We start from the raw sequence: 72089 nt of genomic DNA on the forward strand, positions 1-72089 counted from the left end.
AGTTGAGGATAAACAGGTTGTAGAGACGGAGATTTCTTCTGGGGATGATAGCGACAGTGAGACTTCTGATGAGTCACAACAAAATAGCGAGAGAAATGGGGTGGAAGGGAGGTATGGGATTGAAAAGACACTTCAATTTCTGAATTTGACAAAACTGATTAAATATATGCAGGAATGTAATATAACAGTTTTCTTTCCTGAAAGTGAATAATTTATTGAATCAGCAAGGTTTCTGATGTCAAAAATAACATGGGCAGGTTTGACAAGCCCAGAAATTGCTGAACATTTGGGGGTGAGGTCGAAAAAGGATTGTCGGAAAACTGCTGGGAAGTTGCAGGAAGGCTCTGTCAGCAGAAGAGGGGATTATGCTCAAGAGTTGCTACAAAAAGACAAGATGAAGATGCCCCATTTCCAAGACTAGGGATTACACCCAATATCCCAGAGTCAGACAGAAAGGCTTTAGTACTGGATTGGAAAGGGTTGGAAGAGGTGGGATTGGATGAAGTGAATGGGAAGGAGTTAGATAGGGGGTGTGTCAACATTTTAAATAAAGATACAGTGAAAAATAGAAAATATGCTCCTTTGAGGGTAAAACTGGGCCTTGATGACAAGGTAAAGCCAGCATGGAGAGCACTGTAAAGGGGACTGGTGATATGTAATGGGGGGTGTTGATGACAAGGTAAAGCCAGCATGGAGAACACTGTAAAGGGGACTGGTGATATGTAATGGGGGGTGTTGATGACAAGGTAAAGCCAGCATGGAGAACACTGTAAAGGGGACTGGTGATATGTAATGGAGGGTGTTGATGACAAGGTAAAGCCAGCATGGAGAACACTGTACAGGGGACTGGTGATATGTAATGGGGGGTGTTGATGACAAGGTAAAGCCAACATGGAGAACACTGTACAGGGGACTGGTGATATGTAATGGAGGGTGTTGATGACAAGGTAAAGCCAGCATGGAGAGCACTGTAAAGGGGACTGGTGATATGTAATGGAGGGTGTTGATGACAAGGTAAAGCCAGCATGGAGAGCACTGTAAAGGGGACTGGTGATATGTAATGGAGGGTGTTGATGACAAGGTAAAGCCAGCATGGAGAGCACTGTAAAGGGGACTGGTGATATGTAATGGAGGGTGTTGATGACAAGGTAAAGCCAGCATGGAGAACACTGTACAGGGGACTGGTGATATGTAATGGAGGGTGTTGATGACAAGGTAAAGCCAGCATGGAGAGCACTGTACAGGGGACTGGTGATATGTAATGGAGGGTGTTGATGACAAGGTAAAGCCAGCATGGAGAACACTGTACAGGGGACTGGTGATATGTAATGGAGGGTGTTGATGACAAGGTAAAGCCAGCATGGAGAGCACTGTACAAGCCACCGTTACTAAAGGGGACCGGTGATATGTAATGGGGGGTGTTGATGGGGACTGGTGATATGTAATGGAGGGTGTTGATGACAAGGTAAAGCCAACATGGAGAACACTGTACAGGGGACTGGTGATATGTAATGGAGGGTGTTGATGACAAGGTAAAGCCAGCATGGAGAGCACTGTACAGGGGACTGGTGATATGTAATGGAGGGTGTTGATGACAAGGTAAAGCCAGCATGGAGAACACTGTAAAGAGGACTGGTGATATGTAATGGAGGGTGTTGATGACAAGGTAAAGCCAACATGGAGAACACTGTAAAGGGGACTGGTGATATGTAATGGAGGGTGTTGATGACAAGGTAAAGCCAGCATGGAGAGCACTGTACAAGCCACCGGTACTAAAGGGGACTGGTGATATGTAATGGGGGGTGATGCATGGCATCATTGCAGTTAATGCTTTGTATCTACATTAACTCAGATGTTGGAGATGGATGTCCTTTTTTGTAATATAAGATAAACAATTTTTCACTGTTTTATGAAGTGTGAGAGGATAAAGCCTCTCTTTGAAATACTGGAGTCTTTGTTTACAGCTGTAGGGGAGATTTTCAATAACACTGTTTTTATTTTAGGGTTTCAATATAGTAAGCAACAGAAGAGAAAATGTCAACCGTTACATTTTGTTCTGGGTCAAGCTAAAATGTCAATTTTTCTGAGTAGGAACAATGAGATAGATATGGGATATAGTAAGGATGTAAGACGTGTTTTTTAAGGATTAGTAAAAGCGAGAATTAAAGTGGATTTTGAGTTCTTTTCGGCTGTTAAAGATCCCCCCCATTGTTTGAGGATAAGTGGACTTATGAAGGAGCGGTATGTTTTGTGGAGGAGGGGAAACTATTTTTTATTGACGTAATAAGTTGAATGTAAATTCTTTTTTATTTGAATGTATTCGTCTTTACATGTTTATTTAAGTAGGACACGTGTGTTGTGTAATTTCTGAAAAGGCAGTGTACCAATATTTGTGTTAATACTTTAGTTTAAAATAAAGATTTTATAAAAACTCAAAACTCCACCTCTACCTCTCTCTCTCCATCTCTCCCTCTATCGCTCTCTCTCCTTGTCTCTCTCTACCTCTCCACCTCTCTCTCCATCGCTCTATCCACCTCCCCCTCTATCCACCTCCCCTCTTCCCAATCTCTCCATCCACCTCCCCATCTCTGAATCCACCTCTCTATCCCCCTCCCCCCCTCTATCCACCTCCCCTCTTCCCAATCTCTCCATCCACCTCCTCATCTCTCCATCTACCTCTCTATCCTCCTCCTCTCTTATTTCACTTATTTTTAGTTAGTTTTGGTATTTTACTTCACTGAGGGGAGATGTATTAACTAGGTGTTTCCACTTTTTAAACATCTACACAAAATAGGGACGTTAACGCTAAGAAATTATTATTTTTCATCATAAAGGGAAACATTTAAACTAAACAAATACCTAACGCATTATTAGATATGCATCTTTTGTAATTTTTATCCCCAATTTTGTGGTGTCCAATTGGTAGTTACAGTCTTGTCTCATCGCTGCAACTCCCGTACGGACTCGGGAGAGGTGAAGGTCAGGAGCCGTGCGTCCTCCAAAACACAACCAAGCTGCACTGCTTCTTGACACAATGCCCACTTAACCCAGAAGCCACCTGCACCAATGTGTCAGAGGAAACACTATACACCTGTCGACCGTGTCAGCGTGCACTGTGCCCGCCCTGCGACAGGAGTCGCTAGTGCGGCCGGCTGCGACAGAGCCTGGGACTCAAACCCAGAATCTCTAGTGGCACAGCTAGCACTGCGATGCAGTGCCTTAGACCACTGTGCCACTCGGGAGGTGAGATATGCATCTTTGAAACAAGATATGTATTAGTAGGAGATATGATTTGCGTTCCGCACGTCATTGTCATTAACCGTGGGAAAAATGGCAGAGAAAGGCAAGCGGCATCTGTGGCGAAGTCCTGTACAGCAATACTTTTAGAAGTTGAAGTCTAGTAATGGTAGACAGGTGCAATGCTTAACCTTCCGAAAGGGATGCACCGTAACACCCAAACTGTTGCTTGAAGCAGCACAGGCAGCCAACAAGAGGACATTAGACTTTATTCACTTCACACGAAAGAAGCGCAATAAGGGACGGCGTGAGAAAATCTAAAAAGCACTGATTACAGAAATGATTGCAGTTCATATGTATTGTTGGGTTCGACATTTTGAACATTGCAATATTAAATAAATGAAAGATAGAATCAAAGGAGAAAGTTAAGGGTTCTCTGTAGAAGGACAGATAGCTGTGGAATGTGTTGGAATGTGTTGGGTGGACGGGAGCACCGTGTTGAGACAGATGGACATCTGTGGATTAGGTGAAGGAGGGGTTGAGGTCAGGAGGTGAGGACAGGGATGTGTTGAGACAGATGGACATCTGTGGATTAGGTGAAGGAGGGGTTGAGGTCAGGAGGTGAGGACAGGGATGTGTTGATATAGATGGACATCTGTGGATTAGGTGAAGGAGGGGTTGAGGTCAGGAGGTGAGGACAGCGATGTGTTGATACAGGGGAGACAGATGGACATCTGTGGATTAGGTGAAGGAGGGGTTGAGGTCAGGAGGTGAGGACAGGGATGTGTTGAGACAGATGGACATCTGTGGATTAGATGAAGGAGGGGTTGAGGTCAGGAGGTGAGGACAGGGATGTGTTGAGACAGACGGACATCTGTGGATTAGGTGAAGGAGGGGTTGAGGTCAGGAGGTGAGGACAGGGATGTGTTGAAACAGATGGACATCTGTGGATTAGGTGAAGGAGGGGTTGAGGTCAGGAGGTGAGGACAGGGATGTGTTGAGACAGATGGACATCTGTGGATTAGATGAAGGAGGGGTTGAGGTCAGGAGGTGAGGACAGGGATGTGTTGAGACAGATGGACATCTGTGGATTAGGTGAAGGAGGGGTTGAGGTCAGGAGGTGAGGACAGCGATGTGTTGATACAGGGAGACAGATGGACATCTGTGGATTAGGTGAAGGAGGGGTTGAGGTCAGGAGGTGAGGACAGCGATGTGTCGATACAGGGGAGACAGATGGACATCTGTGGATTAGGTGAAGGAGGGGTTGAGGTCAGGAGGTGAGGACAGGTCACCTGAAGGGAGTAATAAGGGTTTGGGATCTTGTTACTCTTTTCCTGTTAAACCATAAGAAGGATTGAAGAGAAGGAGGAGTATCTTAAGTGGGATATAAATATCTGGATGGGACAAATGTTGGGTTGTCTAATTACAGCTGTACAGAACCTTTGGGATAGAATTAAACTTGGTTAAAGCTTCTCTTTTTATTTATTTTATTTTTATTTCACCTTTATTTAACCAGGTAGGCTAGTTGAGAACAAGTTCTCATTTGCAACTGCGACCTGGCCAAGATAAAGCATAGCAGTGTGAACAGACAACAACAAAGAGTTACACATGGAGTAAACAATAAACAATAAACAAGTCAATAACATAATAGAAAAAAAAATCTATATACATTGTGTGCAAAAGGCATGAGGAGGTAGGCAATAAATTGGCCATAGGAGAGATTAATTACAATTTAGCAGATTAACACCGGAGTGATAAATGATCAGATGGTCATGTACAGGTAGAGATATTGGTGTGCAAAAGAGTAGAAAAGTAAATAAAATAAAAACAGTATGGGGATGAGGTAGGTAGATTGGGTGGGCTATTTACCAATAGACTATGTACAGCTGCAGCGATCGGTTAGCTGCTCAGATAGCAGATGTTTAAAGTTGGTGAGGGAGATAAAAGTCTCCAACTTCAGAGATTTTTGCAATTCGTTCCAGTCGCAGGCAGCAGAGAACTGGAAGGAAAGGCGGCCAAATGAGGTTTTGGCTTTAGGGATGATCAGTGAGATACACCTGCTGGAGCGCGTGCTATGGGTGGGTGTTGCCATCGTGACCAGTTAACTGAGATAAGGCGGAGCTTTACCTAGCATAGACTTGTAGATGACCTGGAGCCAGTGGGTCTGGCGACGAACATGTAGCGAGGGCCAGCCGACTAGAGCATACAGGTCGCAGTGGTGGGTGGTATAAGGTGCTTTCGTAAAAAAACGGATGGCAATGTGAAAAACTGCATCCAGTTTGCTGAGTAGAGTATTGGAAGCTATTTTGTAGATGACATCGCCGAAGTCGAGGATCGGTAGGATAGTCAGTTTTACTAGGGTAAGTTTTGGGGCGTGAGTGAAGGAGGCTTTGTTGCGAAATAGAAAGCCGACTCTAGATTTGATTTTGGATTGGAGATGTTTGATATGAGTCTGGAAGGAGAGTTTACAGTCTAGCCAGACACCTAGGTACTTATAGATGTCCACATATTCTAGGTCGGAACCATCCAGGGTGGTGATGCTAGTCGGGGGCGGGTGCGGTTGAAAAGCTTGCATTTGGTTTTGTTTCAGTTGGAGGCCACGGAAGGAGTGTTGTATGGCATTGAAGCCCTAGCACAGTTGAAGAGGAGCTGTTGTCCGAGGTTGGAGTAGCCGTGGGTAATTTACTATGAAGAAGCTGTTGTCCGAGGTTGGAGTAGCCGTGGGTAATTTACTATGAAAAATAAGAACCTAATTGTATGCAGCCATTGTCATTGGTTGAGCAGCGAGAGAACGGAACCTTGTATGTCTTTTGGCCTTGGTTGGATTTAAAGTGCAAGTAACATTTCTGTTGGACAGTTGATGAATAAAGTAAACATAACTGTCCGTCATTCGTGTGATGATGCTGAAAAATGTATGAACTTTGTTCCCATGCAGAGCTTAATGTTCCCTCCTGCCACTCAACAATACGTTGTCAAGTATATTTCCCTGAGTCCTAGCTCACGTGAAAATAGCTAACGTAACCGGAGAAATAAACAGAAAAGTTACGATAGTGTAATACACCATAGTGAAAACAGGTGCTGCGCAAGAGAAACACCTGGTTTGGAAGTATTTTGGAGTCATTGTGAACAAGGAGGACAAAAACCCAGTAGATGCATAGGCCTACACAGCCTGAAAAAGTGCAAGCACGTACTTGTTTACAGCAGTTCAGTTAATTATTCAATTAATTTCGGCTTTCATTCATGTAAGGGGACTTAACTTACTTAGAATAGTAGAATACACAAGGTGCAATTTCGAAATAGGGGTTGTGCAGCAGAAGTTTATCTCTTGTTATGTCAGCCACTGACAGTTACACAATTAGCCCATGTCAGCCAACATTTTTTAGAGTGGTAAATTAGTCTAGCGACCAGTTATCTACACTTGTATTAAGCATGGTCTAACCACCGACTGGTATGCTCCCATTGATTTTTTGTCACGACTCCGACCGAAGGTGGCTCCCCTTCACGTTCGGGTGGCGCTCAGCGGTCGTCGTCGCCGGCCTACTAGCTGCCACTGATTCGTTCCTCCCCCTCCTTATGTGTTTATTGAGTACACCTGTTTTGTGTTGGGTATAATTAGGGATGCTTTATTAGTCAGCCGGCCCGCCTGGTTCTTTGTGCGGGATTCATTATTGTGACCTTCTGTTTGGTAGTAGAGGAACATGTTTGTTCCTGGTCGTGTATTTTTGGTTGTGAGCACACTGTGTTGCGTTTTGGTGCATTAAAGAGCACAGCATCGCACTCTCTGTTTCCTGCATCTGACTCCACACCCACGACACCAGGAGCGTTACAATTTTGTTAGTCACTCACTTAGAAATCATATTAAAACTGAAAAAATGTCTCTCCACCACATGGCAAAATGTGTAGAATTGCAGGAAATTACAGTAGATGTAAAACTGCAAATTTTTCTCTCTGCCCCATAGCAAAATTTGTGGAATTGAGTGGCGCAGTGGTCTATGGCATTGAATCGCAGTGCTAGCTGTGCCACTAGAAATTCTGGGTTCAAGTCCAGGCTCTGTCGCAGCCGGCTGTGACCTGTGCACAATCGCTGACATGGTCGTCAGGTGTACTGTGTTTCCTCTGACACATTTGTGTGGCTGGCTTCTGGTTTAAGTGGGCATTGTCTCAAGAAGCAGTGTGGCTTGCTTGGTTGGGTTGTGTTTCGGAGGACACACGGCTCTCGACCTTCGCCTCTCCCGAGTCTATATGATAGTTGCAGCGATGAGACAACAACCAATTGGATACCACGAAAATTGGGTGGGAATTTTTTTTAAATAAAATTGCTAAATATTTTCTCCACCGCATGGCGAAATGTGTAGAATTGCAGCTAACTTGCTTTACAACTGCAACATTTTCTCTACGCCAAATGGTCTACACAACAACATTTTGCTTAGGGCCCTCAAAAGGCTAGGGCTGGATCTGACTGCATGTGTGGGTAAGAATGTGGGTATGCAGACCCACAAGCCACTGCACCCCATCAAAGTTACCCATCCCTGATTTAGACCATACGCAGGTTATATGGGCTAAAGTTTAAACCTGTGTGGCTGGTAAAAGTTTGAGTAGCCAAAAGTCAGCTCATTTTTTATAGCCTAATCTATAGCTTATTAGATACTGGGAATTGTTTATTTAAGTTTCAATTAGACTATTTTATTATATAAACATAATTGAATGTAAAAGGTTTTGTTTTGTTATGTCGGCTATAGGCTTTCATTTGGTAAGAAAAAGGCTAATTAGAAGTCTCTTTTTCGTTCTTAATTCATGGCATGGTTTGCTTTTATCCAAATGTTGAATAGACACTCAGACCAATTAGTTTATGCAGGGATTAGCATACTAGCCTACTGCTCTGGAGTCATAAAAACAATGAAATAAATGTATGATAATTGGCATGTCACAAACCGGCTCTCGGAACAATTATATCCGAGTGGGTCGGATTGTGTCTTATATCAGGTGAGGCTCAGAATTAATGTAGCCTACAGGACCATGTTCTTCATTGTGAATTCACATGGAATTGTATGAGAATTATTATTTTTTTAACTGAAAAAAAGTTTTTAAAAATATATACAGGCAAGAAAAAGTATGTGAACCCTTTGGAAATACTTGGATTTCTGCATAAATTGGTCATAAAATTTGATCTGATCTTCATCTAGTCACACCAATAGACAAACACAGTCTGCTTAAACTAATAAACAATTATACATTTATTGAACACTTTGTGTAATCATTCACAGTGCATGGTGGGAAAAGTATGTGAACCCTTGGATTTAATAACTGGTTGACCCTCCTTTGGCAGCAATAGCCTCAACCAAACGTGTTCAGTTGCGGATCCAACCTGCATAATGGTCAGGAGGAATTTTGGACCATTCCACTTTACAAAACTGTTTCAGTTCAGCAATATTCTTAGGATGTCTGGTATGAACCGCTCTCTTGAGGTCATGCCACAGCATCTCAATCGGGTTGAGGTCAGTGTTTTGACTGGGCCACTCCAGAAGGCGTAAATTTAGGAATTCATTTTTCTGTCAATGATAGCAAGCTGTCCAGGCCCTGAGGCAGCAAAGCAGCAAACCATGATGCTCCCTCAACCATACTTTACAGTTGGGGAGGAGGTTTTGATGTTGGTGTGCTGTGCCTTTTTTTCTCCACACATAGTGTTGTGTGTTCCTTCCAAACAACTCAACTGTAGTTTCATTTGTCCACAGAATCTTTTTCCAGTAATGCTGTGGAACATCCAGGTGCACTTTTGCAAACTTCAGACAAGCAGTGGCTTCGTCTGTGGTGTCCTCCCATGAACACCATTCTTGTTTAGTGTTTTACGTATCATAGACTCGTCAACAGAGATGTTAGCATGTTCCATAGATTTCTGTAAGTCTTTAGCTAACACTCTAGGATTTTTCTAAACCTCAATGAGCATTCTGCGCTGTGCCCTTGCAGTCATCTTTGCAGGATGGACACTCCTAGGGAGAGTAGCAACAGTGTTGAATTTTCTCCATTTATAGACCATTTCTCTTACCATGGACTGATGAGGTCTTCTGAGATCACTTTTGTTCGAGGCATGGTTCACATCAAATCAAATTTATTTATAAAGCCCTTCTTACATCAGCTGATATCTCAAAGTGCTGTACAGAAACCCAGCCTAAAACCACAAACAGCAAGCAATGCAGGTGTAGAATCACAGTGACTAGGAAAAACTCCCTAGAAAGGCCAGAACCTAGGAAGAAACCTAGAGAGGAACCAGGCTATGAGGGGTGGCCAGTCCTCTTCTGGCTGTGCCGGGTGGAGATTATAGCCAATCATTCAGAGTATCTCTACCGCTCCTGCCGTCTCTAGAGAGTTGAAAACAGCAGGTCTGGGACAGGTAGCACGTCCGGTGAACAGTTCAGGGTTCCATAGCCGCAGGCAGAACAGTTGAAACTGGAGCAGCAGCACGGCCCGGTGGACTGGGGACAGCAAGGAGTCATCAGGTCAGGTAGTCCTGAGGCATGGTCCTAGGGTTCAGGTCCTCCGAGAGAGAGAAAGGAAGAGAGAAAGAGAGAATTAGAGAGAGCATACTTAAATTCACACAGGACACCGGATAAGACAGGAGAAATACTCCAGATATAACAGACTGACCCTAGCCCCCCGACACATAAACTACTGCAGCATAAATACTGGAGGCTGAGACAGGAGGGGTCGGGAGACACTGTGGCCCCATCCGACGATACCACCGGACAGGGCCAAACAGGCAGGATATATCCCCACCCACTTTGCCAAAGCACAGCTCCCACACCACTAGAGGGATATCTTCAACCACCAACTTACCTTCCTGAGACAAGGCCGAGTATAGTCCACAAAGACCTCCGCCATGGCACAACCAAGGGGGGAGCTAACACAGACAGGAAGGTCACTGAGGGATGGCATGGAAGAGCACCAGTAAGCCAGTGACTCAGCCCTTGTAATAGGGTTAGAGGCAGAGAATCCCAGTGGTGAGGGGAACCGGCTAAGCAGAGACAGCAAGGGCGGTTCGTTGCTCCAGTGCCTTTCCGTTCACCTTCACACTGCTGGGCCAGACTACACTCAATCATAGGACCTACTGAAGAGATGAGTCTTCAATAAAGACTTAAAAGTTAAGACCGAGTCTGCGCCTCTCACATGGGTAGGCAGACCATTCCATAAAAATTGAGCTCTATAGGAGAAAGCCCTGCCTCCAGCTGTTTGCTTAGAAATTTTAGGGACAGTTAGGAGGCCTGCGTCTTGTGACCATAGCGTACGTGTAGGTATGTACGGCAGGACCAAATCGGAAAGATAGGTAGGAACAAGCCCATGTAATGCTTTACAGGTTAGCAGTAAAACCTTGAAATCAGCCCTTGCCTTAAGCCAGTGTAGAGAGGCTAACACTGGAGTACTATGTTTTTTAAAAATTGGTTCTAGTCAAGATTCTAGCAGCCATGTTTAGCACTTTTTTAGGGGTGCGACTGCATCTAGGGTTTTGCGCAAGGTTAAATTGAGTTCCTCATTTAGGTGGTTAACTGATTTTTGTACTCTGACATCTTTTGGGTAGGCAGAGGGAGTCTAGAAGGGCATCTAGGAATCTTTGGGTGGTCCGAGAATTTATAGCACAACTTTTTATGATCCTTGGTTGGGGTCTGAGCAGATTATTTGTTGCGATCAGGCAATGCAATGCTCTTGTGAATAGCAAACTCAAATGTTATTAGTGTTTTTATTTGGGCAAGGCAGCTCTAACCAACGTCTCCAATCTCGTCTCATTGTTTGGACTCCAGGTTAGCTGACTCCTGACTCCAATTAGCTTTTGGAGAAGTCATTAGCCTAGGGGTTCACATACTTTTCCCAAACATACACTGTGAATGTTTATATGATGTATTCAATATAGACAAGAACAATACAATCATTTGTGTGTTATTAGTTTAAGCACACTATGTTTGTCTGTTGTTGTGACTTAGATGAAGATCTGATCAAATTTGATGACCAATTCATGTAGAAATCCAGGTAATTCCAAAGGGTTATCGTACTTTCTTTTCTCCACTGTATATGTCACATCCCTACTATTCACTGACAGTGTAATGTTCCATTATGGCCCTTTTGTCCAGGATTAAAAGGGTGTGAAAATATCATTTTAAATGAGTAACATAACGATTTAACTACCTCTTGCACCTGATCATCAGGCATTACTGTGTGACTTCACCCTCCCCTTTACCCTCTACTTTCTTTTCTCACTTTCACAGTGTCTCATTCGCTCTCTTTCTTTCACTCTCTCGCTCTCTCTTTTGTTGTTTATTGTACCTATTTTCTCTCCTCTTTTCCTGTCTGCCAATGTCTCTCTCTCTCTCCCTTTCTCTCTCTCTTTCTCTCAGTCATCTTACAAAGCCTCTGAAATAAAAGCAAAACAGTGAGCCTTTTTACATTTCAAAAGCTAACTATCTTTAACTTCAGAAGAATCCAACTCTCCCCAGAATGCAACAATAAAGACACCGCAGGATTAATGGAGAATATATTAACTGAAGGGTACAGCCTTAAGCCACCACAGCTGCCCCTATTCACTATAAGGCCCCGTAACTCAATTGTATTAATTTAGATGCAGTATTCATTTAAATAGGTTTTAAAATTGGGGAGATTGAGGGTAAAAGCACATCTGGTACTCTGATGTGTTCTGTCCCGAAAGGCACTATATTCTCTGTATAGTGCACTACTATTAACCAGAGCCCTATGGCACCCTATCCCCTATATAGTGCACTACTATTAACCAGAGCCCTATGGCACCCTATTCCCTATATAGTGCACTACTATTGACCAGAGCCCTAGGGACCCTTTTTTAAAATAATGGTCAACAATAAAGGGACTTACTATTCATCGATTTTGAATTACCACAGAAGAGTATCTTGTTATACATCAGTGGTCTCCATGAAAGGCAGCAAACCACTGACCTCTCCAGGGAGGTCTCTCTATTTACAGAATTACTATTCAATTAGATTAAAAAGTCCAGGCTGAACTGTATGTGTGTGTGGGGACGGGGGGACGGGGACGGGGGGTGTACCCGAAGTGAGTGGATGTCTCCATTATGCATCTAAAAGCGTAATACCCTACCCAGCATAACCTACCCAGCATAACCTACCCAGCATTACCTACTCAGCATAACCTACCCAGCATAACGTACCCAGCATAACCTCTCCAGCATAACCTACCCACCATAACCTACCCACCATAACCTACCCAGCATAACGTACCCAGCATAACCTCTCCAGCATAACCTACCCACCATAACCTACCCACCATAACCTACCTTACCATAACCTTTAATTGGATTAAATAAACGGATGTTTTGAGTTAAAGGAATGATTCACTATTTTTGATGTAAATGGCATGTTATAGAAGTGTTTTGATAAACTAATACCACCAGCAATAGACTTCCTTATTGCTCGTTCTGCAGTATGGGGGACCCATCGATAAACATGAACAAAGGCTCCAAAAACAGCCAAGTACATCCTTTTAGAAAGGCCAACGCTCTCAGTGTAGTGATGCAAGTCTGTAGATGTTCTGAACACTTTATCTGCAACATTATATTCCGTTTTGATGGACTCGAGCGATACTTTTCCTTGGTGAAATGAAAAAAAAAAACGAGAAAGTAGGTGCTTGATAGCACACAGAAATGTATACTGAGAGCTTTGTCATTTCTAAAAAAAGGACGAATTTGGGTTCATGTTTATCCTTGGCCCATGTACTGCAGAACGAGCAATGAGGAAGTATATTGCTGGTGGGGTAAGTTTCTCAAAACCAAGTGAAATTCTGTAACATACATCAAAAATAGAGATTTGGTTAAAAAGGTGACCCACTCCTTTAAGGTTTCAGGTGCTCTGAGTTTTCCAATTATGTGCATGAGCACCTGACAGAAAAGGAAAGACGCCTTATTATGAAAGTTGATTTACTTCGTCACTGATCACATGAGACAAAAAGGTTTGTTTATATTCCAATATATTGCAGGTTTGAAGCCGTGGAAGTGAGGTTAGGATGACTTACTGGTGTAAATCCTGTCCCAGTGTGTGTGTGTGTGTGTGTGTGTGCAAAACTGATGGTGAGTGATTCTCCTTGTCCTGTTCTTGTCTGTCATCAGTGAGATCTGTCAGGTGTTCTTGTCTGTCATCAGTGAGATCTGTCAGGTGTTCTTGTCTGTCATCAGTGAGATCTGTCAGGTGTTCTTGTCTGTCATCCTCAGTGAGATCTGTCAGGTGTTCTTGTCTGTCATCAGTGTGACCTGTCAGGTGTTCTTGTCTGTCATCCTCAGTGACATCTGTCAGGTGTTGTTGACTGTCGTGGCACCCAATTCCCTATGTAGTGCACTACAGTTGACCAGGGCCAATAGGACTTCCTATTCCCTATGTAGTGCACTACAGTTGACCAGGGCCAATAGGACTTCCTATTCCCTATGTAGTGCACTACAGTTGACCATGGCCAATAGGACTTCCTATTCCCTATGTAGTGCACTACAGTTGACCAGGGCCAATAGGACTTCCTATTCCCTATGTAGTGCACTACAGTTGACCAGGGCCAATAGGACTTCCTATTCCCTATGTAGTGCACTACAGTTGACCAGGGCCAATAGGACTTCCTATTCCCTATGTAGTGCACTACAGTTGACCAGGGCCAATAGGACTTCCTATTCCCTATGTAGTGCACTACAGTTGACCAGGGCCAATAGGACTTCCTATTCCCTACGTAGTGCACTACAGTTGACCAGGGCCAATAGGACTTCCTATTCCCTATGTAGTGCACTACAGTTGACCAGGGCCAATAGGACTTCCTATTCCCTATGTAGTGCACTACAGTTGACCAGGGCCAATAGGACGTCCTATTCCCTATGTAGTGCACTACAGTTGACCAGGGCCAATAGGACTTCCTATTCCCTATGTAGTGCACTACAGTTGACCAGGGCCAATAGGACTTCCTATTCCCTATGTAGTGCACTACTTTTGATAGGAGCCCATTGGGCTCTGGTCAAAAGTAGTTCGCCACGTAAGGAACAGGATGCTGTTTGGAACATGGTGCACTAAGAAATGTTCTCTGCCAACTCAATTAAAAGAGTGTAGATTCATATAGGAATACCCGGCTGTAACCACACCTGTGGCAGATCCAACTAACTCAAAAATAGAGTGTGTATTCGTGCGTGTTTGTGTGTGTGTGTGTGTGTGTTATGTGTGTGTGTGTTGGCAGCACCAGACAAGATCAACAGGCTATATTCTATCCTATTTGGCTAGGTTAACCTCTGGTCAACATATCCCACAGTTCACTGCACCAAATGAATTATCCTTTGCTTAAACAAAAGTTGACTTTGCTCACAGGTCACAGGTCACAGGTCACAGCTCCAAGATAGTTCACTGCATCCACTAAGGCTGTGTGTATCCCAAAAGGCACCCTTTTCTCCACTGTATCTAGTGCCCTATGGACAGAGGTCAAAAGTAGTGCACTACATAGGGAATAGGAAGCCCTGTTGGCCTTGGTCAACTGTAGTGCGCAACATAGGGAATAAGGTGCCATTTGGGAAAGTTCGCATCATCCACTAAGTTCACCTTTGCTCACAGTCTTAAACAGGTTCACAGCACCAAGCAAGTTTACATTAAAAACTCAATTAAACTCTTGACATCAGTCGGCGTCACAAATGGCGCCCCATTCCCTTTATCGTGAACAACTAGCAAGGGAAAGGGTTCCGTTTGGGATGCAACCTCCAGTGTTTTTATTAAATAGATTTCAGAGGGGTTATTATGGCTGACTGCTCGACAGCTTGTGTCTAATTGTAAACCCTTAAGGCTGTGGACCGGCTGAATTCAGCTGTCTGAGGGCTTCATCAGGATCATTCAGCTTTGTTATCAACTGACATCATCAAAACTCATCCTCCTCTTAGCCTACGGTCTGTCTCATGGTCCATCAAGAGACATACAGTGACTTCGAGAAAGTATTCAGACCCCTTGACTTTTTCGGCATTTTTGTAAGGTTACAGCGTTATTCTAAAATGTATTAAATTGTTTTCTTCCCTCACCAGTCTACACACTATACCCCATAATGACAAAACAAAAAACAGGTTTCAGAATTGTTTGCTAATTTATTTTCTGGTCTCTCCAGATATGTTCGATCGGGTTCAAGTCCAGGCTCTGGCTGGGCCACTCAAGGACATTCAGAGACTTGTCCCGAAAGCCATTCCTTAGTTGTCTTGGCTGTGTGCTTAGGGTTGTTGTCCTGTTGGAAGATGAACTTTCGTCCCAGTCTGGGGTTCTTAGCTCTCTGGAGCAGGTTTTCATCAAGGATCTCTCTGTACTTTGCTCCGTGTATTATTGCCTCGATCCTGACTAGTCTCCCAGTCCCTGCTGCCACCATGCTTCACCTTAGGGATGGTGCCAGGTTTCCTCCAGACATGTTACTTGGCATTCAGGCCAAAGAGTTCAATCTTGGTTTCATCAGACCAGACAATCTTGTTAAACATGGTCTGAGAATCTTTGGGAACCTTCTGGCAAAAACTCCAAGCGGGCCGTCATATGCCTTTTACTGAGGAGTGGCTTCCGTCTGGTCCCTCTACCATAAAAGACTGACTGGTGGAGTGCTGCAGAGATGGTTGTCCGTCTGGAAGGTTCAATTATCTCCACAGAGGGACTCTAGAGCTCTGTCAGAGTGACCATCGGGTTCTTGGTCACCTCCCTGACCAAGACCCTTCTCCTCCGATTGCTCAGTTTGGCCAGGCGGCTAGCTCTAGAGATAGTCTTTGTTGTTCAAAACTTCTTCCATTTAAGAATAATGAAACCGTGTTCTTGGGGAACTTCAATGCTGAAGAAATGTTTTGGTACCCTTCCTCAGATCTGTGCCTCGACACAATCCTGTCTCGGAGCGCTACGGACAATTCCTTCGATCTCATGGCTTGGTTTTTGCTCTGACATGCACTGTCAACTGTAGGGACCTTATATAAAAAGGTATGTGCCTTTCCAAATTATGTCCAATCAATTGAATTTACCACAGGTGGGCTCAAGGATGATCAACGGAAACAGGATGCACCTGAGCTCAATTTCGAGTCTCATAGCAAAGGGTCTGAATATTTTCATAGGTTAATAAGGTATTTCTAAAAATGAGTTTTTGCTTTGTCATTATGGGGTATTGTGTGTAGATTGCTAAGGATTAAAAAAAATGTAATCCATTTTAGAATAAGGCTGTGTCGTGTCTTTGGCTATGCCGGATGAAGTGATATGACATGCTATTCTATAGAATCATTTCTCTGTAATTAATATTACCTGATTGAGCTAATCAGGTAGATAATTAACTAGAAAGTCGGGGCACATTGAAATAATGTTTATAGAGCTGTTAACTTCCTAATAATTTCTTAAAGACCTAGTAATATTTTACATCAATAGCAGTCAATATTTAATCGTCACCTTGTTTAGTCTCATCTGAAAGTTGTCAAATCTTGGTTATCTTCACGAACCCTGGCTAACAAGTTGAATCTGCAATACAAAATTTGGTTTAATTATTTATTTACTATTTACCTTAATAATCACACAAAATTACATGTACACAGAATGGATCATAGATTGATTACAAATTATGTCATAAAGAAAATATCCCTGGTGGACGGAACAGCTACGACAGCTGGTTACGCAAAGAGAGGGGGTTGGGTTTGAGTGAAAGAGCGCAAAGACTGAGTAACAAAGGGAGAAGCTATGCTATTGTAAATACAGAATCTTATGCATTCTAAATAACCGCTCATTTGATAAAGGAGAATGCAATAAATATTTACTCTGAGCTGCGCTTTGTTAGATTGGTCGTCGATGGAAGGCCGGTTTGTCCTTTATGGATCTCTGGTCCTCTGAAGAATGTCTAGTTGTGAACTAGAGCTTGGTAGAAGGGATACTTTGTCCGTCCTCTCCTAGACCACATTTAGCGACTGCTGCTAACTCAACGTCCAGGAGGTATCACTTCTGGAGTTAATAAGAGTTCAAACTTCATACCAAGTTGCCATACTTTTAAGCTCATGCTATATTCTGGCTGGTATAGTCGAAATTCATCCTTCCGGGGTGTAGGTCGTCACCTTCACATTGAAATTCGATGCTAATTTCGTTAGGTTCTCTAAGGTTGGCTTAGTTCTGTAGGTTGGAACGTCCTTGGAACAGCTTATTATCTGAGCCCTTTTAACGTAGGACTGTCGCACAGACATAACCAATGTCTGTTCACATGGGCAGGACCACTGAGTTGAGCATAGTTCACTCATGAAAACCAAATTCTCTCATTTGAAAGCTAAAATTACATTTAATCTTTTCACAAATAGTTTCAAATTTAAACATTTAAACTGCACAACAATTCCATGTGAATCTGATAACTAGAATGTGTACACTTTCCAAGATACAGTTTATGTCATCCTATCATCAGTAACCATGTCTCAGACGCCAACTGATCTGGCATCATATTCATTAAGTACCAACGCATATTTTCAACTGGTTGGATTACCAAAATATGGTTCCTTTCCCACCACGTGTTGATGTTCCCAGACTCTCTATGTTTAACAAAGGCTTTTCAAGAGTCCTTCTGTAGAGTCATGAGAGAGGAAAGGGAGAAAGGTATTTATGGGGGGGGGGGGTCATAAACCTCACCCACAGGCCAACGTCATGACAGCTGTAATGTAACAAAATGTGGAAAAAGTCAAGGGGTCTGAATACTTTCCAAAGGCACTGAGTATACAAAACATTAAGAACACCTGCTCTTTCCATGACATAGCCTGACCAGGTGAATCCAGGTGAAAGCTATGATCCCTTATTGGTGTCACTTGTTAAATCCACTTCAATCGGTGGAGTGGAGGAGAGGAGACAGGTTAAAGAAGGAGTTTTAAGCCTTGAGACAATTGAGACATTGATTTTGTATGAGTATCATTCAGAAGTTGAATGGGCAAGATAAAATATTTAAGTGCCTTTGAATGAGGTGTGATAGTAGGTGCCAGGCGCTCCAGGTTTGTGTCAAGAACTGCAACGTTGCTAGGTTTTTCAAGCTCAATTAGTTTCCTGTGCGTATCATTCATTTTCTACCACTGAAAGGACATCCAGCCAATTTGACACAACTGTGGGAAACATTGGCGTCAAAATGGGCCAGCAGGTGTTCATAATGTTTGGTATACTTCATCATCAGCAACATGGTCATCTTCATCATCAACATCAATACCGTCCTCGTCATTCCTGTGTAGCTCAGTTGGTAGAGCATGACGCTTGCAATGCCTGGGTTGTGGCCAATACAAGAAAATATTTTTTTAAATGAAAATGCTAAATAACTCAAATAAAAATCATTACGGGTTATTAGTTTTCTTAGTCATGCTCTTCCTCTGAGGTGTGCAGGGTATGAGCTACAGACTGGTCATTGGTCCAGTTCAGGGATGGGCAACTTTGATGGGGGTGGGGGCACACAAAAAAATCTGAACTCATCATGAGGGGCCGCAGACTCGGGGGTCTGTGTACCCACATCCTCACATGCAGAAGGAGAAGACAGTGACCCATGTGGCTCAGTTGATAGAACATTGTGTTTTCAATGCTAGGGTTGTTGTTTGGTTCGATTCCCAAAGGGAACCAGTATAAAAATGTATGCACTCACTACTGTAAGTTGCTCTGTTTCTGACCTTTTTTGCAGGCCATGAATGACATTTTGTCGGGGCCTCACCCACCTTGAGAGCAAAACATTTAAGACCCCCTGTTGGCAGCAGAGAGAATTTCATGCAATTCTACACATTTCGCCATGTGGCGGAGAGAAGATTTAGTGATTTTATAAGAAACTTTATGCTATTCTACTAATTTTGTCATGGGGTGGAGAGAAAAATGTGCCATTTCACAGCTACTTTCCTATAGTTCCACACATTTTTCCATAGTCTGGAGAGAAATATTTGCAGTTTTGAATATATCTGAGTGAGATTGACTAACAAAATCAATGGGGGCTCCCTGATCAGTAATTCAACCATGATTACTACAAGTTTAGATAGTTGTCGCACTAAACTAATTTAATATTTTTTTTGCTGACATGGGCTAATTAAGTAACTGTCAGTGACTGACATAAGAGAAAAACTGCTGATGCACAAACTCATTTCGAAATTGCACCTTGTGTTTTCTACTATTCTAACTCTCAACTGAGACCACAACTGAGTTCCTAAATTATAAATATATATTTTTTTTACAGTAACTGGATGCAAGTAAGTTACTGTAAAAACAACAGGACATTTTTTACAGTTTCCCACCACAGAGTAACCCACATACACAGACCTACAGTGCCTTCAGAAAATGTGCATACCCCTTGACTTTTTCCACATTTTGTTGTGTTACATCCTGAATTTAAAATGGATGAAATTAAGATGTGTTACTGGCCTACACACAATACCCCATCATGTCAAAGTTGAATTATGGGTTTTGAGAATATTTTTTTCTTTCTAATTAAGTAAAAATGAAACCTCAAATGTTTTGAGTCAATAAGTATTCAACCCCTTTATTATGGCAAGCCTAAATAAGTCCAGGAGTAAAAATGTGCTTAACGAGTCACAAACTCACTCTGTGTACAATAAATAGTGTTTAACATGACTTTTGAATGACTACCTCATCTCTGTACTCCACACATACAATTATTTGTAAGATCCCTCAGCTGAGCAGTGCATTTCAAACAAAGACAAGGGAGGTTTAGTCACGACTCTTGTCATTGGTGGAAGAAGTGGACCAAAGTGCAACGTGGTAAGTGTTCATGATTTATTATCAAAAACACTTGAACAAAATAACAAAGAGCAAAACGACAACGAACAGTTCTGTCAGGTGCAGAAACACAAAACAGAAAATAATCACCCACAAACACAGGTGGCAACAGGCTGCCGAAGTATGATTCCCAATCAGAGACAACGATAGACAAAATACAAAACCTAGAAATAAAGAACATAGAATGTTCATAGAATGTTCCACCCAAATCACACCCTGACCAAATCAAATAGAGACATAAAAAGGCTCTCTAAGGTCAGGGCGTGACAGGTTTTCCAACACAAAAAAATACAAAAAAGCAGTCATTGAATGTCCATTTGAGCATGGTGAAGTTATTAATTACACTTTGGATGGTGTATTAATACAACCAGTCACTACAAAGATACAGGCGTCCTTCCTAACTCAGTTGCCGGAGAGGAAGGAAACCACTCAGGGATTTCACCATGAGGCCAATGGTGACTTTAAAACAGTAAGGGTTTAAACATTATTTATAGTAAGAGTTACGAAGAGAAAATCGGACTCCTCTGAAATTAATATGGATGGCCCTGCCTTCAGCAAAATGAAGAAACACATTGTTTTTAATCAAATCAATTATAGTAGTAGCAAGCTATCAAATTTGACCGGTCCTCCTCATCTTTACGCTTTCCTTCTCAAACTGAACAGAGCATAGGCAATTGGCTAGTCCGCATGTAAGAGAGTGCAAATTCAGAAGAAGCCTTTGACTCTCCCCCTTAACTGCCACTGTAGGCCTATCTATCACTCCAGTGTTTAATTGGTATATCCTAATTACTTCGCCACCATGGCCTATTTGTTGCCTTACCTCCCTTATCTTACCTCATTTGCAGACACTGTATATAGACTTTTTCTACTGTATTATTGACTCTATGTTTGTTTTATTCCATGTGTAACTCTGTGTTGTTGTATGTGTCGAACTGCTTTGCTTTATCTTGGCCAGGTCGCAGTTGTAAATGAGAACATGTTCTCAATTAGCCTACCTGGTTAAATAAAGGTGTTCTCAATTAGCCTACCTGGTTAAATAAAGGTGAAATAAAAAAATAAAAAGGCAGCACACAAAGTTTTTGATCAGCAAGAGCAGAGCAGGCCGGGGCTCAGGGTTGGAATATCCATTGCCGTGTGTAATGCAGCCTAGTTTAATTTACACCATCCCAGCAGCTATCTTAGAAATATAACTGTACTCTGTTCTTCTCCGAGCATGCACGTCGTAGCCAATAGCCTATAGGCTATGGATCATTTTATTGAGACCACACTAAATAGCTTATATGCGCACTTGATGTTGCACGCCCAGCAGAGAATCAGAGATGAGGGGCGGCATCTGGCACACATCGATTATATAGCCTAACAAGCAACTCATTTTAAAACACTGAAAAATATTAAAATATTAAAAACATTTTTTATTTCTATTTACATTTCAAATTACATTACCCTCCCCCGATTAAAGAAAAAACACGAAGCCCTCCCCTTGACTAAAATTGAAAAAGCATCACCCTCCCCCAGTTTCCTCCAGGTAACCATTCTGTACATTGTGATCCATCCCTTGCAGATTGCAATGGCTGTGATAGGAGGATGAAAAACTGAGGATGGGCCAACAACATCATAGTCACTCCACAATAATAACCCAAATGACACAGCGAAATGAAGGTAGCCTGAACAGAATAAAAATATTCTTCCAAAACATGCATCCTGTTTACAATAAGGCACTAAAGTAAAACTGCAAAAAAATGTGGCAAAGAAATTCCCTTTATATCCTGAATAAAAGGCGTTATGTTTGAGGCAAATCATGTTTGAGGCAAATCATGTTTACTCCATGTGTAACTCTGTGTTGTCTGTTCACACTGCTATGCTTTATCTTGGCCAGGTCGCAGTTGTAAATGAGAACTTGTTCTCAACTAGCCTACCTGGTTAAATAAAGGTGTTCTCAATTAGCCTACCTGGTTAAATAAAGGTGTTCTCAATTAGCCTACCTGGTTAAATAAAGGTGAAATAAAAATAAATTTAAAAAAAACACGTCACTGAGTACCACTCTTCATATTTTCAAGCATAGGGGTGGCTGAAACCTAACCTACCCACCACAGAGTAACCCACAGACCTAACCTACCCACCACAGAATAACCCACAGACCTAACCTACCCACCACAGAATAACCCACAGACCTAACCTACCCACCACAGAGTAACCCACAGACCTAACCTACCCACCACAGAATAACCCACAGACCTAACCTACCCACCACAGAATAACCCACAGACCTAACCTATCCACCACAGAGTAACCCACAGACCTAACCTACCCACCACAGAATAACCCACAGACCTAACCTACCCACCACAGAGTAACCCACAGACCTAACCTACCCACCACAGAGTAGCCCACAGACCTAACCTACCCACCACAGAGTAGCCCACAGACCTAACCTACCCACCACAGAGTAACCCACAGACCTAACCTACCCACCACAGAGTAACCCACAGACCTAACCTACCCACCACAGAGTAACCCACAGACCTAACCTACCCACCACGGAGTAACCCACAGACCTAACATACCCACCACAGAGTAACCCACACAAAACAGACCTAACCTATCCACTACAGAGTAACCCACACAAACAAACCTAACATATCCACTACAGAGTAACCCACACAAACAGACCTAACCTATCCACTACAGAGTAACCCACAGACCTAATCTATCCACAACAGAGTAACCCACACAAACAGACCTAACCTATCCACCACAGAGTAACCCACAGACCTAACGTACCCACTACAGAGTAACCCACAGACCTAACGTACCCACTACAGAGTAACCCACAGACCTAACCTATCCACTACAGAGTAACCCACAGACCTAACCTACCAACCACAGAGTAACCCACAGACCTAACAAACCCACCACAGAGTAACCCACACAAAACAGACCTAACCTATCCACTACAGAATAACCCACAGACCTAATCTATCCACCACAGAGTAACCCACAGACCACCTAACCTACCCACTACAGAGTAACCCACAGACCTAACCTATCCACTACAGATTATCCCACACAAGCAGACCTAACCTATCCACTACAGAGTAACCCACAGACCTAACCTATCCACCACAGAGTATCCCACACAAACAGACCTAACCTACCCACTACAGAGTAACCCACAGACCTAACCTATCCACTACAGAGTAACCCACAGACCTAACCTATCCACTACAGAGTAACCCACAGACCTAACCTATCCACTACAGAGTAACCCACAGACCTAACCTACCCACCACAGAGTAACCCACATACCTAACCTACCCACCACAGAGTAACCCACAGACCTAACATACCCACCACAGAGTAACCCACACAAAACAGACCTAAACTATCTACTACAGAGTAACCCACAGACCTAACCTATCCACCACAGAGTAACCCACAGACCTAACCTACCCACTACAGAGTAACCCACAGACCTAACCTATCCACTACAGATTATCCCACACAAGCAGACCTAACCTACCCACTACAGAGTAACCCACAGACCTAACCTATCCACCACAGAGTAACCCACAGACCTAACCTATGCACTACAGAGTAACCCACAGACCTAACCTATCCACTACCGAGTATCCCACACAAACAGACCTAACCTATCCACCACAGAGTAACCCCCAGACCTAACCTATCCACCACAGAATAACCCACAGACCTAACCTACCCACTACAGAGTAACCCACAGACCTAACCTATCCACCACAGAGTAACCCACAGACCTAACCTATCTACTACAGAGTATCCCACACAAACAGACCTAACATATCCACTACAGAGTATCCCACACAAACAGACCTAACCTATCCACCACAGAGTAACCCACAGACCTAACCTATCCACTACAGAGTATCCCACACAAACAGACCTAACCTATCCACTACAGAGTAACCCACAGACCTAACCTACCCACAACAGAGTAACCAACAGACCTAACCTACCCACTACAGAGTAACCCACAGACCTAACCTATCCACTACAGAGTAACCCACAGACCTAACCTACCCACTACAGAGTAACCTACAGACCTAACCTACCCACTACAGAGTAACCCACAGACCTAACCTACCCACTACAGAGTAACCCACAGACCTAACCTATCCACTACAGAGTAACCCACACAAACAGACCTAACCTACCCATTACAGAGTGGCTAGAAAGCCGGTGACGTGGAACGCCGCCCGAACAAGGAGAGGAGCCGTCTTCGGCGGAAGTCGTGACAGATAGGAAGCAAGCCTGATAAACCAAACCACTAATCTTTCTGATGATACCAACAGATTTCATCACGTTGCTGCAGACAAATTGAATAGGATCTTTTCATCACTTAGAACTCAGAGGAATCTAGTGGATGTGACTGTTTCCATTTCATTCCCACCAATTGAGATTCTAGCTCTTTTTTTTTAACAGTATATCTTATTCTTACTAGTGAACACAATACATTTGGATTTTTTTACATTAAAATATACATATTTGTTCATCTGGAACTATTCAGAAAATGTGGCCATGCCTGTGTTTGCTTCATTAATTAGTGAGTCAAAATTATTGTGTGATAAAAATCAAATTGGTACCATCAGCAAAGAGAATGGGAAGTACAGTAGAAGACACAGTAGCAAGGTCATTGATATAGATTAGGAATGAAAAAAAGTCCAATTATCGAACCCTGTGGGACGCCACAGGATATCGTGTATGTCAGTGGTGGGTGGGTGACACTCTCCACGCAGTTTGCAATCCAAGGACATTATTCATTAGTTCTTGTTAAGTGTCTTATTCATATGTCACTCTGCTACACAAGGGGCATTAGTAACACAGAGACAGACACAGAGACAGACACAGAGACAGACACAGAGACAGACACAGAGACAGACACAGAGACAGACACAGAGACACACACAGAGACACACACAGAGACACACAGAGACACACAGAGACACACAGAGACAAACACACACAACACAAATACACACACTGTGAGGTGACAGTATAGAGACAGACACAGAGACAGACACAGAGACACACACAGACACACACAGACACACAGAGACAGACACAGAGACAGACACAGACACACACAGACACACAGAGACAACACAAATACACACACTGTGAGGTGACAGTATAGAGACAGACACAGAGACAGACACAGAGATAGACACAGACACATACACAGACACACAGACAGACACAGACAACACAAATACACACACTGTGAGGTGACAGTATAGAGACAGACACAGAGACACACACATAGAGACAGACACAGAGACACACAGAGACACACACACAGACACACAGAGACAAACACACACAACACAAATACACACACTGTGAGGTGACAGTATAGAGACAGACACAGAGACAGACACAGAGACAGACACAGACACACAGAGACAAACACACACAACACAAATACACACACTGTGAGGTGACAGTATAGAGACAGACACAGAGACAGACACAGAGACACACAAATACACACATTGTGTGTGTATGTCACTTCACAGTGTGTCTGTCTCTATACTGTCACCTCACAGTGTGTCTGTCCCTATACTGTCACCTCACAGTGAGTCTGTCTCTATACTGTCCCCTCACAGTGAGTCTGTCTCTATACTGTCCCCTTAAAGTGAGTCTGTCTGTAAGTTAGAATGTGTGTGACAATGATCCAGGGTCAGTTCATGAATAACCACTGGTGTTTAGGTGTGTTTGTCTTTACACATTCAAACATTAGTGAGAGTCCTGTGCCAATCTCTTTTTATCGCTCATCAGTGAGTATGTGAGTGTTTTGGCTGGTATTTCGGTGTGCACATTAATTGTTGAAGAACCACTGTGTGTGTGTGTGTGTGTGTGTGTGTGTGTGTGTGTGTGTGTGTGTGTGTGTGTGTGTGTGTGTGTCTGTGTGTAACCCCATGTATAATCCATTGCAGATGGCAAGGTTTGATCTCCTGTTAGTTGATTTGGTGGGCCTCACTTTCTATGTTAATTCAGTGTATCAGTGAGAGGACTAGTAAAATACATCTGTTGTTTTGTTCTTTCTCTTTAATTCTGTCTCTCTTTAAAGTCATCACACACACACACACACACACACACACACACACACACACACACACACACACACACACACACACACACACACACACACACACACACACACACACACACACACACACACACACACACACACACACACACACACACACACACACACACACACCCACAACACACACACACGCCCACAAGCCCCACTTCACTAGATTTGCGATGTGACTGTTTGATGTTAACCAGAAATGATGGCGTCTCCAAATATATTCAGTCAGTTATTCTCCAAAGCTCCTATTAATTCAACTGAGAGAATGCTCTAATCAATTCAACTCTGACTAAGCAGCTACATTAAAAAGACAAAAAAAAGTGGAAATATTTAAATGTAGAGAGCAACAAACTAATAACACTCACAATCAGTTTGGATCATGATGAGAGAAATGAGACGAAGATGAATTACTCCTTCACTCCTTTGTGGCTGATTTAAGATGAAATCGTCAACCCTGTTACGGTCCACCCTGTTGCTGTCCACCCTGTTATGGTCAACCATTTTACAGTCAACCCTGTTACAGTCCACCCTGTTACGGTCAACCATTTTACAGTCCACCCTGTTACAGTCAACCCTGTTACAGTCCACCCTGTTATGGTCAACCCTGTTACAGTCAACCCTTTTACAGTCCACCCTGTTATGGTCAACCCTTTTACAGTCCACCCTGTTATGGTCAACCCTGTTACAGTCCACCATGTTACAGTCCACCCTGTTACAGTCAACCCTGTTACAGTCCACCCTGTTACAGTCCACCCTGTTACAGTCCACCCTGTTACAGTCCACCCTTTTACGGTCAACCCTTTTACAGTCCACCCTGTTACAGTCAACCCTGTTACAGTCCACACTGTTACAGTCCACCCTGTTACAGTCCACCCTTTTACAGTCCACCCTGTTATGGTCAACCCTTTTACAGTCCACCCTTTTACAGTCCACCCTGTTATGGTCAACCCCTTTACAGTCCACCCTGTTATGGTCAATCCTTTTACAGTCCACCCTGTTAGAGTCAACCCTTTTACAGTCAGCCCTTATACAGTTCACCCTTTTACCGTCAACCCTTTTACAGTCCACCCTGTTATGGTCAACCCTGTTATGGTCAACCCTTTTACAGTCCACCCTGTTATGGTCAACCCTTTTACAGTCAACCCTTTTACAGTCCATCCTGTTACAATCAACCCTTTTACAGTCCACCCTGTTACAGACAACCCTGTTACAGTCCACCCTGATACAGTCCACCCCGTTAGGGTCAACCCTGTTACAGTCAACCCTGTTATGGTCAACCCTTTTACAGTCCACCCTGTTACAGTCAACCCTTTTAATGTCCCCCCTTTACAGTCCACCCTGTTATGGTCAACCCTTTTAGAGTCCACCCTGTTATGGTCAATCCTTTTACAGTCAACCCTTTTTACAGTCCACCCTGTTACAGTCAACCCTTTTACAGTCAACCCTTTTACAGTTCACCCTGTTATGGTCAACCCTGTTATGGTCAACCCTTTTACAGTCCACCCTGTTATGGTCAACCCTTTTACAGTCAACCCTTTTACAGTCCATCCTGTTACAGTCAACCCTTTTACAGTCCACCCTGTTACAGTCAACCCTGTTACAGTCCACCCTGTTACAGTCAACCCTTTTATACTCAATCCTTTTACAGTCCACCCTCTTACAGTCAACCTTTTACGGCCCACCCTGGTACAGTCAACCCTTTTACAGTCCACCCTGTTACAGTCCACCCCGTTATGGTCAACCCTGTTACAGTCAACCCTGTTATGGTCAACCCTGTTACAGTCCACCCTGTTACAGTCAACCCTTTTGCAGTCCACCCTTTTAATGTCCACCCTGTTACAGTCCACCCTGTTATGGTCAACCCTTTTACAGTCAACCCTTTTACACTCCACCGTTTTGCAGTCAACCCTGTTATGGTCAACCCTTCACAGTCAACCCTGTTATGGTCAACCCTTTTACAGTCCACCCTTTTACAGTCCACCCTGTTATGGTCAACCCTTTTACAGTCCACCCTTTTACAGTCAACCCTGTTATGGTCAACCCTTTTACAGTCCACCCTTTTACAGTCCACCCTGTTATGGTCAAGCCTTTTACAGTCCACCCTTTTACAGTCCACCCTGTTATGGTCAACCCTTTTACAGTCCACCCTTTTACAGTCCACCCTGTTATGGTCAATCCTTTTACAGTCAACCCTTTTTACAGTCCTCCCTGTTACAGTCAACCGTTTTACAGTCCACCCTGTTATGGTCAACTTCGTCCACCCTGTTATGGTCAACCCTTTTACAGGCAACCTTTTTTACAGTCCACCCTGTTATGGTCAACCCTGTTATGGTCAACCCTGTTATGGTCAACCCTTTTACAGTCAACCCTTTTACAGTCCACCCTGTTACAGTCCACCCTGTTACAGTCAACCCTGTTACAGTCCACCCTGTTACAGTCATCCCTTTTACAGTCCACCCGGTTACAGTCAACCCTTTTACGGTCAACCCTTTTACGGTCAACCCTTTTACAGTCAACCCTTTTATGGTCAACCCTTTTACAGTCCACCCTGTTACAGTCAACCCTGTTACAGTCCACACTGTTACAGTCCACCCTGTTACAGTCCACCCTGTTACAGTCCACCCTTTTACAGTCCACCCTGTTATGGTCAACCCTTTTACAGTCCACCCTTTTACAGTCCACCCTGTTATGGTCAACCCCTTTACAGTCCACCCTGTTATGGTCAATCCTTTTACAGTCCACCCTGTTAGAGTCAACCCTTTTACAGTCAGCCCTTATACAGTTCACCCTTTTACCGTCAACCCTTTTACAGTCCACCCTGTTATGGTCAACCCTGTTATGGTCAACCCTTTTACAGTCCACCCTGTTATGGTCAACCCTTTTACAGTCAACCCTTTTACAGTCCATCCTGTTACAATCAACCCTTTTACAGTCCACCCTGTTACAGACAACCCTGTTACAGTCCACCCTGATACAGTCCACCCCGTTAGGGTCAACCCTGTTACAGTCAACCCTGTTATGGTCAACCCTTTTACAGTCCACCCTGTTACAGTCAACCCTTTTAATGTCCCCCCTTTACAGTCCACCCTGTTATGGTCAACCCTTTTAGAGTCCACCCTGTTATGGTCAATCCTTTTACAGTCAACCCTTTTTACAGTCCACCCTGTTACAGTCAACCCTTTTACAGTCAACCCTTTTACAGTTCACCCTGTTATGGTCAACCCTGTTATGGTCAACCCTTTTACAGTCCACCCTGTTATGGTCAACCCTTTTACAGTCAACCCTTTTACAGTCCATCCTGTTACAGTCAACCCTTTTACAGTCCACCCTGTTACAGTCAACCCTGTTACAGTCCACCCTGTTACAGTCAACCCTTTTATACTCAATCCTTTTACAGTCCACCCTCTTACAGTCAACCTTTTTACGGCCCACCCTGGTACAGTCAACCCTTTTACAGTCCACCCTGTTACAGTCCACCCCGTTATGGTCAACCCTGTTACAGTCAACCCTGTTATGGTCAACCCTGTTACAGTCCACCCTGTTACAGTCAACCCTTTTGCAGTCCACCCTTTTAATGTCCACCCTGTTACAGTCCACCCTGTTATGGTCAACCCTTTTACAGTCAACCCTTTTACACTCCACCGTTTTGCAGTCAACCCTGTTATGGTCAACCCTTCACAGTCAACCCTGTTATGGTCAACCCTTTTACAGTCCACCCTTTTACAGTCCACCCTGTTATGGTCAACCCTTTTACAGTCCACCCTTTTACAGTCAACCCTGTTATGGTCAACCCTTTTACAGTCCACCCTTTTACAGTCCACCCTGTTATGGTCAAGCCTTTTACAGTCCACCCTTTTACAGTCCACCCTGTTATGGTCAACCCTTTTACAGTCCACCCTTTTACAGTCCACCCTGTTATGGTCAATCCTTTTACAGTCAACCCTTTTTACAGTCCTCCCTGTTACAGTCAACCGTTTTACAGTCCACCCTGTTATGGTCAACTCTTTTACCGTCCACCCTGTTATGGTCAACCCTTTTACAGGCAACCTTTTTTACAGTCCACCCTGTTATGGTCAACCCTGTTATGGTCAACCCTGTTATGGTCAACCCTTTTACAGTCAACCCTTTTACAGTCCACCCTGTTACAGTCCACCCTGTTACAGTCAACCCTGTTACAGTCCACCCTGTTACAGTCATCCCTTTTACAGTCCACCCGGTTACAGTCAACCCTTTTACGGTCAACCCTTTTACGGTCAACCCTTTTACAGTCAACCCTTTTATGGTCAACCCTTTTACGGTCAACCCTTTTACAGTCCACCCTGTTATAGTCAACCCTTTTACAGTCAACCCTTTTACAGTCAACCCTTTTACAGTCCACCCTTTAACAGTCCACCCTTTTACAGTCCACCCTGTTACAGTCCACCCTTTTACAGTCCACCCTTTTACAGTCCACCCTGTTACAGTCCACCCTTTTACAGTCAACCCTTTACAGTCCACCCTTTTACAGTCCACCCTGTTATGGTCAACCCTGTTATGGTCAACCCTTTTACAGTCAACCCTGTTCCATTATTTGGAACTTACAGTGACCTCAGAAAGTATTCACACCCTGTGACTTTTTCAAAATGTTGTTGTGTTACAGCCTGAATTTAACATGGATTCAATTGCAATGTTTCGTCACGGGCCTACACACAATACCCCATCATGTCAAAGTGGAATTATGTTTTTGGACAATTAATAAAAAATGAAAAGATTAAACATCTTGAGTCAATAAGTCTTCAACCCCTTTGTTATGGCAAGCCTACATAAGTTCTGGAGTAGAAATATGCTTAACAAGTCACATAATAAGTTACATGGACTGACCCCGTATGCATTAATAGTGTTTAAATGTAAGGGTTTTCGTCGTCCTCCTCTAATGAGGACAAAGAGAGAACGGACCAATTTGCAGCGTGGTAATTGTCCATTTTAAGAAGTCAAACTGAACACTACAACATACAAAATAACAAAGTGAAACAAACGAAACAGTCCCCTGTGGTACAAACACGGAAAACAATCACCCACGAAACACAATAGAAAACCGGCTACCTAAATATGGTTCTCAATCAGGGACAACGATAGACAGCTGCCTCTGATTGAGAACCATACCAGGCCAAACACAGAAATAGCAAATCATAGAAAAACTAACATAGACAACCTACCCAACTCACGCCCTGACAATACTAAAACAAAAGACATAACAAAAGAACAAAGGTCAGAACGTGACATTAATCTTATTTTTGAATGACTACCTCATCAGGCCAGGTTCCAGGATGACATGCCTGCGGGGGCGGGGTCCTACTGCTGTTCCAGTGTAAAAAAAAAGCGACTCCAAATGTAGCTATACACATCAACAACCATTGTTTTATAAAATAACACAAGAAAGATATGCACCACACACTCACAGTGTGTCTGTCTCTATACTGTCACCTCACAGTGTGTCTGTCCCTGTACTGTCACCTCACAGTGAGTCTGTCTCTATACTGTCACCTCACAATGTGTCTGTCTCTATACTGTCACCTCACAGTGTGTCTGTCTCTATACTGTCACCTCACAGTGAGTCTGTCTCTGTACTGTCACCTCACAGTCTGTCTCTATACTGTCACCTCACAGTGTGTCTGTCCCTGTACTATCACCTCACAGTGTCTCTGTCCCTGTACTGTCACCTCACAGTGTCTGTCTCTATACTGTCACCTCACAGTGTGTCTTTCTCTATACTGTCACCTCACAGTGTGTCTGTCTCTATACTGTCACTTCACAGTGTGTCTGTCTCTATACTGTCACCTCACAGTGAATCAGTCTGTATACTGTCACCTCACAGTGTGTCTGTCTCTATACTGTCACCTCACAGTGTGTCTGTCTCTATACTGTCACCTCACAGTGTGTCTGTCTCTATACTGTCACCTCACAGTGTGTCTGTCTCTATACTGTCACCTCACAGTGAGTCGTGTCTCTATACTGTCACCTCACAGTGAGTCTGTCTCTATACTGTCACCTCACAGTGTGTCTGTCTCTATACTGTCACCTCACAGTGTGTCTGTCTCTATACTGTCACCTCACAGTGAGTCTGTCTCTGTACTGTCACCTCACAGTGTGTCTGTCTCTATACTGTCACCTCACAGTGTGTCTGTCTCTATACTGTCACCTCACAGTGTGTCTGTCTCTATACTGTCACCTCACAGTGAGTCTGTCTCTATACTGTCACCTCACAGTGTGTCTGTCTCTATACTGTCACCTCACAGTGTGTCTGTCTCTATACTGTCACTTCACAGTGTGTCTGTCTCTATACTGTCACCTCACAGTGTGTCTGTCTCTATACTGTCACCTCACAGTGTGTCTGTCTCTATACTGTCACCTCACAGTGTCAGTCTGTATACTGTCACCTCACAGTGTGTCTGTCTCTATACTGTCAACTCACAGTGTGTCTGTCTCTATACTGTCACCTCACAGTGTGTCTGTCTCTATACTGTCACCTCACAGTGTCTGTCTCTATACTGTCACCTCACAGTGTGTCTGTCTCTATACTGTCACCTCACAGTGAGTCTGTCTCTATACTGTCACCTCACAGTGAGTCTGTCTCTGTACTGTCACCTCACAGTGAGTCTGTCTCTATACTCTCACCTCACAGTGAGTCTGTCTCTCTACTGTCACCTCACAGTGTGTCTGTCTCTATAATGTCACCTCACAGTGTGTCTGTCTCCATACTGTCACCGCACAGTGTGTCTGTCTCTATACTGTCACCTCACAGGTGTGTCTGTCTCTATACTGTCACCTCACAGTGTGTCTGTCTCTATTCTGTCACCTCACAGTGTGTCTGTCTCTATACTGTCACCTCACAGTGTGTCTGTCTCTATACTGTCACCTCACAGTGTGTCTGTCTCTATACTGTCACCTCACAGTGTGTCTGTCTCTATAATGTCACCTCACAGTGAGTCTGTCTCTATACTGTCACCTCACAGTGAGTCTGTCTCTGTACTGTCCCCTTAAAGTGAGTCTCTCTGTAAGTTAGAATGTGTGTGTGACAATGATCCAGGGTCAGTTCATGAATAACCACTGGTGTTTAGGTGTGTTTGTCTTTACACATTCAAACATTAGTGAGAGTCCTGTGCCAATCTCTTTTTATCGCTCATCAGTGAGTATGTGAGTGTTTTGGCTGGTATTTCGGTGTGCACATTAATTGTTGAAGAACCACTGTGTGTGTGTGTGTGTGTGTGTGTGTGTGTGTGTGTGTGTGTGTGTGTGTGTGTGTGTGTGTGTGTGTGTGTGTGTGTGTGTGTGTGTGTGTGTGTGTGTAACCCCATGTATAATCCATTGCAGATGGCAAGGTTTGATCTCCTGTTAGTTGATTTGGTGGGCCTCACTTTCTATGTTAATTCAGTGTATCAGTGAGAGGACTAGTAAAATACATCTGTTGTTTTGTTCTTTCTCTTTAATTCTGTCTCTCTTTAAAGTCATCACACACACACACACACACACACACACACACACACACACACACACACACACACACACACACACACACACACACACACGTCCACAAGCCCCACTTCACTAGATTTGCGATGTGACTGTTTGATGTTAACCAGAAATGATGGTGTCTCCAAATATATTCAGTCAGTTATTCTCCAAAGCTCCTATTAATTCAACTGAGAGAATGCTCTAATCAATTCAACTCTGACTAAGCAGCTACATTAAAAAGACAAAAAAAAAGTGGAAATATTTAAATGTAGAGAGCAACAAACTAATAACACTCACAATCAGTTTGGATCAGGATGAGAGAAATGAGACGAAGATGAATTACTCCTTCACTCCTTTGTGGCTGATTTAAGATGAAATCGTCAACCCTGTTATGGTCCACCCTGTTGCTGTCCACCCTGTTATGGTTAACCATTTTACAGTCAACCCTGTTACAGTCCACCCTGTTACGGTCAACCATTTTACAGTCCACCCTGTTACAGTCAACCCTGTTACAGTCCACCCTGTTATGGTCAACCCTGTTACAGTCCACCCTGTAACAGTCAACCCTGTTACAGTCAACCCTGTTACAGTCCACCCTGTTACAGTCAACCCTGTTACAGTCAACCCTGTTACAGTCAACCCTGTTACAGTCAACCCTTTTACAGTCCACCCTGTTATGGTCAACCCTTTTACAGTCCACCCTGTTATGGTCAACCCTGTTACAGTCCACCCTGTTACAGTCCACCCTGTTACAGTCCACCCTGTTACAGTCCACCCTGTTACAGTCCACCCTTTTACAGTCAACCCTTTTACAGTCAACCCTGTTACAGTCCACACTGTTACAGTCCACCCTGTTACAGTCCACCCTGTTACAGTCCACCCTTTTACAGTCCACCCTACAGTCAACCCTTTACAGTCCACCCTTTTACAGTCCACCCTGTTATGGTCAACCCCTTTACAGTCCACCCTGTTATGGTCAAACCTTTTACAGTCCACCCTGTTAGAGTCAACCCTTTTACAGTCAGCCCTTTTACAGTTCACCCTTTACAGTCAACCCCTGTTACAGTCCACCCTGTTACAGTCAACCCTGTTATGGTCAACCCTTTACAGTCCACCCTGTTATGGTCAACCCTTTTACAGTCCACCCTGTTACAGTCAACCCTTTTACAGTCCACCCTGTTACAGTCAACCCTTTTACAGTCCACCCTGTTACAGTCCACCCTGTTATGGTCAACCCTGTTACAGTCAACCCTGTTACAGTCAACCCTGTTACAGTCCACCCTGTTACAGTCAACCCTTTTACAGTCCACCCTGTTACAGTCAACCCTTTTACATGTCCACCCTGTTACAGTCAACCCTGTTATGGTCAACCCTTTTACAGTCAACCCTGTTCTGGTCAACCCTTTTACAGTCCCCCTTTACAGTCCACCCTGTTATGGTCAACCCTTTTAGAGTCCACCCTGTTATGGTCAATCCTTTTACAGTCAACACTTTTTACAGTCCACCCTGTTACAGTCAACCCTTTTACAGTCAACCCTTTTACAGTCCACCCTGTTATGGTCAACCCTGTTATGGTCAACCCTTTTACAGTCCACCCTGTTATGGTCAACCCTTTTACAGTCAACCCTTTTACAGTCCATCCTGTTACAGTCAACCCTTTTACAGTCCACCCTGTTACAGTCAACCCTGTTACAGTCCACCCTGTTACAGTCAACCCTTTTACACTCAATCCTTTTACAGTCCACCCTCTTACAGTCAACCTTTTTACGGCCCACCCTGGTACAGTCAACCCTTTTACAGTCCACCCTGTTACAGTCCACCCCGTTATGGTCAACCCTGTTACAGTCAACCCTGTTATGGTCAACCCTGTTACAGTCCACCCTGTTACAGTCAACCCTTTTACAGTCCATCCTGTTACAGTCAACCCTTTTAATGTCCACCCTGTTACAGTCCACCCTGTTATGGTCAACCCTTTTACAGTCAACCCTTTTACACTCCACCCTTTTGCAGTCAACCCTGTTATGGTCAACCCTTCACAGTCAACCCTGTTATGGTCAACTCTTTTACAGTCCACCCTTTTACAGTCCACCCTGTTATGGTCAACCCTTTTACAGTCCACCCTTTTACAGTCAACCCTGTTATGGTCAACCCTTTTACAGTCAACCCTTTTTACAGTCCTCCCTGTTACAGTCAACCCTTTTACAGTCCACCCTTTTACAGTCCACCCTGTTATGGTCAACCCTTTTAGAGTCCACACTTTTACAGTCCACCCTGTTATGGTCAATCCTTTACAGTCAACCCTTTTTACAGTCCACCCTGTTACAGTCAACCCTTTTACAGTCCACCCTGTTATGGTCAACTCTTTTACAGTCAACCCTTTTACAGTCCACCCTGTTACAGTCAACCCTTTTACAGGCAACCTTTTACAGTCCACCCTGTTATGGTCAACCCTGTTATGGTCAACCCTTTTACAGTCAACCCTTTTACAGTCCACCCTGTTACAGTCCACCCTGTTACAGTCAACCCTTTTACAGTCCACCCTGTTACAGTCAACCCTGTTACAGTCCACCCTGTTACAGTCATCCCTTTTACAGTCCACCCGGTTACAGTCAACCCTTTTACGGTCAACCCTTTTACGGTCAACCCTTTTACAGTCAACCCTTTTACAGTCAACCCTTTTACAGTCCACCCTTTAACAGTCCACCCTTTTTTTACAGTCCACCCTTTTACAGTCCACCCTGTTACAGTCCACCCTTTTACAGTCAACCCTTTACAGTCCACCCTTTTACAGTGTCCAAAAAAAAGCGACTCCAAATGTAGCTATACACATCAACAACCATTGTTTTATAAAATAACACAAGAAAGATATGCACCACACACTCACAGTGTGTCTGTCTGTATACTGTCACCTCACAGTGAGTCTGTCTCTGGAATACTGTCACCTCAGTGTGTCTGTCCCTGTACTGTCACCTCACAGTGAGTCTGTCTCTATACTGTCACCTCACAGTGTGTCTGTCTCTATACTGTCACCTCACAGTGAGTCTGTCTCTGTACTGTCAAATCACAGTCTGTCTCTATACTGTCACCTCACAGTGTGTCTGTCCCTGTACTATCACCTCACAGTGTCTCTGTCCCTGTACTGTCACCTCACAGTGTGTCTTTCTAAATACTGTCACCTCACAGTGTGTCTGTCTCTATACTGAGGACAAACGTCACTTCACAGTGTGTCTGTCTCTATACTGTCACCTCACAGTGAATCAGTCTGTATACTGTCACCTCACAGTGTGTCTGTCTCTATACTGTCACCTCACAGTGTGTCTGTCTCTAAACTGTCACCTCACAGTGTCTGTCTCTATACTGTCACCTCACAGTGTGTCTGTCTCTATACTGTCACCTCACAGTGAGTCGGTCTCATTAATCTGTCACCTCACAGTGAGTCTGTCTCTATACTGTCACCTCACAGTGTGTCTGTCTCTATACTGTCACTCACAGTGTGTCTGTCTCTATACTGTCACCTCACAGTGAGTCTGTCTCTGTACTGTCACCTCACAGTCTGTCTCTATACTGTCACCTCACAGTGTGTCTGTCTATTATCACTCACAGTGTCTCTGTCCCTGTACTGTCACCTCACAGTGTCTGTCTCTATACTGTCACCTCACAGTGTGTCTTTCTCTATACTGTCACCTCACAGTGTGTCTGTCTCTATACTGTCACCTCACAGTGTGTCTGTCTCTATACTGTCACCTCACAGTGTGTCTGTCTCTATACTGTCACCTCACAGTGTGTCTGTCTCTATACTGTCACCTCACAGTGTCTGTCTCTATACTGTCACCTCACAGTGTGTCTGTCTCTATACTGTCACCTCACAGTGTCTGTCTCTATACTGTCACCTCACAGTGAGTCTGTCTCTGTACTGTCACCTCACAGTGAGTCTGTCTCTATACTGTCACCTCACAGTGTGTCTGTCTCCATACTGTCACCGCACAGTGTGTCTGTCTCTATACTGTCACCTCACAGGTGTGTCTGTCTCTATACTGTCACCTCACAGTGTGTCTGTCTCTATTCTGTCACCTCACAGTGGGTCTGTCTCTATACTGTCACCTCACAGTGTGTCTGTCTCTATACTGTCACCTCACAGTGTGTCTGTCTCTATACTGTCACCTCACAGTGTGTCTGTCTCTATAATGTCACCTCACAGTGAGTCTGTCTCTATACTGTCACCTCACAGTGAGTCTGTCTCTGTACTGTCCCCTTAAAGTGAGTCTCTCTGTAAGTTAGAATGTGTGTGTGACAATGATCCAGGGTCAGTTCATGAATAACCACTGGTGTTTAGGTGTGTTTGTCTTTACACATTCAAACATTAGTGAGAGTCCTGTGCCAATCTCTTTTTATCGCTCATCAGTGAGTATGTAAGTGTTTTGGCTGGTATTTCGGTGTGCACATTAATTGTTGAAGAACCACTGTGTGTGTGTGTGTGTGTGTGTGTGTGTGTGTGTGTGTGTGTGTGTGTGTGTGTGTGTGTGTGTGTGTGTGTGTGTGTGTGTGTGTGTGTGTAACCCCATGTATAATCCATTGCAGATGGCAAGGTTTGATCTCCTGTTAGTTGATTTGGTGGGCCTCACTTTCTATGTTAATTCAGTGTATCAGTGAGAGGACTAGTAAAATACATCTGTTGTTTTGTTCTTTCTCTTTAATTCTGTCTCTCTTTAAAGTCATCACACACACACACACACACACACACACACACACACACACACACACACACACACACACACACACACACACACACACACACACGCCCACAAGCCCCACTTCACTAGATTTGCGATGTGACTGTTTGATGTTAACCAGAAATGATGGCGTCTCCAAATATATTCAGTCAGTTCTTCTCCAAAGCTCCTATTAATTCAACTGAGAGAATGCTCTAATCAATTCAACTCTGACTAAGCAGCTACATTAAAAAGACAAAAAAAAAAGTGGAAGTATTTCAATCTAGAGAGCAACAACTAATAACACTCACAATCAGTTTGGATCAGGTTGAGAGAAATGAGACTAAGATGAATTACTCCTTCAGGCAGAACGATAGCTGGGTTGTACAAAATGAGTGCCATTTGCTTCCCTTTGATACTTTAAGTTGAAATTGTGAACCAACGTTGAATCACATTTGTCTTGCTCTAATTGAGAGAGAGGTTGTTGTCCTGGGACCACACGGCCAGGTCTCTGACCTCCTCCCTATAGACTGTCTCATTGTTGTCGGTGATCAGGCGTGACCACTGTTGTGTTGTCAGCAAACTTAATGATGGTGTTGGAGTCGTGCCTGGCCACGCAGTCGTGGGTGAATACAGGAGGGGACTAAGCATGCACCCCTGAGGGGACCCCGTGTTGAGGGTCAGCATGGCAGATGTGTTGTTGCCTACCCTTACCACCTGGTGGCGGCCCATCAGGAAGTCCAAGATCCAGTTGCAGAAGAGAGGGGCTTAGTCCCAGGCTCCTTAGCTTAGTGATGAGCTTTGTGGGCACTATGGTGTTGAACGCTGAGCTGTAGTCAATGAACAGCATTCTCACATAGGTCTTCCTTTTGTCCAGGTAGGGAACGGGCAGCGTGGAGTGCGATTTAAATTGTGTAATCTGTGGATATGTTGGGGCGAATGGGAGTGGGTCTGCGAATGGGAGTGGGTCTAGGGTTTCTTTGATGATGGTGTTCATGTGAGTCATAATCAAAGTACTTCATGGCTACCGATGTGAGTTATACGGGGTGGTAATCATTTAGGTAGGTTACCTTCGCTTTTTTGGCACAGGGACTCTGGTGGTCTGTTTGAAACATGTAGGTATTACAGACTCGGCCAGGGAGAGGTTGAAAACGTCAGTGAAGACATTTGCCAGTTTGTCCGCGTATGCTTTAAGTACATATCCTGGTAATCCGTCTGGCACCTGCAGCTTTGTGAATGTGGACCTGTTTAAACGTCTTCCTCACATCTGCTACGGAGAGTGTGATCACACAGTCGTCTGGAACAGCTGGTGCTCTCATGCATGCTTCAGTGTTGCTTGACTCGAAGAGAGCATAAAAGGCATTTAGCTCATCTGGTAGGCTCGCATCACTGGGCAGCTCACGGCTGTAGTCCGTAATAGATTTCAAACCCTGCCACATCCGACGAGCGTCAGAGCTGGTTTTGTAGGATTCAATCTTAGTCCTGTATTGACATTTTGCCTGTTTAATGGTTTGTCTGAGGGCATGAATCCCGGAACATATTCCAGTCTGTGCTACCAAAACAGTCCAGTAGCGTAGCATCCGCATCACCTGACCGTATTGAGTGAGTCACTGATACTTCATGCCTTTGTTTTTGCCTGTAAGCAGGAATCAGGAGAATAGAATTATGGTCAGATTTTCCAAATGGAGGGCGAGGGAGAGCTTTGTATGCATTTCCGTGTGTGGAGGAAAGGTGTGCGGGTGCAAGGGTGGTTCGTTGCTCCAGTGCCTTTCAGTTCACTTTCACACTAGTGGGCCAGACTACACTCAATCATATGACCTACTGAAGAGATGAGTCTTCAGTTAAGACTTAAAAGTTGAGACCGAGTCTGCGTCTTTCACATGGATAGGCAGACCATTCCATAAAAATTGAGCTCCATAGGAGAAAGCCCTGCCTCCAGCTGTTTGCTTAGAAATTCTAGGGACAGTAAGGAGGCCTGCGTCTTGTGACTGTAGCGTACGTGTAGGTATGTACGGCAGGACCACATCAGAAAGATAGGTAGGAGCAAGCCCATGTAATGTTTTGTAGGTTAGCAGTAAAACCTTGAAATCAGCCCTTGCCTTGGCAGGAAGCCAGTGTAGAACGCTAGCACTGGAGTAATGTGACCAAATTATTTGGTTCTAGTCAAGATTCTAGCAGCCGTGTTCAGCACTAACTGAAGTTTATTTAGTGCTTTATCCGGGTAGTCGAAAAGTAGAGCATTGCAGTATTCTAATCTAGAAGTGACAAAGCATGGATTAATTTTTCTGCGTCATTTTCGGACAGAAAGTTCCTAATTTTTGCAATGTTACATAGATGGAAAAAAGCGGTCCTTGACACAGTCTTGACATGTTCGTCAAAAGAGAGATCAGGGTCCAGAGTAACGCCGAGGTCCTTCACAGTTTCATTTGAGACGACTGTACAACCATTAAGATTAATTGTCTGATTCAACAAAAGTTTTCTTTGTTTCTTGGGAGACCTAGTACAAGCATCTCTGTTTTGTCCGAGTTTAAAATTACAATATTTGCTGCCATCCACTTCAAGAGAGGCTTTATTACTGCCACTTTTACTGAGTTTGGTACACATCCGGTGGATAGTTTATTATGTTCAACATAGGAGGGCCAAGCAGAGGAAGCAGCTCTTTCTGTAGTTTAGTTGGAATAGGGTCCAGTATGCAGCTTGAAGGTTTAGAGGCCATGATTATTTTCATCATTGTGCCAAGAGATATAGTATTAAAACACTTGAGTATCTCCTTGATCCTAGATCCTGGCAGAGTTGTGCAGACTCAGGACAACTGAGCTTTGGATGAATACGCAGATTTAAAGAGGAGTCCGTAATTTGCTTTCTAATGATCATAATCTTTTCCTCAAAGAAGTTCATGAATGTATTACTGCTGAAGTGAAAGACGTCCTCTCTTGGGGAATGCTTCTTTTTAGTTAGCTTTGCGCGACAGTATCAAAAATACATTCAGGATTGTTCTTATTTTCCCCAATAAAGTTGGAAAAATAGGATGATCGAGCAGTGAGGGCTCTTCGTTCCAATTTTCTGGAAGCTTGCGTTAGTGCTCGGGTATTTTCCGGGAGCTAGTTTCTTATGAAAAATGTTTTAGTTTTTAGGGGTGCAACTGCATCTAGGGTATTGCGCAAGGTTTAAATTGAGTTCCTCAGTTAGGTGGTTAACTGATTTTTTTTACTCTGACCATCCTTTGGGTAGGCAGAGGGAGTCTGGAAGGGCATCTAGGAATCTTTGGGTGGTCCGAGAATTTATAGCACAGCTTCTTATGATCCTTGGTTGGGGTCTGAGCAGATTATTTGTTGCGATTGCAAACGCAATAAAATGGTGGTCCGATAGTCCAGGATTATGAGGAAAAACATTAAGATCCACAACATTTATCCAGAGTATGACTTTGGCAGTGAGTAGGTCCGGAGACATGTTGGACAAAACCCACTGAGTCGATGACGGCTCCGAATGCCTTTCAGAGTTGGTCTGTGGACTATTCCATGTGAATTATCAAAGTCACCAAAAATGTGAATATTATCTGCCATGACTACAAGATCCGATAGGAATTCAGGGAACTCCGTGAGGAACGCTGTATATGGCCCAGGAGGCCTGTAAACAGTAGCTATAAAAAGTGATTGAGGAGGCTGCATAGATTTCATGATTAGAAGCTCAAAAGATGAAAACACAGTCGATTTTGCTTTTTGTAAATTGAAATTTGCAACACCTCCTCCTTTGCGGGATGTGCGGGGGATATGGTCGTGAGAGGAGAGGCCTTATTTAACACAGTAAATTCATCAGGCTTAAGCCATGTTTCAGTCAAGCCAATCACATCAAGATAATACTCAGTGATTAGTATTGACTATAACTGCCTTAGAAGTGAGGGACCTAAACATTATGTAGCCCTATTTTGAGATGTGAGATATCACAATCTCTTTCAATAATGACAGGAATGGAGGAGGTGTTTATTCCAGTGAGATAGCTAAAATGATCACCGCCATGTTTATTTTTGCCCAACCAATATCGAGGCACAGACAGTCTCAATGGGGATAGCTGAGCTGACTACACTGACTGTGCTAGTGGCAGACTCCACTAAGCTGGCAGGCTGGCTAACAGCCTGCTGCCTCTACCACGGGCTTTGAGTAAACCCTTAACAAAAAGCTGCAGTTAGTTTCAGAATGGGTTGGCAAGGAATAAATAAGTCCTACATATTTCAAAAACATAAAATCATTATATTTAGGACGAATCATTCACTAAACTCTAAACCTCAACTAAACGTGTAATAAATCATGTTGAAATTGAGCAAGTGACTAATCTGCTTGGAGTAACAACTGATTGTAAACCGTCATGGTCAAAACATGACGATACAACAGTAGTAAAGATGTGGAGAAGTCTGTCCATATTAAATCGCTGCTCTGCCTTTTTAACTTATGAACACTATCAACAAGGCAGGTACTACAGGCTTTAGTTTTGTCCCAACTGGACTACTGTTCAGTCATGTGGTCAGGTGCCACCAAGAGATACCACAGAAAACAATTGGCTCAGAACAGGGCAGCACGGCTGGCCATTAAATGTGCCCAGAGAGCTAACATTAATAACATAGCTGAATGAACTGAGGTGTCTGTTTAAACTACTAGCACACAGCTTGGACACCCATACATACCCCACACGACATGCCAACAGAGGTCTCTTCACAAGTCCAGAACAGACTATGGGAGGAGCAACGTACAGTATCAGTCAAACGTTTGGACACACCTAGTCATTCCAGGGTTTTTCTTTATTTGTACTATTTTCTGTATATTTATATTTGAGGTTCTTCAAAGTACCCACCCTTTGCCTTGATGAGAGTTTTGCACACTGTTGGCATTTTCTCAACCGGCTTCATGTGGAATGCATTTCAATTAACAGGTGTGCCTTGTTAAAATGTTACTTGTGGAATTTCTTTCATTCTTAATACGTTTGAGCCAATCAGTTGTGTTGTGACAAGGTAGGGGTGATATAAAGAAGATAGCACTATTTGGTAAAGACCAAGTCCATATTATGGCAAGAACAGCTTAAATAAGCAAAGAGAAATGACATTCCATCATTACTTGAAGACATCCGGAAAATTTCAAGAACTTTGAAAGTTTCTTCAAGTGCAGTCCAAAAACCACCAAGTGCTATAATGCAACTGGCTCTCATGAGGACCGCCACAGGAAAGGAAGACCCAGAAATACCTCTGCTGCAGAGGATAAGTTCATTAGAGTTACCAGCCTCAGAAATTGCAGCCCAAATAAATGCTTCACAGAGTTAAAGTAACAGACACATCTCAACATCAACTCTTCAGATGAGACTGTGTGAATCAGACCTTCATGGTCGAATTGCTGCAAAGAAACCACTACTAAAGGACACACATAAGAAGAAGAGACTTGCTTGGGCCAAGAAAGATGAGCAATGGGCATTAGACAGGTGGAAATCTGTCCTTTAGTCTGATGAGTCCAAATTTAAGATTTTTGGTTCCAACCACTGTGTCTTTGTGAAACGCAGAGTAGGTGAACGGATGATCTCTGCATGTGTGGTTCCCATCATGAAGCATTGAGGAGGTGTGATGGTGTGGGGGTGCTTTGTTGGTGACACTGTCTGTGATTTATTTAAAATTCAAGGCACACTTAACCAGCATGGCTACCACAGCATTTTGCAGCGATACATCATCCCATTTGGTTTGCGTTTAGTGGGACTATAATTAGTTTTTCAACAGAACAATGACCCAACACACCTCCAGGCTGTGTAAGGGCTATTTGACCAAGGAGAGTGACCTGGCCTCCACAATCACCCGACCTCAACCCAATTTATATGGTTTGGGATGAGTTGGACTGCAGAGTGAATGAAAAGCAGCCAACGAGTGCTCGGCATATGTGGGAACTCCAGGTGAAACTGGTTGAGAGAATGCCAAGATTGTGCAAAGCTGTCATTAAGGCGAAGGGTGGCTACTTTGAAGACTCTAAAATCTAAAATCTATTTTGATTTGAACATTTTTTGGGGGGTTAATACATAATTCCGTCTGTGTTCTTTCATAGTTTTGATGTGTTCACTATTGTTCTACAATGTAGAAAATAGTAAAAATAAATAAAAACCCTTGAAAGAGGAGGTGTGTCCAAAGTTTTGACTGGCACTGTATGTGCGAGTAGATTGGATTTCGCTGAGCATCTCTGTGATGTTGTCACTTGATTTCAAAATGATTTCCAACGAGGCGAGGTGGCCAGTCCATCTCAGATCAAGAAGTATTTTCAGTTTTTCTCCAGTGTACTGTGAATCCACCATAGGTTTGCAAAAGAGATTGTACAGGGAGCTACACACATGGAAAAGGCCTCTATCGTCTCCTCAGACGACATAGCATGCACCACAACCAAATGCAGTTGATTATTAATACAATGCACATATTGCACTTAAATGCACTTAAATGTATCTTGATATATTTTATGCACACACCCCCGTGTTTCCCAGACATCACACTAGCCCCGTTGTAACGTTGACGTAGAATTTTTCCAGTGCTTAGGCCAACATTTGTTCTGAGAAAACAAGATTAGTAAGTGATAAATCATCACATACAGTGGGGAGAAGTATTTGATACACTGCCGATTTTGCAGGTTTTCCTACTTACAAAGCATGTAGAGGTCTGTCATTTTTATCATAGGTACACTTCAACTGTGAGAGACGGAATCTAAAACAAAAATCCAGAAAATTGTCTGATTTTTAAGTCATTCATTTGCATTGTTCTCCCCACTGCTTGCTTGTTGCCATTGGCAGCGATGATTTTTCATCGTCTACATATCGAATGACAATATAAAAGTTATTGCATCCATTTGGTTCTTTGGTTACATCTACATTCAGTGTATACCACCATTTCCTCTGTGGCAATCTTACTCATAAGAGCTATGATTTCATTCTGAATGTTATGGTACGTACGTACATGTGGCATTACGTAGAATTGTGATAAATTATTTTGCAAGTTCCTTGTCTTTTCTCAGCGTGTATTCCAACGTTGACAGAAAAAGTCCACTGCTTCCCTCTCCCATCGATCAATCGCATCCAAACTCCCTCGCAAAGATTTGTTTTATTAGGATCCCCATTAGACGACGCCAATGGCAATAGCTCGTGTTCCTGGGGTCCAACACATTACAGACAAAATACTTTACAATATACTTTACCAGTCAAAAGTTTGGACACACCTTTGTACTCATTCAAGAGTTTTTCTTTATTTTACTTTTTGTCAGTACATACACACAAGTATTATTATTATTGTTATTTCTCATTTACAACTGCGACCTGGCCAAGATAAAGCAAACCAGTGCGACACAAACAACAGCACAGAGTTACACATGGAATAAACAAACATACAGTCAGTAACACAAAATAAAAATCTACAGTATATACAGTGTGTTTAAATGAGGTAAGATAAGGGAGGTAAGGCAATAAATAGGCCATAGTGGCAAAATAATTACAATTTAGCAATTAAACACTGGAGTGATAGATGTGCAGAAGATGAATGTGCAAGTAGAGATATTGGGGTCGAAGGAGCAACAAACAAAAAAATAACAGTATGAGGATGAGGTAGTTGGATGGGCTGTTTACAGATGGGCTATGTACAGGTGCAGTGATCTGTGAGCTGCTCTGACAGCTGGTGAATAAAGCTAGTGAGGGAGATGTGAGTCCAGCTTCAGAGATTTTTGCAGTTCGTTCCAGTCATTGGCAGCAGAGAACTGGAAGGAAAGATGACCAAAGTAGGAATTGGCTTTGGGGGTGACCAGAGAGATATACCTGCTGATATACGTGCTACGAGTGGGTGCTGCTATGGTGACCAGTGAGCTGAGATAAGGCGGGGCTTTACCTAGCAGAGACTTGTAGATAACCTGTAGCCAGTGGGTTTGGCGACGTGTATGAAGCGAGGGCCAACCAACGAGAGCGTACAGTTCGCAATGGTGGGTAGTGTATGGGGCTTTGGTGACAAAACGGATGGCACTGTGATAGACTGCATCCAGTCTGTTGAGTAGAGTGTTGGAGGCTATTTTATAGATGACATCGCCGAAGTCAAGGATCGGTAGGATGGTCAGTTTTATGAGGGTGTGTTTGGCAGCATGAGTGGAGGATGCTTAGTTGTGAAATAGGAAGCTGATTCTAGATTTAATTTTGGATTGGAGATGTTTAATAGGAGTCTGGAAGTAGAGTTTAAAGTATAGCCAGACACCTAGGTATTTGAGGTTGTCCACATATTCCAAGTCAGAACCGTCCAGAGAAGTGATGCTGGAAGGGCAGGCAGGTGCAGGCAGCGATCGGTTGAAGAGCATGCATTTAGTTTTACTTCCATTTAAGAGAAGTTGGAGGCCACAGAAGGAGAGTTGTATGGCATTGAAGCTCGCCTGGAGGTTAGTTATTAACACAGTGTCCAAAGAGGGGCCAGAAGTATACAGAATAGTGTTGTCTGTGTAGAGGTGGATCAGAGACTCACCAGCAGCAAGAGCAACATCATTGATGTATACAGAGAAGAGAGTCGGCCCGAGGCTTGAACCCTGTGGCACCCCCATAGAGACTGCCAGAGGTCTGGACAACAGGCCCTCCGATTTGACACACTGAACTCAGTGTGTAGGTCAGCAAGTAGGTCACATGGGGGAGAGGAGTTGTGCTGTGTGTTGTTGCTGTATTTAGTTTTTTTTAACACTAGTTTTGCTGTTCACTTGAGCTATATTAGATGGAAGGGAGTTCCATGCACTCATGGCTCTGTATAATTGTGTACGTTTTCTTGAATTTGTTCTGGACCTGCGGACTGTGAAAAGACTGCTCGTGGCATGTCTGGTGGGGTAAGTGTGTGTGTCAGTGCTGGGTGTAAATTGGTTATGCAAAACAATTTGGAATTTCTAACAAATTAATGTTCCTTACAAAAACAAGAAGTGACACAGCCCGTGTTTCCTCAACTCCTAGCCAAGAGGAACTGGCATGCATAGCATTAACATTAGCCCTCTGATTACAATGAAGAGCAAGATGTGTGGCTATGTTCTGAGCCAGATTAAGTTTAACTAGGTCTTTCTTTGCAGAACTACACCATATGACTGGACAATAATCAAGACAAGATAAAACATGCAGGACTTGCTTTGTGGAGTGTAATATCAAAAAAGCAAAGCATATTTTTATTACTAACAGACCTCTCCCCATCTTTACAACCATTGAATCTATATGTTTTGACCATGACAGTTTACAATCTAAGATAACACCAAGTAATTCAGTCTCCTCAACTTGTTCAACAGCTACACCATTTATTACCAGATTTAGCGGAGATCTAGAACCTGTGCCAAATGCAATGCTCTTAGTTTTAGAGATGTTCAGGACCAGTTTCTACTGGCCACCTATTCAAATCAAATCTAATCTAATTGTATTCGTCACATACACATGGTTAGCAGATGTTAATGCGAGTGTAGCGAAATGCTTGTGCTTCTAGTTCCGACAATGCAGTAATAACCAACGAGTAATCTAACCTAACAATTCCAAAACTACTACCTTATACACACAAGTGTAAAGGGATAAAGAATATGTACATAAAGATATATGAATGAGTGATGGTACAGAGCGGCATAGGCAAGATGCAGTAGATGGAATCGAGTACAGTATATACATATGAGATGAGTAATGTAGGGTATGTAAACAAAGTGGCATAGTTTAAAGTGGCTAGTGATACATGTATTACATAAAGATGCAGTAGATTATAGAGTACAGTATATACATATACATATGAGATGAATAATGTAGGGTATGTAAACATTATATTAAGTAGCATTGTTTAAAGTGGCTAGTGATCTATTTTACATCAACTTCCATCAATTCCCATTATAAAAGTGGCTGGAGTTGAGTCAGTGTGTTGGCAGCAGCCACTCAATGTTAGTGGTGGCTGTTTAACAGAAGCTGTTTTTCAGTCTCTCGGTCCCAGCTTTGATGCACCTGTACTGACCTCGCCTTCTGGATGATAACGGGGTGAACAGGCAGTGGCTCGGGTGGTTGTTGTCCTTGATGATCTTTATGGCCTTCCTGTGACATCGGGTGGTGTAGGTGTCCTGGAGGGCAGGTAGTTTGCCCCCGGTGATGCGTTGTGCAGACCTCACTACCCTCTGGAGAGCCTTACGGTTGTGGGCGGAGCAGTTGCCGTACCATGCGGTGATACAGCCCGACAGGATGCTCTCGATTGTGCATCTGTAGAAGTTTGTAAGTGTTTTTGGTGACAAGCTGAATTTCTTCAGCCTCCTGAGGTTGAAGAGGCGCTGCTGCGCCTTCTTCACGATGCTGTCTGTGTAGGTGGACCAATTCAGGTTGTCTGTGATGTGTACGCCGAGGAACTTAAAACTTACTCCCCTCTCCACTACTGTCCCATCGATGTGGATAGGGGGGTGCTTCCTCTGCTGTTTCCTGAAGTCCACAATCATCTCCTTAGTTTTGTTGACGTTGAGTGTGAGGTTATTCCAAAACAGACTGCAACTCTCTGTTAAGTGTTTCAGTGACTTCATTAGCTGTGGTTGCTGATGAGTATATGTCACGATAATTAGGCTTCTCCAAGCTCTGATGCTGCTGATGGTCATTAGTATCCTACCAAACTTGCTAACTGCCTGGTACTCAGCACTCTATTGTCCCTCTAATCACTCTGACGTCAATGCAAATGTGATCGAAAATCTAATCAAAGACTTTCATGAGAGCCCATGAGCCCATTTCAATAGGCTATGCAATTGAACGTGAAAACAGAGTGATGCCTCTACTAAAAAGAAGAGGATCCCATCAGCTTTCTATAGGCCTACTATATTTATTTCTCAACTTTCCTAATATTAAGAAAATATTAAGCACATAGGTTATACTCCTGTTGTAAATATAAACAATCTGGCTGGCATGAAAATGAACCACGGGAAAAGCGTCCTCCATTCACTATTTAAGTGCAGAGATTACATGTTTTTTTCCCCCCGACCCTGTTTCCAGACAGGTGCATGATAATGGTCCATTTTTAAATTAAAACTAATTTCACACATATATTATTTAGTATATGTAAATAGAAGATTCAATTAAGAATAGTCTGATGGGGTGACAATATTATCCTATCACTTGTGAATTCTATATTATCAATTGTGATGATGCCCAGCTTGTAAGGCAGGAAACAGTGCCTTTTGTTTTGCATCTTTTCTAATCATAGTCGCACACCTCATGTAGCCTAGGTCATAGTCCTATATGTTTTAATAAGGTTAGGATCACACCTCATGTAGCCTAGGTCATAGTCCTACATGTTTTAATAAGGTTAGGATCACACCTCATGTAGCCTAGGTCATAGTCCTACATGTTTTAATAAGGTTAGGATCACACCTCATGTAGCCTAGGTCATAGTCCTATATGTTTTAATAAGGTTAGTATCAGCCTAGCCCATAGTCCATCACACCTCATGTAGCCTAGCCCATAGTCCTACATGTTTTAATAAGGTTAGTATCACACCTCATGTACCATAGTCATGTTTTAATAAGCCTAGGCCATAGTCCTATATGTTTTAATAATAGTCCTACATGTTTTAATAAGGTTAGTATCACACCTCATGTAGCCTAGGCCATAGTCCTACATGTTTTAATAAGGTTAGTATCACACCTCATGTAGTCTAGGCCATAGTCCTATATGTTTTAATAAGGTTAGTATCACACCTCATGTAGTCTAGGCCATAGTCCTACATGTTTTAATAAGGTTAGTATCACACCTCATGTAGCCTAGGTCATAGTCCTACATGTTTTAATAAGGTTAGTATCACACCTCATGTAGTCTAGGCCATAGTCCTACATGTTTTAATAAGGTTAGTATCACACCTCATGTAGCCTAGGTCATAGTCCTACATGTTTTAATAAGGTTAGTATCACACCTCATGTAGCCTAGGCCATAGTCCTATATGTTTTAATAAGGTTAGTATCACACCTCATGTAGTCTAGGCCATAGTCCTACATGTTTTAATAAGGTTAGGATCACACCTCATGTAGTCTAGGCCATAGTCCTATATGTTTTAATAAGGTTAATATCTCAACTAAAGTGGCCAAGTCATTTCTTCAAATGAAGCACATTAATCCACTTTACAAGGGGTTTAGAGCCTAACTGGCATACAAACATAAGCAGCGTGTGAGTTTCATGTTTGGGGAAGATCCTTTTCACCATAAAAATGCACCTTTATAATAAAAGCATAATAAAATATGTGGTCACTTTTAATAATGGTGTTTTTCCCGCTAATGGAACATTCACGCCTACAGCCTACAGCCTACTGCCTACAGCCTACTGCCTACAGCCTACTGCCAACTGCCTACAGCCTACTGCCTACTGCCTACAGCCTACTGCCTACTGCCTACACAGCCTACATGCCTACAGCCTACTGCCTACTGCCTACAGCTACTGCCTACAGCCTAGCCTACTGCCACAGCCACAGCCTAGCCTACTGCCAGCCTACTGCCTACAGCCTACTGCCTACAGCCTAGCCTACTGCCTACTGCCTACAGCCTACAGCCTACTGCCTACAGCCTACTGCCTACAGCCTACAGCCTACTGCCTACTGCCTACAGCCTACAGCCTACAGCCTACTGCCTACTGCCTGCCTACAGCCTACAGCCTACAGCCTACTGCCTACTGCCTACAGCCTAATGCCTACAGCCTACTGCCTACAGCCTACTGCCTACAGCCTACTCTCTACTGCCACAGCCTACAGCCTACAGCCTACTGCCTACAGCCTACTGCCTACTGCCTACAGCCTACAGCCTACAGCCTACAGCCTACAGCCTACAGCCTACCGCCTACAGCCTACCACCTACAGCCTACTGCCTACAGCCTACAGCCTACTGCCGTGTGCGCATTGCTGCGCTTATAATGTGAAGAAAAAGCCTAACAGTTTATAAACAATTTAAGCTGAATGCTCTGATCTATTGCATTAGCCTCATTGCGTTAAAAAAAAAAGTGTTTTTGATGCCCGTGGTTGTAGTAATTAACTCTCCCAGATTATGTTTTGAATCGTTATTTCTCACACAAAATAGGTCAACTTTTGTACTATGGGGGATAGTAGATTTAGTAGATTTAGTAGATTTTGCTTTTGCTGTTCGGCCTACTCATCTTGTCGGCTGACGAAAAGTAAATGAGGACAGTTCTTCAAATATCTTCAATATGCACCTCAGAATTGGATGAGGATGAAGACGCGAGCATTTGCATCACCGATGTGTCTGTCTTCACTTGTAGCCTGTGAGAAAGACCAGATCACGTGACACAGAGCCGTGGGAGTGAGATAAGAGGTGCTTCAGAGCAGGCAGCTTGTGGTGGATGAATCAGAATTAGTTGGGTAACATAGATAATTAAGATGTCTTATCTGCATAATATGCTTATGTGATATACTTGTTATTAGAATATCAGAAAGGGAAGAGGACAGGATGGAACATGGTTTTCATATGTGAATGTGTCTTTACCTATTCTAAACCATGTGAAGGAATGGCATGATTAATGGGGAGCCAATTACTTGTCTCCACAATGTCGGTGCGCCAGTCACTCCCTCCTTTGGCATTGGGGGGAGGTGCATGTCAGTGTCTGGAACCATTGTATGTCCTCCTCTCTGATGTTGCACTTATCCTGGGATAGTGTATGACCTAGAGGCTCACTCCCCTCAGTGAGCTTGTCCAAGAGAGGGGTCAATAAGGGTTTTTACTTGAGATGGGAGTATCTAGAGTTGACAATTGAGTTATGCAATTGGATGAGGTAATGGTTCTGTGCTATGAAGTACCAGGAACGAGATTAGAACCTCATCTTAGGGACCAAACTGAACGATAATTTATAGCAAATGTTATCTGGCTAAGGAATACTCCTTTCTCATTATAAAGTCTTCCTTTGTGAAATGTTCCTAATATCTGTGGTTTGTCATGTCGACTAGGGGGGTGGATCTTTGCTATAAAAGATCTCAGTAGCCATTGTGTTGTGACTTCCAATGGTTCATTAGAAATGGTGCATCATTGAATGTCAGTGCTATTGCAAAGTGCTATGCCGCCGGGAAATTTGAGGCATTATCAAGTGCTTCTGAAATTGTGAATGAGAGATTGATGAAGTTTGTACAGCCTGCGCAAATAAACTAAGCAGAGCTCATGCCTTTCAAGCGACTTTTTTCAAATCATCATCACAGAGTCACACATCATGCAGTCTGACAATGTATTACAAATCAAAACATATAGCCCAACATTTGTAGAACAACTAAAGTTACATTATTAACTCTAAATGAAGCATATAGGAGTACATATTTCTTTGTTAACCGCTCAACACAGAATAGCCACATGTGCGCACTCCCTCAAATCGTTTGGAGAAAATATCCTTTATATTTTATTCAGCTTTGTTCAGTTGTGTTCTTCATACTGTAAAATAATATAAAATAATGCTACGGAATTCTAAGCAAATATTGTCTGCTAAATGAACTTGTGTAGCCCACAGCCATATGGCACAGCCAAATCACGGCCTAACATGAGGACAACTCAGAATATGCCATTCTGTTCTTCTGAAATAGACTACATTTTCTTCATATCATGTTTCTTTAGACCTGTCTAAAGTAAATAATGGATTTATTGTGAAGGTGTAGGCTATATTACATAGATTTATTAGACTTTTTAAAAATGTAGATGTTCCAAAGGGCTGCATCAGTGGAAGCCAGGAAATACTAAATGTGTTTATGTTAATTAACGGTGTCGTGACTATCATTAATGTGATGACTGCTATTACCTACTACATTTAATTGTTACATGATTAATTTAATCGAGTAATAATTAAACGTAGCAGGTAATTGTTTGGAGAGAGAGTCATGACAACGGTCAATTACCGGGAGACCAACAGTTATATGCTTGACAATCCCCAGTTGACAAAATTTTGTGAGCCCTAATTATGGTAAATCATATCAAAGGCTGCACTGAACTCTAACAGTACACAATCTTCTTATTATCAACTTCTTTCAACCAATCATCAGTCATTTGTGTCAGTGCAGCACATACTGAGTGCCCTTCTCTATAAGCACACTGAAAGTCTGTTGTTAATTTGCTTAAAGAGAAATAGCATTGTATTTGGTCAAACACCATTTTTTTCAACCGTTTGCTAAGAGCTGGCAGCAAGCTGATAGGTCTGCTGTTAGAACCAGTAAATGCAGCTTTACCACTCTTGGGAAGCGGAATGACTTTGGCTTCCCTCCAGGCCTGAGGACAAACACTTTCCTCTGGACTCAGATTAAAAATATGACAGATAGGAGTGGCTTTAGAGTCGCATCCCATCCTCAGTAGCTTTCCATCTAAATTGTCAATGTCAGAAGGTTTGTCATTATTGACTCATAACAATCATTTTTCCACCTCTCCCACACTAACTTAAAATACTTTTCTTTCTTTCTTTCTTTCATTTTTTAAAGGTTTTAAATACTCTTCATTGTTGGCATTTGCCCCCTTAGCCAAAGAAGTAATCATTCAAATAGGGGGCTCCCGAGTGACACAGCGGTCTATTCGAACCCTTGTTTGATTCCAAGCTGAATCGCAGCAGTTTAAGGCACTGCATCTCAGTGCTAGAGGCGTCACTACAGCCACCCTGGTTCGATTCCAGGCTGTATCGCAGCGGTCTAAGGCACTGCATCTCAGTGCTAGAGGCGTCACTACAGCCACCCTGGTTCGATTCCAGGCTGTATCGCAGCGGCCTAAGGCACTGCATCTCAGCGCTAGAGGCGTCACTACAGACACCCTGGTTCGATTCCAGGCTGTATCGCAGCGGCCTAAGGCACTGCATCTCAGGGCTAGAGGCGTCACTACAGACACCCTGGTTCGATTCCATGCTGTATCGCAGCGGTTTAAGGTACTGCATCTCAGGGCTAGAGGCGTCACTACAGACACCCTGGTACAGACACCCTGGTACGGAGACCCTGGTTCCATTCCAAGGTGTATCACAACCGGCCGTGATTGGGAGTCCCATAGGGGGGCGCATAATTGGCCCAGTATCGTCTGTGTCGTCTGGCGCATAATTGGCCCCGGTGTAGGCCGTCATTCTAAATAAGTTTTGTGCTTAACTGACTTGTCTAGTTAAATGAAGGTTAAATATATATATATATATTTTAATAATTAGCAACATCAAATGATTTTGGGATGAATAAGCCATCTGATTCTATGAAAGATTGAGTTTAATTTGTCTTTCTGCCCATAATTTCATTTAAAGTACACCACATCTTTCCTCATCATTTGTTATCATTGATCTTGGCTTCACAATACAGTTTCTTCTGCTTTTTGTTGAGTTTAGTCACATAAATTTGTACATTTTTCAATACAGTTTTTCAATTTCTCATAAATCCTTTGAGCCTAACAGTTCTAACAGTCAGCTTCTTAACAGGTGCATGTTTATCAATAATTGGAAAATGCAAGTTCATCACTTCATCAAGTGCAGCATCTGGATGCTCCTCATTAATCACATCAGACCAGCAAATGTTTGTATCATCATCCACATTAAAGTCACAGCAAATGATTTTGTATGATCTCTTATACATTAGTTTAGACCCAGCTGTTGGACCGTTGGGTCTCTCCTGAATATAGCCACTATATTGTGATAACTGCATCCAATGGGTACAGATACAGCATTAAAACAAAGTTCTACAGTATTACTAAACATGTGCTCAATAAGGTAATAATAAATCAATAATAAAGACGTTCCCTCTTGATTGGACAGCTTGATGGAGACCTGTCAATATTCAGGCCCCCAAGAAAGTAGACCTCTCTGTTTACATCACATACACAATCAAGCATTTCACACATGTTACTTAGATACTGACTGTTAGCACTTGGTGGCCTATAGCAACACCCCAAAATAAAAGCCATTTAGATGTGTCAGGTGAACCTGCAACCACAACACTTCAATACCACTTGACATAAGATATTTTCTAAGCATTGCTACTGCTGTATCATCAAATGAATGATCTAAGTGAGTCTCAGACATGACTAATATATGAATGTTATCTGATGTTAGCAAGTTATTGATTTCATGAACCTTATTTCTAAGGCTACATATATTAATATGGGCTATTTTCAGCCCTTTACTGGGTAGCTTCTCAGAGATATCTCTGAGAAGCTAGATAGGTAATCGATGTGCAGGACCAAGTTTTTGTTGTGATGTTACCCTCGCGCTGCTGGTGCTAGTCCACGGCTCTTCTCAAGCTTGTATCTCAGCAGGGTGTATTGAATTTGCTGCTAGGCTCCTCAACCCTCGGTGGTCGGGCTAGCAGGTTGCTCGGTGAGTGCGACACCAGTCTGGACATGGTTGCCATCAGTTTTTTTTTGCTCTTGGCAATGCCCAGCCATTTTGAGATACCCATGCTGATCAAAGCTTAGCCAACCAGCTATAATTATTCAGTGCGACAGAAATGTAACAAAGCTAGCTGTAGCTGTCTGAGAAGAAAAAGGTAAATTTGACCCTGCCCTGGGATCCAATGAGTTTCCTAAACAATAATGAAGGCAGTATCTTATGACGATGCATGGCTAGGTGCCCAATCACGATGCATTTTCTTATTTGAACTACTAAATATTACATTATTACTTTTCCCCTGCCTCCTCCCACCTCCTCAGATCATGAGCACACACTGGCATATAGCCTTGGTCCCGGTTATGCACTACTGGCAGGCTTGGTGGTGCTACATTGGCAAAACCGGGCATGGTAAAAAATAATAATAATATTTAGGGGGGTTCTCATATTTGTCCTGTTACACACACAATTGTGTAATGAAAATGTATTTTTTGCATATCCCAACTCCCCATGAGACACTTGCAGGGAGTGGAGTCACGGCCAGGGTCGCCATTGTACAGAGCCCCTGGAGCAATCAAGATTAAGCGCCTTGCTCAAGGACACAGCGACAGATTTGTATTTATTAAAAAAAATATATACTGTATATAAAAAAATATGGGGAAACAAAACCGTCAGGGCACACATTTGGCTTTGCCACCACATAGCGCTGGCCCTGTATATCTCTGCACCCCACATCTGTAAGGTCCCTCAGTTGAGCAGTGAATTTCAAACACACCAAAGAACACTACAAAGTTTAAGGTGTCTTTCCTAACTCAGTTGCCTGGGAGGAAGGAAACCGCTCAGGGATTTCACCATGAGGCCAATCGTAACTTTAAAATTGTTATGGCTGTGATAGGAGAAAACTGAGAATGGATCAAAAACATTGTAGTTACTCCACAAATCTAACCTAATTGACAGAGTGAAAATAAGGAAGACTGGACAGAATAAACATATTCCAAAACACGCATCCTGTTTGCAACAAGGCACTAAAGTAAAACTGCAAAAAATATGTCCTGGATACAAAGCGTTATGTTTGGGGTAAATCCAACACAATACTTCACTGAGTACCACTCTTTATCTTTTCTTTCATGGTGGTGGCTGCATCATGTTATGGGTATGCTAGTCCTCGGCAAGCACTAGGGAGTTTTTTAGGATAAAAAGAAATGGAATAGAGCTAAACACAGACACATCCTAGAGGAGAACCTGGTTCAGTCTGCTTTCCAACAGACACAGAGACAAATGACAATAACCTAAAACACAAGGCCAGATCTAAACTGGAGTTGCTTACCAAGACAACATTTCCTGAGTGGTATAGTTACAGTTTTGACTTAAATAGGCTTGAAAATGGCTGTCTAGCAAAGATCAACGACCAATTTGACAGAGCTTGAAGAGTTTTACAATCCAAGTGTGCAAACCTCTTAGAGACTTAGCCAAAAAGACTCACAGCTGTAATCGCTGCCAAATGTGATTCTAACATCTACTGACTCAGGGGGTTGAATATTTACTTAAATTAGATATACAATGCCTTCTGAAAGTATTCAGAGCCCTTGACTTTTCCACTTTGTTAGGTTAAAGCCTTATTCTAAGATTCATTAAATAGTTGTTTTTCTCATCAATCTACACACAATGCTCCATAATGACAAAGCAAAAACAGGTTCAGACATTTTTACTAATTTCTTTAAAAAAAAACAGAAATATTATATTTACATAAGTATTCAGACCCTTTACCTTAGTTCTTTGTTGAAGCACCTTTGGCAGCAATTACAGCATCAGGTCTTCTTGGGTATGCCGTGACAAGCTTAGCACACCTGTATTTGGGGAGTTTCTCCCATTTCTCTGCAGATCCTCTTAAGCTCTGTCAGGTTGGGAGTGTCGCTGCACAGCTATTTTCAGGTCTCTCAAGATATGTTTGATCGAGTTCAAGTCCGGGCTCTGGCTGGGACACTCAAGGACATTCAGAGACGTGTCCCGAAGCCACTCCTGCATTGTCGTGGCTGTGTGCTTATGGTCGTTGTCCTTTTGGAAGGTGAACCTTCGCCCTAGTCTGAGGTCTTGAGCACTCTGGAGCATGCTTTCATCAAGAATCTCTCTATACTTTGCTCCGTTCATCTTTCCCTCGAACCTGACTAATCTCCCAGTCCCTGCTGCTGAAAAACACCCCCACAGCATGATGCTGTCACCACCATGCTTCACCGTAGGGATGGTGGCAGGTTTCATTGAGACGTGACTATTGGCATTCAGGCCAAAGAGTTCAATCTTTGTCTCATCAGACGAGAGAATCTTGTTTCTCATGGTCTGAGAGTCTTTAAGTGCCTTTTGCCAAACTCCAAGCGGGCTGTCATGTTTCTTTTACTGAGGGGTGACTTCCGTCTGGCCACTCTACCATAAAGGCTTGATTGGTGGAGTGCTGCAGAGATGTTTGTCTTTCTGGAAGTTTCTCCCATCTCAACAGAGGAACACTAGGAGCTCTGTCAGAGTGACCATCGTGTTCTTGGTCACCTCCCTGACCAAGGCCCTTCTCCCCCAATTGCTCAGTTTGGCCGGGCGACCAGCTCTAGGATGTGTCTTGGTGGTTCCAAACTTCTTCGATTTAAGAATGATGGAGGCCATTGTGTTCTTGGGGACCTTCAATACTGCAGAAATGTTTTGGTACCCTTCCCCAGATCACTGCCTCGACACAATCCTGTCTCTGAGGTCTACAGACAATTCCTTTGACAACATGGGTTGGTTTTTGATTTGACATTCACTGTCAACTGTGGGACCTTATGTAGACAGATGTGTGCCTTTCTAAATCATGTCCAATGAATTGAATTTACCACAGGTGGACTCCAAACAAGTTGTATAAATGTCTGAAGGATGATCAGTGGAAACAGGATGCATCTGAGCTCAATTTTGAGTCTCATAGCAAAGGGTCGGAATACTTATGGAAATAAGATATTTCAGATTTGTATTTTTAATAAATTTTCAAAGATTTCTAAAAACAGCTTTCGCTTTGTCATTGAGGTATTGTCACACCCTGACCTTAGAGATCCTTTTTATGTCTCTGTTTTGGTTTGTTCAGGGCGTGAGTTGGGGTGGGCATTCTATGTTTTGTGTTCTATGTTTTCTATTTCTTTGTGTTTGGCCGTGTATGGTTCTCAATCAGGGACAGCTGTCTATCTTTGTCTCTGATTGGGAACCATACTTAGGTACCCTTTTCCCACCTGTGTGAGTGGGAGGTTGTCTCTGTTTAGAGCACTTTGCTGATGAGCTTCACGGTTTGTTTTTGTAGTGTTTATTGTTTTGTTTGGTGTCATTTTGCTTAAAATAAAGAAAATGTACGCTCACCACGCTGCACCTTGGTCCTCATCCTTCAACAGCCGTGACAGGTATTGTGTATAGGTTGCTGATGCTATTTTTTTTTATTTAGTCAATTTTCGAATAAGGCTGTAAAGTAACAAAATGTGGAAAAAGTAAAAGGGTCTGAATACTTTCTGAAGGCACTGAATTGGTGTTAATTTTTTTAACTTAAAAAAAAAAGTTTGAATGTTTCTCCCACTTTGACATTAAACAGTCATTTGTGTAGATCGTTGACAATTCTTTTTTTTAATCTATTTACTTACTTACTGACTTTATTGTCCCCATGGGGAAATGTTGTTGCAGTGTCGTGTACACATCTAAAGTGACGTTTAAATACAAAACAAAATTGACAAAACAACTTTCATAACAGTTACATACCAATAAAAAAAATGTTTTAAAGACTAGCCTGCTGGCCTTACTGAGTCGATAGGAACATTAGCCCGAGCTATTTAGGAGGGCTATCACACCTGGCACAAATGAGGTTTAATTCCACTTTGTAACACAACAAAATGTGGAAAATGTCTAAGGGTGTGAATACTTTCTGATGGCACTTACCACAGTAATTGTATTGATTTAAACTCCTCAGATAGGAAAACATGTTTTATGAAGTTGAAAATGTGCTCTTTGTGTGAAAATGTTAAAATGAGGTGAAATCAAATGTTTTGTATTACTAATTTACACAACCAAAAAGGTATTCAATTGGTGGAACGACCCAGCTATAGAGAACCAGCTACAGATTAAGCATGATCCCCTTCAAAGTCATTGTTTCACTTTGGTTATTCAGAATGCAGCTCAAATGTTACCATAATCCTCATATAATCCAGTACTTTTGAACAGAGCCCTATGGGGTTAATCTACACATACATGTATTCCACAGGATGTTTGGGGAGGACGTGCTCTTGGCAACGGCTGGAGCGGAGTAGGTGGAATGGTATCAAATACATCAAATGGTATCAAATACATCAAATGGTATCAAATGGTATCAAATGGTATCAAATACATCAAATGGTATCAAATGGTATCAAATGGTATCAAATACATCAAATGGTATCAAATACATCAAATGGTATCAAATACATCAAATGGTATCAAATACATCAAATGGTATCAAATACATCAAATGGTATCAAATGGTATCAAATGGTATCAAATACATCAAATGGTATCAAATGGTATCAAATGGTATCAAATACATCAAATGGTATCAAATACATCAAATGGTATCAAATACATCAAATGGTATCAAATACATCAAATGGTATCAAATACATCAAATGGTATCAAATACATCAAATGGTATCAAATACATCAAATGGTATCAAATACATCAAATGGTATCAAATACATCAAATGGTATCAAATACATCAAATACATCAAATGGTATCAAATGGTATCAAATACATCAAATGGTATCAAATACATCAAATGGTATCAAATACATCAAATGGTATCAAATACATCAAATGGTATCAAATGGTATCAAATACATCAAATGGTATCAAATACATCAAATGGTATCAAATAGTATCAAATGGTATCAAATACATCAAATGGTATCAAATACATCAAATAGCATCAAATGGTATCAAATACATCAAATGGTATCAAATACATCAAATGGTATCAAATGGTATCAAATACATCAATTGGTATCAAATACATCAAATAGTATCAAATGGTATCAAATACATCAAATGGTATCAAATACATCAAATGGTATCAAATACATCAAATAGTATCAAATGGTATCAAATACATCAAATGGTATCAAATACATCAAATGGTATCAAATACATCAAATGGTATCAAATGGTATCAAATACATCAAATGGTATCAAATACATCAAATGGTATCAAATGGTATCAAATACATCAAATGGTATCAAATACATCAAATGGTATCAAATGGTATCAAATACATCAAATGGTATCAAATACATCAAATGGTATCAAATGGTATCAAATACATCAAATGGTATCAAATACATCAAATGGTATCAAATACATCAAATGGTATCAAATACATCAAATGGTATCAAATACATCAAATGGTATCAAATACATCAAATGGTATCAAATACATCAAATGGTATCAAATGGTATCAAATACATCAAATGGTATCAAATACATCAAATGGTATCAAATACATCAAATGGTATCAAATACATCAAATGGTATCAAATACATCAAATGGTATCAAATACATCAAATGGTATCAAATACATCAAATGGTATCAAATACATCAAATGGTATCAAATGGTATCAAATACATCAAATGGTATCAAATACATCAAATGGTATCAAATACATCAAATAGTATCAAATGGTATCAAATACATCAAATGGTATCAAATACATCAAATGGTATCAAATGGTATCAAATACATCAATTGGTATCAAATACATCAAATAGTATCAAATGGTATCAAATACATCAAATGGTATCAAATACATCAAATGGTATCAAATACATCAAATAGCATCAAATGGTATCAAATACATCAAATGGTATCAAATACATCAAATGGTATCAAATACATCAAATAGTATCAAATAGTATCAAATACATCAAATGGTATCAAATACATCAAATGGTATCAAATGGTATCAAATACATCAAATGGTATCAAATACATCAAATGGTATCAAATACATCAAATGGTATCAAATGGTATCAAATACATCAAATGGTATCAAATAGTATCAAATGGTATAAATACATCAAATGGTATCAAATACATCAAATAGTATCAAATGGTATCAAATACATCAAATGGTATCAAATACATCAAATGGTATCAAATGGTATCAAATCATCAAATGGTCAAATAGTATCAAATGGTATCAAATGGTATCAAATACATCAAATGGTATCAAATACATCAAATGGTATCAAATGGTATCAAATACATCAAATGGTATCAAATACATCAAATGGTATCAAATACATCAAATGGTATCAAATGGTATCAAATACATCAAATGGTATCAAATACATCAAATAGTATCAAATACATCAAATGGTATCAAATACATCAAATGGTATCAAATACATCAAATAGTATCAAATACATGTTTGATGCCATTCCATCTACTCCGTTCCAGACATATTTATGAGCCGTCCTCCACTCAGCAGCCTCCGCTGATGTATTTGATATCGTTTTCATCATTTAATCAAAAGCAGTATATTTAATTGTATTGTCATTCTTTTCAGGTGGTAATTCGGCTTTTAGTTAATTGTACTCACTATAAGCCTCTCCGTTTGCCACTCACCAATAAACCTGGTTATTTGCAGTAGAGAGAGATTTGACAAGGATGAGTTGAGGAGTTTGAGATTTTATGCTCGTACAGTTTTAACATCTAAATTATTTTTGGGGGCTATTTTAACTAAGTCAGTGTAGTTATTATTATTTATTGGAAATAAAAAAAATATTTTTGGAGTAAACTTGTTTCAGTCTGTTAGTACAACCATGTAATATGAGAGACATCGGCCAGGTTTCTCACTCTGATGTTGTGTAACCGTCATTTAACTAGGCAAGTCAGTTAAGAACAAAATCTTATTTACGATGACAGCCTACCCCAGACAACGCTGGGCCAATTGTGCACTGCCCAATCACAGCCAGATATGACGCAGCCTGGAGTTGAACCAGAGACTGCAGTGACCCCTCTATGCACAGCAATGCCTTAGATCACTGCACCACTCGGGAGCCCAGTGACATCAACCCCTGATGTTATCAGGAAAGGATTTGCGATCCAATCTATGAGCACCTTAACAGAATTCAATTATAAATGAATCACAAATGCCACCCTATTCCCTTTATACTGCACTAACTTTGACCAGGGCCCATAGGGTGTCATTTGGTAAATAACAATGGCCGCTTAAACAATGCTCTGCTGTTGTCAGAGTGGAACAGAGAAAAGGCTTTGCTGCACTTTTTGAATGGATTGAATGTTGAACTGACAATGTTGAACGGACTGAATTTTGAAAGGGTTACCCCACCTAACCTGACCACTTTACTTACAGTTGAAGTTGGAAGATGACATACACTTACGTTGGAGTTGTTAACTCGTTTTTCAACCACTCCACACATTTCTTGTTAACAAACTATAGTTTTGGGAAGTTGGTTAGGACATCTACATTCTGCATGACAAGTAATTTTTCCAACAATTGTTTACAGCCAGATTATTTCACATATAATTCACTGTATCACAATTCCAGTGTGTCAGAAGTTTACATACACTAAGTTGACTGTGCCTTTAAACAGCTTGGAAAATTCCAGAAAATGATGTCATGGCTTTTGAAGCTTCTGATAGGCTAATTGACATCATTTGAGTCAATTGGAGGTGTACCTGTGGATGTATTTCAAGGCCGACCTTCAAACTCAGTGCCTCTTTGCTTGACATCATGAGAAAATCTAAAGAAATCAGCCAAGACTGAAAAAAAAATTGTAGGCCTCCACAAGTCTGGTTCATCGTTGGAAGCAATTTCCAAATGGCTGAAAGTACCACGTTCATCTGTACAAACAATAGTACACAAGTAAAAACACCATAGAACCACGCAGCCGTCATACCGCTCAGGAAGGCGACGCGTTCTGTCTCCTAGAGATGAACGTACTTTTGGTGCAAAAAGTGCAAATCAATCCCAGAACAACAGCAAAGGACCTTGTGAAGATGCTGGAGGAAAAAGGTACAAAAGTATCTATTTCCACAGTAAACGAGTCCTATATCGACATAACCTGAAAGGCCGCTCAGCAAGGAAGAAACCACGGCTACAAAACCGTTATTAATAAGACAGACTACAGTTTGCAACTGTACATGGGGACAAAGATCGTACTTTTTGGGGAAATGTCCTCTGGTCTGATGAAACAATAATAGAACTGTTTGTCCATAATGACCATTGTTATGTTTGGAAGAAAAAGGGGAAGGCTAGCAAGTCACAGAACACAATCTTAACCTTGAAGCACGGGGGTGGCAGCATCACGTTGTGGGGGTGCTTTGCTGCAGGAGGGACTGGTGCACTTCACAAAATAGATGGCATCATGGGGAATTGAAAATTATGTGGATATATTGAAGCTCAAGACATCAGTCAAGAAGTTAAAGCTTGCTCGCAAATGGGTCTTCCAAATGGACAATGATCCCAAGCATACTTCCAAAGTTGTGGCAAAATGGCTTAAGGACAACAAAGTCAAGGTATTTTTACTGACCATCACAAAGCCCTGACCTCAATCCTATAACAAATGTGTGGGCAGAACTGAAAAAGTGTGTGCGAGCAAGGAGGCCTACAAACCTGACTCAGTTACTCCAGCTTTGTCAGGAGGAATGGGCCAAAATTCACCCAACTTATTTTGGGAAGCTTGTGGAAGGCTACTCGAAACATTTGACCCAAGTTAAACAATTTAAAGGCAATGCTACCAAATACTAATTGAGTGTATGTAAACTTTTGACCCACTGAAATAAATCATTCTCTCTGCTATTATTCTGACATTTCACATTCTTAAAATAAAGTGGTGATTCTAACTGACCTAAGACAGGGAATTGTTACTAGGATTAAATGTCAGGAATTGTGAAAAACTGAGTTTAAATTAATTTGGCTCAGGTGTATGTACATTTCTGACTTCAACTGTACCTGAAACCTAGACAGAAGCTCACATAGCAGCCAATTATTAATGAATGCCCTAATTGTCTGGCTATGTTGCGGAAGCAGAGTAGTCACTAAGAATCTAGTTTTAGGCCAGGAGTCAATCCCATCAACCAGATTAGTCACTCTAAGGACACAGTCTTGGGCCAGGATTCTATCCTATCAACCAGATTAGTCACACTAAAGATCCAGTCTTAGGCCAGGATTCTATCTTATCAACCAGATTAGTCACACTAAAGACTTACAGATTCTCCCATCAACCAGATTAGTCACACTAAAGCCAGGATTCAATCCTTAGGCCTATCCTATCAACCAGATTAGTCACACTAAAGATCCAGTCTTAGGCCAGGATTCTATCCTATCAACCAGATTAGTCACACTAAAGATCCAGTCTTAGGCCAGGATTCAATCCCATCAACCAGATTAGTCACACTAAAGATCCAGTCTTAGGCCAGGATTCAATCCCATCAACCAGATTAGTCACACTGAAGATCCAGTCTTAGGCCAGGATTCAATCCCATCAACCAGATTAGTCACACTAAAGAACCAGTCATAGGCCAGGATTCAATCCCATCAACCAGATTAGTCACACTAAAGATCCAGTCTTAGGCCAGGATTCAATCCCATCAACCAGATTAGTCACACTAAAGAACCAGTCATAGGCCAGGATTCAATACCATCAACCAGAGTAGTCACACTGAAGATCTAGGCCAGGATTCAATCCCATCAACCAGAGTAGTCACACTGAAGATCTAGGCCAGGATTCAATCCCATCAACCAGAGTAGTCACACTGAAGATCTAGGCCAGGATTCAATCCCATCAACCAGAGTAGTCACACTGAAGATCTAGGCCAGGATTCAATCCCATCAACCAGAGTAGTCACACTGAAGATCTAGGCCAGGATTCAATCCCATCAACCAGAGTAGTCACACTGAAGATCTAGGCCAGGATTCAATCCCATCAACCAGAGTAGTCACACTAATGATCCAGTCTCAGGCCAGGATTCAATTACATCACTCAATCAAATGTATTTATAAGGCCCTTTTTACATCAGCCGATGTCACAAGGACAATTCAGACAAGTGGGGACATTTCACCGGTCTCCAAAAAGAAAAAGGCTATTTTAGGCTAGGTTTACAATTAGGGTTAGGGTTGGGTTAGGGTTGTCACTTCTACTCCCGAACCTCCCCTCAGGTGTTCCAGAATGACGTGCACCTGGCATTCATCATTATGTGCACCTGCGCTTCATCATAAGGCACACTTGGACTCCATCATTTAATTGATTACCTCCCCTATATCTGTCACTCCCTTCGCGCCGTTCCCCAGGCAGTTTTGATTATGTGTTTCATGTCTGTACGCATGCTACTCATGTTTCTTGGTTTGTTCTGTTTATTTCTAAACTCACCAGCTGCACTTCCTTCCTGACTCCCGAAGGGCCACGCAACTAGGGTTAAGAGGTTTGGGCTTAAGGGTAATTTAGTTTAGGGTTAGGGAAAAAAGCATTTTGAATTGGAAATAATTGTTTGGTCCCCACAACGATAGTAGAACAAATGTGTTTGTGTGTGTGATAATAATCTCTCAATTCACTTTGGCAATGGTTCTCTCTGTAAAGCAGAGACCTCTAGTTTGAGTTTAGCCAAGGCAACTTTTCCTCCTCCATGAGGGAAATCTGATTATCTTACACACAGAGAGTTATAATTATACATAAAAACTCACTTCAAAGTCTTGGTAGATTAATTATGCTTCCTTCGGTCTTTCTTCGTCTCTCGCCTCCTTTGTCTCCCGCTGTGTTGGAAGAGATGAGACAACATTTGTTAAACTAAGAACAAAATATACAAATATTGTTTTGCTAAAGAAAGTAAACAAAATTGTTTTGAATGCAAGCAGAAATTATTCTGCCGGCAGCGACGATCAAGTTTGAATTAAATTGAGACAGTACATTTTTAATTGAATTGGGACTGTGGGTATTAATCAGCACTCTATAGCGATAACTCCTGACTCCAAGCTGTGTGTGTTTCTGCCCTGTGTTACCACCTGTGAGGAAGCAGGTCAGGGGTATTTGACTCTTTACCCTATGAGGTCCAGAGCTTGCTAGTTTACTGTTCTGCCTGATAATTAATTGCATCTACTAGGGGTCCGGTACTCAATCTTTCATTAGGGGAAAATACTTTAAAAAAGCAGTTGATTCGGTTTCCAGGTCCAGAGTTGAGTTTGAGGGCATTAGGCTTTATCTAAATGAACTAGATCCGGATTCTTAGCTGTCCATCGTAGTCGATGATGACGATGCTCCTCTTGTGTTTGGGGGGTGGGTGGAGGGGGTTAGATGCCCCTCTTGTGGTTGGGGGTAGGGGTGGGGGTGGGGTTAGATGCCCCTCTTGTGGGGGTTTGGGGGGGGGTAGGGGGGGGTTAGATGCCCCTCCCCTCTTGTGGTTGGGGGTAGGGGGGGGTAGGGGTGGGGGGGGGTGGGGTTAGATGCCCCTCTAGTGGTTGGGGGTAGGGGTGGGGTTAGATGCACCTCTTGTGGTGGGGGGTAGGGGTAGATGCCCCTCTTGTGGTTGGGGGTAGGGGGGGGTAGGTGGTGGGGGGGGGGGGTTAGATGCCCCTCTTGTGGTTGGGGGTAGGGGTGGGGTTAGATGCCCCTCTTGGTGGTTGGGGGGTAGGGGTGGGGGGGGGTGGGGTTAGATGCACCCTCTGGTGGTTGGGGGTAGGGGTAGGGGGGGTTAGATGCACCTCTTGTGGTTAGGGGGGGGTAGGGGTGGGGGGTGGGGTTAGATGCCCCTCTAGTGGTTGGGGGTAGGGGTGGGGTAGAAGTGAATCTGATGAGTTGGGGGGTAGGGGTGGGGTTGCCACTTCAGTTTGGGGGTGTGGAGGAATCCGATGTGCTCACTTCATTTGGCTCTGCTCTCTCTCTCTCTCTCTCTCTCTCTCTCTCTGGGTGTGTACTTCTATTGGGGCTGCAAGTCAGTGGTCCAGAGGGTTGCTCATTCGATAATAGCCAAGAAAAAGCTACCGGACAAATTCACTACAATAAAATAAAATGGAGATTTATCCCAAACAGACAGCTCAGATGGGATGGTTGGTATAATGCCAGAGAAATTAAACCAGAGTAGTTTAATAAACATAGTCATTTAGAGGGAAGAAAAGCCACCGTAGACTTGTTCCAGCAAAATGGCCCAGACCTCTTCGGGTATGCAGAGGCTTACACAGGAAATCACTAATGAACTGTAGAGATATGAAACATTTTAATCCCCATCTGGATTATGTATGGGATACAAGGGCTCCAGAGAGTTAAAATGTCTCCCAAAATGACACCCAATTCTGTACTTAGTGCACTACTTTTGACCAGAGCCCTATTGGATTAGGGTGCCATTTGGGACACACATTTGAATTCCGGTAGATGTAATCTCTCTGGCGCTTCAGGTGGCGTGCGCATGGAACAGACGGAACGTACTGTATTTTTTTAACAGCAGTTATCTTTTGACGTTAATAAACACGGTTCAATCGCATTATGTACATCTACAAATCCTCCAGTGTGAAAACAAAGATTCACTCACACGTCTAAATTCTAGAACCCAGAAATAGATTTTAGGATTAGACAGATATCATCTTTACACATTACGCATGGAAACTTCTCTTTGAAAGAAAGATGCAACAATATTTCCCTCAAAAATCGTTATACCAGAGCTGAAATTATATGAAAAGTTTATAAACATAGGCTAGAGGAGATAGGGCTATTATGTGCACGTTATTGCTGCACTGCTGAGAAAACGGTCTGATAATATTTACTGTAGACATATCAAAATGGTTAAGGATTGTTGTGAACTCACCCAGAGTGAACTGTAGTCAGACTATATACCATGAACATAATTACAGCGAGCCTCTTAGTTGACCGGGATGGCCATTGGGAATGGCTGGTCATTAGGTCGTGTGATGACGCAAGGGTGCACCATGGGAGCAACAGTTTATTTATTTATTTGGATCCCCACCAGCTTTTTGAACATGCACCAGTTACTCATCCCGGGGTCCACAAAAAAACACAAAACATGACAAGTAACAAAACACTGCTATGTTTTATTTAACCTTTATTTAACTAGGCAAGTCAATTAAGAACAAATTCTTATTTAGAATAACGGCCTACCCAGGGTCAAACCCTAACCCGGACAAGTCTGGGCCAATTGTACGCCGCCCTATGGGACTCCCAATCATGGTCGGTTGTGATACAGTCTGGAATCAAACCAGGGTCTGTAGTAACGCCTCTAGTACTGAGATGCAATGCCTTAGACCGCTGCGCTACTCAGGAGCACACCCGAGATGTCATGTCCAGATTAGATATTGGTGGAACTAGATGTTTGTGTTGGTTAAACACTGACTTGAACTATAGACTGAAAGGAACATGAGACACATTTCCAGTTTGATCGTGTTAATCAGTCATACGCTGCGTTATGGCAGTTGGCAGGGGTTACCAAAGACACCGGGCAATTATCACAAAAATAAATAATCATGGAGAATAACAAGATCATAGTTATTAGACTCATGACAAACATAGGAGTTAACAGTTGCAATGTTATCACGCACTAAAATGTTTTAATACTCTTTGTTATAGGTCAGGAATACGAGCCTTGCATATGAAAAGATAAGAGTCGATGTCTGCAACTGTGTCTGAAATCGAATTAGCATAATAATTAAACCCCCCCCATCGATATCTGTCTATTTGTTTGTTTGTTTGTTGAATGATCTGTGTCTCAATCCACCGCTTCCACCTATGTTGCACTTCCGCATCTACGGTGAAAGGTGGCAGAACTAGAGCGTGTTTGTCAGACCGGGAAACATCCCAAAAGTAGGTTAACTGTTCAGGGGTAGAACCACAGATTCTGACTTTGTCAGCTCCAGGATTCAATCTTGCAACCTTTCAGTTACTAGTCCAACGCTCTACCCACTAGGCTACCTGAGATCTAGATCTGCCATATAGATGTGATACAGTCTGGAATCAAACCAGGGTCTGTAGTAACGCCTCTAGTACTGAGATGCAATGCCTTAGACCGCTGCGCTACTCAGGAGCACACCCGAGATGTCATGTCCAGATTAGATATTGGTGGAACTAGATGTTTGTGTTGGTTAAACACTGACTTGAACTATAGACTGAAAGGAACATGAGACACATTTCTAGTTTGATCGTGTTAATCAGTCATACGCTGCGTTATGGCAGTTGGCAGGGGTTACCAAAGACACCGGGCAATTATCACAAAAATAAATAATCATGGAGAATAACAAGATCATAGTTATTAGACTCATGACAAACATAGGAGTTAACAGTTGCAATGTTATCACGCACTAAAATGTTTTAATACTCTTTGTTATAGGTCAGGAATACGAGCCTTGCATATGAAAAGATAAGAGTCGATGTCTGCAACTGTGTCTGAAATCGAATTAGCATAATAATTAAACCCCCCCCATCGATATCTGTCTATTTGTTTGTTTGTTTGTTGAATGATCTGTGTCTCAATCCACCGCTTCCACCTATGTTGCACTTCCGCATCTACGGTGAAAGGTGGCAGAACTAGAGCGTGTTTGTCAGACCGGGAAACATCCCAAAAGTAGGTTAACTGTTCAGGGGTAGAACCACAGATTCTGACTTTGTCAGCTCCAGGATTCAATCTTGCAACCTTTCAGTTACTAGTCCAACGCTCTACCCACTAGGCTACCTGAGATCTAGATCTGCCATATAGATAGGACAGACATTTCAAAACAAAACTTGCAACCTTCAAAACCAAAACTTCCTTTTGATTTATTTTTTTTGTATCTGTTTTTCCATGTATGAATCTGTTATTCAATGTGTTTCAATGGGATAATTGAAGTAAGTGTCATCAAATAATTTGTTTATGTACATATATTTTTTTATACCTACAGGGGGTCCTAAAATTCTAAATCTAATAGCTAAATAATTCTTGGTATGACCATCTTAAAACAATTAAATATGTTAGTTTGGGGAAGGAATACAACCCTTCCATATGAAAAGACAAATGTCTCATCTTCCTCAGAGAGAAATTGACAATCTGTTTTACAGCCTCAGAACCTCAAAGTAGCTGATTTATAAGACAGTTTAACATCTTCCAAGAACAGCTACTCACATACATTATATAGAAGAAACAACATGTAATTCATATTAGAACATCAATTCATAAAATCGGTAAAAGTCCCACAAATCCTCCATTATGAAATGGGGCCCCTGCCCACTGGCGAGTAGTAACATACCCGGGCCATGACAGACGGACAGGGGAGACTTCACTTCATACCAGTGTGGATGAAACCATGACCTACCCAGTACTTACGGTATCCGTAGCCGTACCATCATTTAGGCACTGGGTTTTCTGTTGCATGACTCATGGGGCGGAAGGTAGCCTAGTGGTTAGGGTGTTGGACTAGTAACTGAAAGGTTGCAAGCTCGAATCCCAGAGCTGACCAGGTAGAACTGTTCTGCCCCTGAACAAGGCAGTTAACCCACTGTTCCCTGGTCGTCTTTGTAAATAAGAGATTGATCTTAACTTAATTGCCGAAGTTAAATAAAGGTTAAATAAATTTAACAGGTTTCAAGTGTCACATATGAGTCATTAGTACATCATAAACCAACCAAATCCCATTATAGATACTCTGGTCCAGTGCAACATGTAGAATACAGCATTTTCTGCTTATCCAAAATTAAACTTGACTTCAACAGATTATTCTGAGTGAGAGTCAATGTGGCAGACAGGTGGAGGATTTAGGGTTGTGGAGGTCTTCATGGTTGTGGAGGTCTTCATGGTTGTGGAGGTCTTCATGGTTGCGGAGGTCTTCATGGTTGTGGTGGTCTTCATGGTCTTCATGGTTGTGGAGGTCTTCATGGTTGTGGAGGTCTTCATTGTTGTGGTGGTCTTCATGGTTGTGGTGGTCTTCATGGTTGTGGAGGTCTTCATGGTTGTGGTGGTCTTCAGGGTTGTGGTGGAGGTATTTAGGGTTGTGGTGGAGGTATTTTGGGTTGTGGTGGAGGTATTTAGGGTTGTGGTGGCAGCCAGTCAGGTGGAGGTCTTCAGGGTTGTGTAGTTATTTTGGCAGGAACAAGTCACTCAGTGTTGTCTTCATAAGTTCCTTGAATCAAAACAGTGGACAGGACACTGGGCCGACAAGGGGACCTATACATTGTGTAATTAAAGTTGAAGTAGGAAGTTTACATACACCTGAGCCAAATACATTTCAACTCAGTTTTGCACAATTGCTGACATTTAATCCAAATTAAAATTCCCTGCCTTAGGTGAGTTAGGATCACCACTTTCCCATAGAAAAAGTGTGGGCAGAACTGAAAAAGCGTGTGCGAGCAAGGAGGCCCACCAACCTGATTCAGTTACACCAGCTCTGTCAGGAGGAATGGGCCAAAATTCACCCAA

This window comes from Oncorhynchus tshawytscha, linkage group LG33 (assembly GCF_018296145.1).
Source record: "Oncorhynchus tshawytscha isolate Ot180627B linkage group LG33, Otsh_v2.0, whole genome shotgun sequence".
In the NCBI taxonomy this organism is placed as follows: Eukaryota; Metazoa; Chordata; class Actinopteri; order Salmoniformes; family Salmonidae; genus Oncorhynchus; species Oncorhynchus tshawytscha.